This window comes from Neophocaena asiaeorientalis, unplaced genomic scaffold (genome assembly GCF_003031525.2).
Source record: "Neophocaena asiaeorientalis asiaeorientalis breed wild unplaced genomic scaffold, Neophocaena_asiaeorientalis_V1.1 scaffold182, whole genome shotgun sequence".
In the NCBI taxonomy this organism is placed as follows: Eukaryota; Metazoa; Chordata; class Mammalia; order Artiodactyla; family Phocoenidae; genus Neophocaena; species Neophocaena asiaeorientalis.
In genome coordinates this window covers 223,912-295,678 of record NW_020174648.1, presented here as the reverse complement: position 1 = coordinate 295,678, position 71,767 = coordinate 223,912, and the positions used below count along the sequence as shown (strand labels likewise).

The 71,767-nt window shown below is 44.8% G+C and overlaps 2 protein-coding genes across 2 annotated transcripts in view; one reads left to right on the top strand and one right to left on the bottom strand.

Annotated features, from left to right (window-relative positions):
* Nucleotides 1-12,046: 12,046 nt before the first annotated feature.
* Nucleotides 12,047-52,087, bottom strand: STX6 (syntaxin 6). Its single transcript, XM_024758825.1, has 8 exons — nt 51,838-52,087; nt 34,805-34,974; nt 33,565-33,659; nt 24,993-25,055; nt 21,915-22,040; nt 20,573-20,679; nt 16,533-16,627; nt 12,047-12,772 (listed from the first exon to the last, which is right to left on the bottom strand). Exons 1-8 carry the CDS (start codon nt 51,870-51,872, stop codon nt 12,696-12,698), a joined length of 768 nt encoding a protein of 255 aa, XP_024614593.1. The 5' UTR covers nt 51,873-52,087; the 3' UTR covers nt 12,047-12,695.
* Nucleotides 52,088-58,802: 6,715 nt separating this feature from the next.
* The window catches only part of LOC112408947 (major histocompatibility complex class I-related gene protein), a 14,085-nt gene continuing 1,120 nt past the window's right edge, over nt 58,803-71,767 (top strand). Inside the window, 7 exon segments of the mRNA XM_024758818.1 lie at nt 58,803-58,921; nt 67,472-67,747; nt 68,290-68,319; nt 68,322-68,392; nt 68,394-68,565; nt 69,175-69,276; nt 70,500-71,767. The exon segment at nt 70,500-71,767 is cut by the window's right edge and continues 1,120 nt beyond it. Coding sequence (XP_024614586.1) covers nt 58,867-58,921; nt 67,472-67,747; nt 68,290-68,319; nt 68,322-68,392; nt 68,394-68,565; nt 69,175-69,276; nt 70,500-70,540 — 747 coding nt within the window. The 5' untranslated portion in view covers nt 58,803-58,866 and the 3' untranslated portion in view covers nt 70,541-71,767.

Genomic DNA, 71,767 nt, shown 5'->3' with positions numbered 1-71,767 from the left:
AGCTCGCTCCCCCCATGCCAGCAAAGGCTGGATGCAGCTCGCTCCCCCCATGCCAGCAAAGGCTGGGTGGGAGGGAGGGAGGGAGGCACTCTGAGCTGTGTGTGAAGTACACCTTCCTTGCTCTAATTCCACAGAGGCAGAAGGCCCTCCTTCCTGGGGTAAGATGCTGGGCCCCGACTTGTGCGGGTGGGAGGGGGCTTTGGGTTCTCCAGCCTCCTGTGTGACCTTCCCCATCTGCTCTGCCTGGGGAACTACTGACCTAGAAAGCTATGTCCAGCCCTGCGTCATCCACGCCTCCCACAGGACCATCAGAACGCTCTTACTTACAGCCTCGTGTTAACTAGGCGCCAGGCCACATGCCAGGCAGGAGCTCAGAGAGCTGAGAAGGAGGGGCTCTACCTTACCAGGCCAGAGGCTAGGGGCAGATCAAGCATTCCCACCTGGCCTGGTGGGGCAGTGAGAGGAAGCACCTGGTTAGCCCCGGTGGAGAGCCTGAGAGGGATCAGTGGTAAGCGGAGAGGGGCGGGGCGGGTGACGTGGGGGGGCGGGGGAAGGCAGGCTTACGCAGTGGGAGGAAGTGCGTCCACGCTGGGTTTTGTAAAACGAGGAGGAACTCACAGGAAGGTAAGGGAAAGGACGCTCAGACACGGAAAATAAACAGCATGTGCGAAGGTATGGACTTCTCCCGAGTCGGCTCTCTGCCCCTCCGGTGGCAGTGTAATGGTACGCTACGTGTCCAGACCTCGCTTCGCACAGGTAGGCACCTGACACTGCAACAACACGGTACGGAAAGTGGCACCAACTTTAACCTCAGGCGTGACGTCAAATCCTTAGGATGACGGGAGCGGGGTGGGGTGGGATGGGATGGCAAGTTCCGAAGCCTCCAGCCGAAACCGCGGGCCCGGTGCTCGCCAGGCAGGCCTGGGAGGCCAGGGCGCCCCGACGCTGATTGGTTTTCTTTTGTTTGTTTGTTTTCAGGGGCGCCTCTTCTCGGCGGCGGAGGGGCAGGTGGGAGGCGAGAGCGCGTCTCCTTGGCAGGGTGCGGCCGGGTGCCCCCGGCGTGGGGACCGAGGTGTGTCGCGGGACAGCGACCAGGGGGCGACTGTGCGGGCTATACTACCCGGCGCCCACCGTGCCTTCCCCGCGAGGCTACTTTGTTCCTCGGGTGTCGCGGGCAAGTCGGGTCGGCCGGGTGGGCCTCTGCGCCGGCCGCACCCTCCCCGCCCCTCCGCTGACCCGGAAGCCCCTGCCGCGCTGGCAGGAGGCTGGGGCGGGTCTGCGCTCCAGGCCGCCAGCCTCGGTCCGCGTCTCCGCGCCTCCGGCCGCTCGTCTCGGCTGGGCCAGGGATGCGCCCGGACGCTGCCCCGTTAGGGACGTCCAGCCGGGCGCAGGCGCGCTCACAGCCGCAGGAGGGTTGGAGCCTGGAGTTTGACGGGGCCGCGTTGTTGGGGGTTTTACACGCCCCTCACCCCGCACACCCAGGACGCTTGGCTCGGCGCCCGGGGCCGGGAGGAAGACGACCCTCAGTTTAGCCTCGAGGAACGCACCGTTGGGGGCGGGGGCGGGGGCGGGGGAGAGAGGGCAGCCTGGAGTTACACGGAGCTCGCGCCCGGCTCTAAGAAGGCGGTGGTGGCGGCGCGCCGAGCGCGGCGTGGGGGACGAGCTGGAGCCGGCGGGAGGGGCAGCGAGGCGACGCAGGGGCAGGCACGCGTGGCGGGGTGCAGTAATGGGGACCTGGTGCGCGCAGTGCCCCGAGGGCTGTCGCGTGGAGGAACAGCAGGCACCGCTCGAATTTTGGAAATCAAGGTGAACCTGGGAATTCAGGGACGCGCAGGCGCTGTGCCGTCTCCCACCCTGCTCTGCCTGCCCAAGTATTCCAGAGCTCTGCTGGGGACGTAATGGTCACAATCCTGAATGCTTACGGCGACGCTGCGAGGGAGGGACTACTTATCTCCGTGTTACGAACTAGGAGTCCGAAACTCCGGGGTTAAATTACTTATCCAAGGTGTGATCCAAGATCACACAGCAAGTAATTAGCGGAGGGAGGATTTGAACCCGGCCCTCTGCAACTCCCCGCCTGCGTCCATGCACCTTCCTGGGACCCTGTGGGGCTCATCTCCGTCGGTGAGCAGATCGCGAGGCCCGGCTCCGCAGTGACCTTCACCATGACGGCGTGGGGGGTTTGGCTCGGGTTTTGCTTCAGGGAAGTGGAGCTGGCGCTCCCACCTCCCCGCGGGGGGAGAGGAGTAGGGCGGGCAAATCATTTTACAGAACAGTGTTTCCCTAACTGCAGGCACGACCACTAGTGGGTCACAAAATCTATCTTTTAAAGAAAGACCAGCATTAAAAAATAACGGCTTCCTTGCACAAGGCAAGGGTAGGTTTTGTGTGGGAAACGCTTCTTTCAGACGTGGGTCCTGAGTTGTAATCTGAAGTGTGTTCTGGCCGTGCTCTGAGGGTGGCTGAGGCCGGGAGGCTGGCCCCTCCATTCTGTCCTCAGGGCCCAGCGCTGCCCAACTTGGAAGCTGATGAAACCTGGCCTGGAGGCTGGTGTGAATGCACCTGGCCCCTGGGGGGAAGAGGCCTCCTTGCTCCTACATCCCTGTCATCTAGAGGAGGCCTGGGCCCTGGGGGTGGAATGCAGTGACTGGACTGGACTTCCTGGTCCTCCAAGCTGGCCTCTGGCAGCAGAAGTCCCACGTGAACATTTATTGGTTTGAGCTTCAGTTGTTGGTTTCTTGGTTCCACCACACCCCAACTCCACACATTCATTCATCCACCCATTCATTTAGCTTATTTGTGTGCCTTTGTTGGAGCTATCTTCCCCTTGTCCACCCATCGACCCCAGACAGCTTTCAAAAATGTCAGAGGTGCCTGCCCTGGGAAGCATTCCCTGACACTGATGCTGAAAACTTGCCCACCAGTGCCGAATGGAATCTCGGAGACAGAGTTCTGAGTGAAGTAGAAAAGAACAGCTTTATTGCTTTGCCAGGCAAAGGGGGACATGGCAGCCTCGTGCCTTGAAAACTGTGTGTCCCAATCCAGGAGGATTTGGTGAGGAGTTTTATAGCAATGGTTCAAGGGTGGGGTTGCTGATAAGATTAGGCTGTGTGCAGAGCCTGCACCCCTTTAATCTGGTCTCAGGTAATCTCCTGGTTCCTTTAATCTGGCCTCAGGGCGTCTTCTCTGGAATGAAGAATGCTAACATCTTCCATTTGTTAGGGCTTTTAGTTCTGTAAAGAACTCAAAGATATTGTTATGTGTATCCCTTGAGGCAGAACCAGGACCTGCCCCAAGGCTGCACTATTGTTTCTTGGCCACTCCTCCCTTGTCTCTGCATCCCCTCCCCTCTCTGATTAGCAGCTGTTCGAATCTGCCCTTTGGAACTCAGGGAAGGTCATGGAGGCTGGATTCTGTTCCCTACAAACAAGAAATGGGGGGCAGAAAAGCTTCTGTGCCCAGGAGCCCCACAGGGTCCTGCTCAGTTTCAACACCTGCATGCTGTGGCTCCCTCCCCTTAGCTCCCGTAGAATCTGGTACCAAGGGCTCTTCATTGTGGTTCTTCTCCCATAGAACTGCTTGTTTATCCTCCACCAAACTTACCTGGCAACAGTTGGACTTCCCTGGCTAATCTGCCCAACCTATTTCCCACCCCAAGTCTCCAGGCTGCCTCCAGAGCTATTGAAAAGGCTGGGCTGTCACCTGGTCCCCTTCCTTCCCTCCCTCCCCATCATCCTCTCTGAGTTTTCCTTTTCCTATAGAGCCAGAGCACCTGCTTAGAAATGGCAACAGCCTTCCTTGGCAGGCAGCTCTGCCCAGCTCTCTTAGGCTGCGGGTTTGGCTAGGTCGGAGTGCTGGGCCCCGAGGAAGGGGCTGCTGGGACTGGCTCTGACACTCTGCCCACGGCGCCAGGGCTTAACAGCTGTCCTGCCGGGCCTGGAGGGTATCCGGGCTCTCCTGTGGATGCTGGGCTGCCTGCTGGGCCCGCCTTTGTCTTGTCCTTCTGCAATCTGGACTCAGGCCCCAACTCACAGTGTGAAGCTGCCCTTATGGGTCTGGCCAGATGCCGGGTACCGGGGAGAGGCCTGCCCTGCCCTTGCGGTGCCCATATACCCAGGGTGGAGGCAGCTACAGCTTTGCAAAGAGACAAACCCGTGTGCCAAGGGCTACAATGGGAGCCCCAGGCAGGAGGCCCCATTGCACCTGGTGAGCAGAAAGGCTTCCCAGGAGAGCCAGCCCCAGGCTCACTAGCCTCCCTCCAGCTCGGTGTTATCTCAGGAACAAGGAATGCCGGCAGCCACGGGAGCTCACAGCAGCCTTCAGATGCCACAACTTTCTCATCCTGTGCTCCCCAGACTGTCTCCAGGCTTTTCTGAGTTTATATAATGTTTGCCTCACTTATTTTTTGCACATTTCCAGCCAAATAAACAAAAGCTCCAGAACATTTCATCAGCAAGGCTGAACCGCTTGATTGAGGTCCTTGATCAGATTTCTTGAACTCTGCAGTAGGCTTGTAGGGTTCGAGTTATGGTCTAGTCCAAGGTGGCTGGTGTCCATCATCAGCTTCGGCACTTCTAGTTCAATGCTTTCATCCGCTGCTCACTTGTACTGCAGGTTATTCGATCCCTCTTCCTCTCCTCGGCTTTACTCTGCCGTTTCTCTGGTTAGAACAATGGCTTGCTGAAAGAAACATCTGCTTGCCACCCCTGAAACCCGGATGGTGACTTTTCAGGGAGGCTGCATAATGGTCCAGTCAGACCTGGGTTCCCATTCTGACTCTACCACTTACTGATTGTAACCTTGGGCAAATTCCTGAATTGCTCCATGCCCTAGTTTTCAGGTACAAAATGGGCCTCAACAGTACTTCCCTTGGGACTTCCCTGGTGGCGCAGTGGTTGAGAGTCCGCCTGCCAATGCAGGGGACACGGGTTCGAGCCCTGGTCTGGGAAGATCCCGCAGAGCGGCGACTAAGCCCGTGTGCCACTACTACTGAGCCTGTGCTCTATAGCCCGCGAGCCACAACTGAGCCCACGTGCCACAACTACGGAAGCCCTGCGTGCCTAGAGCCCATGCTCTGCAACGAGAAGCCACTGCAATGAGAAGCCCCTGCACTGCAGTGAAGCGAAGCCCCCGCTCGCCGCAACTAGAGAAAGCCCGCGCACAGCAACGAAGACCCAAGGCAGCCAAAAATAAATAAGTAAACTTATAAAATCAAAACCCCAAAAAAGAGTGTTTCCCTCATGGGATTGTGAGAATAAACAAAAAAGTGTTTTACTTCCTCAACATGTCCCTAAGGCCTTGGTCAAAGACCTGCTGGCACATCAGATTCTCAGCAAATATTGGCCAGAAGTATTAGCTTTATTAGCTACTAATGAGAGATAAAGATTGAGAAATTTGCTCCTGGAAGAGTTGACAACCGCTTCCCAAAGGCCGGCCAGTCCAGTGAGCTTTTGTGAATGGAGACGAAGTATTTAATGGTGTCCCTAAGGGAGGACGGAGAACGGAAGGGAGGAAGCGGCAGTGCAGAGGTCAGGGAGGCTGGCAGAGGTCAGGGAGGCTGGCCTTGTGAGTACATGTCCAAGTCCAAGGAGGCTTCTGGAGCCCATCGCTCCCTCCCTGTGAGGTAGTGGCGGGGACGTCTGTGCTCAGGCTCTGCCTGCACCAAACAGGAGCCACCGCTGCGTTCTGGCTGTCGGCATCCTGGAGTGGGGGGGGCCCTGTTCCCAGACAGCTGACACCCCGATGTTCCAAGGATGGGGGCGCACTTTGAAACGTGTCCTCTTGGACAGTGAAAACATTGTGATGGCACGGATGGGTCTTCCCGTCCTGTGAGTTCCGTTTTTGCCTCGGGCCTCGGCCTCGTCTTTTAGCACTTCCAACAGGAGTTCTGTGTAAGACTTGCAGCCAGTGGGACCTTGGGAACAACAGCACTCTTGCTGAGCCATGGGGATGCGCTTCTCCCCTTGTCCACGCCACATGGTCCACGTTGGCCCCTGGGGTACAGGGAGGTGATCGGCTTTTATCAGGAGATACGTGGAACCATTTTCTCCTCCTGAAATATTCACCGTTAACTCTCAAAATAAGCACTCACTCCTCTGTCGAGGCTGGTTGGTATGTTGACTCGCCTCTGCCCCTTATGGCTATTAGGGGGACGTCAGGCTGAGGGCTCGGGAAGCACTGCTAGGCCAATTTCTATGTGAGGCAGCGGGGGCACAGTATGTGGTCCAGTGGATGGACCTTGAGAAACTACTTGTTTCCCAATTTCCCCATGTGCAGATTTGAGGTAATATTAGATGAAGAAACCTCTCTGGTTCACACAGCCATTTCCAGTGCTATATGTGTTAACAGCAAGTACTTAGAACAGTGCCTGGCACACAGAAGGTGCTCAGTCAGTCTGAGCAAGGGTGATGATGGCAAGAGGAATGAGGAAGATCCCTGCCCTTAAGGAGCTCACGTAGCCCGGTCGCCTTGTCCCGCAGAGCTACCAGCTGGGATGGGCACTATCCTTGTTGGTTAACACTTCAGCAAGAGGGAAATACGGGACCCAGTTCCTTTGTGTTCTAGTCTCTCTGCTCCCCCAGGTGCCTCATTCCAACTGAAACTGTGTCGTATGATACTGTAAAGGAATAGTATGGCTGCTTGGGGGTTTAAGAATTCATATAACGTGCTCAGCCAGAGAAAACAGTTTAGAATTCACATCTTCCACCAGGCACAAACTTTCCCCACCCCAGACATATGCACGTATCCATGTTTACTAGTGGGGATGGAAGGAGGAGAGGGAGCTCTGTTTCGGTATGAAAAGAACTAAATATAAAAACCAACCAAATCAAAAACCAGGACAAAGTTCATGGTCTCTCCATTTCTCTTTAATACTGAACAGTCGTCTTTATACAGTTGTAACATGATTTCAAGAGTAGAAGTAAGAAACATTACTGATAAACTTCAGGGTGTAAAAATATCACTTTTAAGGACGGCTAGTTGAGGCTGTTTTAAACACAAGGTTTTTTTTTTGTTTTTTTTTTTTTTTAAGTTTTCAAGTTTATAGTGTCATCAACTTTTGTTTAATGTCAGGATTACAATGAAGGCCATGAAGCTGTTTCATTTTACAGGGGTGGTTTACTGTAGCCTAAATTCCATGATGCAGAAGCAGTGGTTCGCACACTTGACTGTGCATCAAATCCCCTGGAGGGCTTGTTAAACAGCCCACTCACCCCACCCCAGTCTGTGAGTCTGGGGCGGGGCTCGCGAATCTGCATTTCTAGCAAGTTACCAGGGGATGCCGCCGCCGCTGACGGTCCCACACCACACTTGGAGACCCACTGCATACAGGAAGCAAGCTCTACCCACAGCGGGGCTGTGAACTGCTGGCACCAGGGCTCTGGCACTGTTCTCGTGTTGGGTGCGGGGAGAAAGCACCATCTGGAAATCACCATGGCGTTTTGCATTTCTAATCCTTGATCTCACTTCTTTTGTTTGTACCTTCTAGTTAATTAAAAATAAAACGCCGTAAGGTTATTTATCCTTGAAAGGAAAAAACAATCGTTTAGTCCTGCTGAGCACTGCCACGTATTACACACTGTTTTTAATTACATTAATTTTTTATTACAAATGAGCCGGTGAAAGCTTACTTCCACTTACAAAAACCAAATCCATCATCATTTACAGCTTGCTTTCTTTGGCCCTTTCCGGGTTTGCAGGCCACCCCCCAACCCTGAGCGTTCTCCCAGCCTGGGTCAGCCAGGACGTCATAGCATGGCACTTAGAGCAGTTCCAGTAACTTATTAGTGGGACACCTGCCTGGCCTCTCCTCACCTCGCACAGACAACAGGGCACAGACGCACTATCTACCTGAGGGTTAGGACGGCTGTCTCGCCCGGAACCGACTAACTGTGGCGTCACAATTCCCATTCAGTAGCAGGGTCTCAGCCAGAACCTACTTTCTGAAGAGCAGGAAAGAACCGTCCTGAACTCGGTCCCACCCCGGGGCTGACGGAAAGCCGGGCTGGAGTGGAGTGCTGGGCTGCTGCCAGGGAACAGGCTCAAGAGCTCCGGTCAGCAGACAGCAAAGCCAGGTGGTCTTATTTCTAACACCCCTGGATAATCAAGTGGCTTCCGGGTTTGATAACGCATAACCTTTTAAAAAAAAAAAAAGTAAAATATACTTTCTCACAAAGCGTCCGGCTGCAGCTGGCAAACCAGGACCATGAAATGTTCATGTGAAACCCCAGCAGTAGGGCAGGTGATTGGACACAGTCTAAGCACAGCTCCCATCTGCACGGCCTCGGGGAAGGGCATTTCTGGACAAAGGTCACATCAGAAGGAAGACAGCGCCAACACATTAGCTTACGTCAGAGGAAAACCAAGTTCTTTTTCTTTTTTCTTCACCTCCCCAAGCTTCTGTCCTAGTAAAGAGACTTATAATGTCATATAACAACTTTCTGCGCATGGAGATCGCAGCAACGTGACCAGAGCGCCAGTGGTTGTCCAAAAGCAAAAGACATCAAGTGGCTGGGCTGAGGCGGGAGCGTGACAAGCCACTACCAGACTATATCATGTCACTGAGGTCAGCTTGGTCCAGACGGGGTGCAGGCTCCCGGTGCCAAGTCTGGACTGCAACCCACCCAGTGACTCCCATGTCTGCTACGGGAGCTGAAAGTGTTTCAACGCTGAAACAAGAGCTAAGTGACCATAAGTCCTTCTGAGGCTACCGTCGGGGATGCTAATACCCCAGCAGTCGGCTAGCTTGGAGCTTCGGCCCCAGCCTGGGGGACCCGGCACCCAGCTTCGGTCTCCAGGTTCACAGCAGTGCTGTCCTAGGCTCTGAAGGGCTGTCCTCTCTACTAAGAACTCTCTTGGGGTTCTGGAACTCGACAGCAGCCTCCCTGTGAGCGTTATCAGGCAGACATGGTGGGACGGCACCCACGTTTTATAGACAACAGACGGACACGGGCCTTGCAAGACAGAAGCTCCTTGTTTTCAGCACAAGCATATTCTGTGAAGGATGGGAGTTGGGCAGGACAGAGTCTTACCTCCTCCTGCCAGGGCAGCCCAGGGGCTAAGCTGCCCCTTGAGCAGGGCCCTGGAGGAAGAGGCCGCTGCGCCTGACGGCCCCTCGGGGCCCTGTCCTCGTGTCCCGACTGTGGTCGGGGACAGCGCCACCTGACTGCGGGGCTGAGGACCCTTTGGCTTCACCTTCTCTCTGCTCCTGATGGACAAAGAACAGTCGTCTTCAAAAAGAAAAAAAAATCTTAAAAAACCTGGGAGTGGAAGAAATGCCAACGAGAGTTAGACGAAGAGGGAGCACTGACGGTAGTGCGTTCCGTGTTTTAGAACTTCAGCTTTCCAGACAGTCCGAATTTTGTTTTGTTTACAAATTTGTCCTGTGTACAAGGTAACGCCAAATGGTCCAAATTCCAGAGTGGGAAAACAACTCCTATTTATCAGTTGGTTTGAGATCTTCAAATGCTATGCATTCTCTAGAAAGGTGGTAATGGTCTCACTTGACAGGGAAATTACCAAAAGGAAGATCTTGGCTCTGCCACCTTCACTTACAGAAGGTAAAACACTTAGCGGAGACAGATTTCTGCTGGAGTTAAGACTACATTTTTCTTCGCAGCCCTTAATCTCACGAGGTGAGAAGGAGTGGAAGTTGCCAAGTTGTTGGCTACCAGACCCATCAGTCTGTTTAACTCTGGCTAAAAGCAGAGAATAATGGGCAAGTTACCAAGTTTCTCCCCCGACTCTGGCGTGAAGATCCTCATGTAACATACATGCTGCGACTTCCAATTGCCACACGGTAGCGGCACACAGAGCGCATTGTGATTCTTCACAGTTCTCACGAAGACGAGATCAAAAGTCAGGACGAAAAACTAAAGGTATTTCGGTTTTCCAGCTGGAGTCCCACTCTGGCAAATGCTCTCCATGGTTCATGACCCCATTCTACACCCCACCTCACCAAACCAGTGGATGAGAAATGCTCTTCCAATAAACAGAAGTCGCGCTCTTTCTGTTCGTTATCCGTCATATTCTGCCAGTTTTTTAGCAATGACGAGTACAGCACAAAGTACAGAGGCTGAAGGAGAGAAAAAGCCCCACGGCTACAGGAAGTGCCTCTAAGCCTTGTAGGGGCGTCGTGGGCATCCACTCCGGCCCCTCCCCCACCCCGGTCCACCACTCAGGGTCAGTGGACCACTTGCAAGGAAGCCAAAGCATCAGGATCACTGATGAGGAAACCTAAGCCCCTGGCATGCTCTCTCTGCCAGTCTGGAGTCTGACTGGGCGGTGGGCATGGTCTTCAAGTGAACACTGGTCTGTAGTGACTGCTCGGTCCTGGTACAACAGGGTGGGTCCCAGGATCAGGTCACGTAGGCCGGAGGTTACATCTCAGGCCAAGCGGCTCTGACAAACACATGAAGAGGCGGCCTATCGGAGAACGGCTCCTCCGAGGCCAGAAAGAGCAGCGGCCCTACAGGGAGAATGCCGTAGTGACGGGATTTTAAGCAATTTTTCTTTCTAAACAGATTCCTCTTTGGCTTCAGCCCAGTCTGGTCTACAATAGCCACTGTTTAGCAAACACCTTAAATCAGCGAGCCTGCCGACTCTAAATATCCCCACACATTTAGTAGTTAAGCCTCGGCGTCACAAAACTTGGTCCCTGAAGCCTGGGGAGAATCTTACTCACTAATGACCAGCGTGTTCCCAACAGGCCCTGCTGACACACATCAGTTTCGAGGGGCACAGTAAATCTGGTAACACCCAGATAATGGCATGGCGTTTAAACAGGGTAATCCTGTAATTCATCAAGAAGCAGGCTGCTTCGTGTCACATGGAAAGCGGGGATTACAGTACTGAGACAAGGTCCACATGGATATTTAAAAAGACGTGTACATTTTAATGCAAATCTAAGGACCAGCCCTGTCCTCGGTTTGTAGAAGACTATCTTAACAAAGTCTCAAAACTCTGTAAAACATAATCTAGTATCCTACACCTGAAGCCCTTTGTAATAATCACTTTTTTTCCTAATTTGAAAAGAAATAACTTATATGTCACATAGAGTTGAGTGTAAACGTGGATGTCAATCACCCTTTTAGTTTTATAAACCTGCTTTTAGCTTTCATCAACAGGCAGATTTCCTTACCTACCATGATATAATACCCTTCTTTAAAAAATTGTTACAAATATTAAAAAGTGCAATTCAAAGGTTAGCTAGGCAAGTACATCATTACAAACCACACACACACACACACACACACACACACACACAAACAAAAGCCCAACACAAACAGACAAGATACAAACAAGAAAAAAAAGCGTGCTGAGGAGTGGGCCCCAAGAGATGGGGAGATGGAAGTCAAAGCTAGAACTCTACCCAGATGTTGCTGTGCTTCCCAAGTGCAAAAAGGATAGGAGAGACCTGCAGCCTCCACTGCCAAGTGCTGGCTCTGGGTTCAGCTGCTACTTCAATATTAGGTTTTCACCAGGGAGGTTATAAAAATACCCTATATACATGTGTACACTGGAGGCATTTTAAAAGTCATCAGAAGCTTGAAGGGTACAGTGTCTCAGCAGTTTCAGCTACTAAAACCCAACTGAAGTGTCTGTCATTTAAATTTGGATTGGCTCAGTTATCTGAATGGATGATAAAATTGAATTGTCATCTCAGGGAAAAAGGAACCAAGTTCACCTACCCATCCTTGCAATCACTCACAGGGTAAGAAAAATCTGGTCCAGAACTAGTCTTTTTGACATTATAGTTTCTGAGTAAATGTAATCAACGTGCTGCCTCCGCCCCCCCCCAGCCCTCAAGGCAGAGTGCTGCAGGAATAAAGTAACTGCCCATGACACCACCTCGGGATCTCAGTCCACTCACGTGAGCTGCTCATCTAAGGGTCACTCCAGAAATGCAGCTTGCACCTCTAGGGAGGAGGCTGTAGGATAGTGGCATGAATCCAGCAAGGGCCTGACCCTGGTGACCTCACCCGCCCTGTCCAGCTGTGTCCTGCTGCCCTGTCCTCCCTTGAAGCCACAAGTTGCCAGCGCCCCCAAAGCCCAGTGCTTTTCATTCTTTTCCATTGGTTATTCCTACCACAAAAAACTGTGCTCGGGGAAGCACCCTCACCCTAGCACTTATCCCTGAAAAACCAGTCACTGCATCTTCTGTCACAAAGTACTTCCGAGCCCTCTGTCCCCACTAACCGCCAGCTTTTGGGGGCAAAGGGACGCTGCCACGACAGGATGTGAAACCCACCCAGGGGCCCGCATCCCCGATGGATGCCCCTGGATGGGCCAGCTCGTACTGTCTGGCGGGGGAAGGGTCTGAGCAGGGGGTGGGGGGCAGGAGGAGCTGCCAAGACGGATGGAATGAGCAACAGCCAACACGAGCCGAGTCTGCGAATTTTTCTGGATTCCTCGAAGGCCCTCCAGGGGGAGCGAGGTCCAGGGGGGCAAAGCGGGGCCCGTTGTCCTCGGATCCGGGCCAGGGGGCACCAGGAGTGTGCAGTCGTCGACTTCCTCTTCCTGCCGGCCCTCCCCAAGCTGGGCTGAAGGACCTGATCTCCATGGTGGGGTCACAGAGAGAAAAGTCAGCGCAGGCTGTGTTTCCAGGCGAGGGACGCGAGGGGCGGGCACACCGTGCACTGCTTCTCCCTCTCCCCTCAGGTTCCTGTGCAGGAGGAAGCGAGCTGGGGGCCCCGCTGTCACAGCACTAAGAAGAGGATGAGCACGACCAGGAGGACCACGAAGAGGACAGCGATGGCACACCACTGGCGCCGATCTGGAAGGCAGGACACGAGGGTCAGCTCTCCCGGGACTCGACGTCCCCCAAGGGACAGTGACAGGAAGCTTAAGGCAACACCTGGATGCAGACAGAATGGGCAGAGGCCCTGAACCTGCCCGGGCACCTGCACCTGCATTCACAACCCTGCCCGTCCCCTGAAAGCCAGCCTTGTAACAAGTACCTGCTTTGTGTCTCAAGTCTCTAATTAGAATCTATGGATCACAGTTCTCTGCTGGCAATCCCTGGAAAAGATGTTGCCGTTGGTATTACAGATCAAAGCTCGTCAGCTTTAATCTCCCACCAAAATCAAATCATTTAAACAGTAATCATGTTCTTTTCTTAATGAGCACAATGGAAGGATAGAAAGGAGATGAAAGCTACTGCTGGTCACTTCAGGAAACAATGAGCTGAAAAAGCAAGCTGCAGTGATCACGGGGTGATGAACTTCACACCACCCCTGGGCAAGAAAGATCACTTAACCAGTAACTGTGTTAAAGTAACTGACACAGCTTATCTATAAATAAAAGTGGAATGTCTTTTCTGAAGCTTTCTGCCCTACTCACAATTTAGAACAGGTGCAGTAAACAAAGTAGCCAGAATCCATCTAAATGGCCGAGAGCAAGGAGGCCCCGAGGGACAGAAGGGCCCACACAGGCTCCCGCCCACAATCCTGACCACGTCCCCCTAACTCTCAGGGCTGCTGGGAAAGCTACACAACACGAATGCCCTTGCACACTCTGCGGGCCCACGGTCGGGGCACAGGATGCTGTCTGCCGTCAGGACGCACCCTTCACTTGGTCAGATGTAGAAGAGCAAGCCTCTCTCCACAGAGGAGCCCTGCTGTTTTGCACAAAGGGTCAGGCTGAGATAAAGCCTGTGACAACACAGCTCAACTGCTGGAAGTAAGAGTTCCACTTAAGTAGAAATATAAAGGTACATACACTGATTCACCAAAAGTTTATTTGAAAGCCTGCAGATTTTAGCACACCAGAGCTATTGAGAATCACATTATAAAAAGGTCTGAATCTAAGAAAACACACTGCAGAACTCTCCGCAAAGCAATGCGCCAAGTCCACAAAACATGTACTTAAGTTACTTAAATGCCACGGACAGCAAAGTCTTAGAACCGGCCAACAGAACTGCTACCAAACAGTAGTAAGTAAAGCAAGTACCTCCCTAGTGGCTCATCCTGCTCTCCATCACACATGCTAGAAACTCACTTAGTAACTGGGGATTAGGGTCAAGACCTCAAGTCCATCTGTTCCTTTTCTGAAACAAGACTAGTCCACAAGGTGTGGGGAAGCAGAGCTGGCCTATAATAGTAATAGGCCTATAATAGTAATAGATAATAGGTTATAGTATTAATAGATAATAGTATTAATCTGTTTATCACTTCAGTGGTCCAGAAAACTCAAGTACCTAGCATTCTTTCATCTATTTTAAAATGTTTACGACAATTTAAAAGCCCTCTCGTTAAAATGATTAGTCTATATTCTAGGATGATACAGTCAAGGTAAATGCCTCCAAACAAGGCATCCTGCCATCACAGACCTGGAATTCCAATACTGAACCAGCTTCCCGTAACCCAACCCTCCCACCTCCACTCACTTTCTCTTCTGCAACTGCACTAAATAGGGGTTTTCATCAAGGAGGACAGCCATCACACAAGCTAGCACAACCCAGGAATGCTCTTTTAAATGCACTTTCCTCTGAAGTGTTAAGTTGCTTCTAGGAAGCATGAACTGGGCAACCCCGAGCTGTTACCCTAGCACACTTCACCCCAGAAGGGGCGGGTACTAACCACAAGGGCTTTTGTGACCTCAAGTCACAAAACCAGCTTTTTGCAAGCTCAGGACCTGCCTCAAAAAGTCAGGGGGAAAAAGGGGACTCCACAGGTTTTTCCCCCTCCCAATATAGTCTCTTCCCCTAAAGAGAAAAGATGAACAACAGAATTTGGGAAAGTGAGGGGAAGAAAACCTTGGTATCCACACAAAAGAATATACTTTTTGAGGGTAGGAGATTGACAAGATTAGTCTCTCTTGGGTCATTCAAAACAGTAAGCATGGCATCTTGGGTGATTTCTGCCCAGGAAGCGGCCAGCACGGTGCGGGGGGGGGGAGGAAGCAGAGGTCTCGCCTCTGCAGGGCTGTGGAGCGTGGGCGTTCAGTTACTGCCTAATCAAACTTCAGCGTGTCTTGACACTTTTTTTATGCACAGGCTTGGTTGAAAAGCGGTGAACTTTCCTAAAAGTTATGGAGGAAAACACAAATTGCCTCGCTGTCAAATTGAAGCCAACACCGCCAAGTAGGAGGCCCCGAGCAATTCTCTGGGGAGCAAACAGAGATTAAAATGAGCCCCACAGGCAAGCTGTCCAAACCTAAGGGCCTTTCAGGCTAAAGGCTCTGTTTCCTGGCTCTCTTTCTTAGACAAACATAACTGAAGTTCTTACTTTGCTCCCCAAACTTTTCTTCTGGGAGAAAGTAGGAGAAGGCATAAGCAGGCCTAGTGCTATTTATACACACTGAAACACTTACCACAATGCAAGTACTTTTCTAAATTATTCATACCCAGAATGCTGGGGACAAGGACACAGTGCATCTTTGTTCCGCTGCTCTTCTCCAAACAAAACTGGTGCTGAAGTAGCTACTTGACTTTGCGACTAATACATAAACTAGTGAGAGATCTGGTTGAAATTGGTTATATAATACTTCAGTAAAACGTTTTTTTTTTTTTAAAAGAGGGGTCGGGTGGAAGAGGAGAGAACAGAGGGAAGCAGGAGAGGACTTTGCAAACCTCCCTCTAGGTGTGTGGAGGACGAACTAAGCTGGTGCCTGCCGCAGGCAGTGAAGAGCCTGCTAGAAGCATGAAGATATTTGCCCCTGGAGAGAATGAAGGAAACCGGGAAGCTAGGAGCTTCCCTTTGTCTTGAATATAACAGGTCCTTTGCCCCCAGGGCCATCTTCCACCTGTCTTATCCTTTATTTTTTTTCAAACAAACATTTACTATGTACTAATACATGAGAGACACCATTAAACGCTTGTACACTAATTATTATTTCATTTAATCCTCACAATGACCTTGAAGAATGTCTCAGTTCCTCCCTTCACCCGGAGACTCCCACAAATAAAGGGGAAAAAAGATACTGGATTTTCTTTTGACTTAAAAAGGTATTATTTCTCATATAATAGGGAAGATGGGTTGTAGTAACAAAAAGTCACTGGAAAACATCTTCCTACACAGTAACTAATTTGAAAAATGTTGCTTCTTTATCCCCCCAGCCTGGTGCAAATTTGCTGGAATAGTTTACTACAAATTTAAATAAAAACAGTTTAAATGAGATCTGCAAGGCCATCTTATTCTGAAATGGTAGAGGTTTTTCTTTCGGTGAAAAGTCAGTCCAGGAGAAACAGTAACTGGCTCTTAATTACTGTTTTAAAATGAATTCCCTATTTTGGCAAGGAAATAGGAAAAAAAAAGAAAAAGAAGGATTTTGTAATTGTAAAGAAAGTTACTCCACCAGAAGGAACGTCATCCGACACCATCAGCCTTACACGGTGCGGACCACAGAGGCACTTCCCAGGTGAAGGCCACGAGCAGGAGACAAAGCCCGTGCGTGCTGGTCTTCTACTCTCTGACCCCAAAGCATGAGAAAAATGTGCCAGAGGAAAGGGATCTGAATGGGCACACCTGTGAGACCCCCTAGACTGTGTCTCTAGAATTTAGTAAGAATTCTCGAGCTTAAAAGCACATACATACCACTGGTCATGTGAGATACTTTTGCAAGTTTCTTCATCACATTGTCCAGCCGAGACTGAGTGCTCTCCAACTCGTGAGAGAAATCATCCAACATACTAGAAAGACAAGCAGACGCAGGAGGCAGCTGGTCAGCACAGTCTGCAGATACACTGGCCATGGATCTGGGCCTCAGTTTTAGCAAACATCAAACAGGCAACGTTGGGGTCAAGCCCCCAGTCTTTTATCCTTAGGACAAGATACGTTTTTGATTTCAGAATTTTGGAAATTTAAAGAAGTAGTAAGTTACACTGTGTATTAGCCAAGCCCCCAGCAGGGTCTGGGACAGTCCCCATAATCAAACACACAAGTTAATATTTCTGCAAAGAAAACTATGAGGAGTCATAGCTGCAGTCAGTTCAGGTTAGGTTTTTCTGTAACATGAGCTTGCTGAAAATTTTTTTTTAATTTTGAATTTTTTAGAGCTTTCTAGATTTCAGAATTGCAGACAAGGCCAGTGTGGACCTGACCATACAATAATACAAACTCAGCAGCAGTGCAGTGTAGCAGAAAGAACACGGTGTGAAGCCAGACAACCAGGCTTTGCCACTTGCTACCTTGGACAAGGGACCCTGTTTGCTTATCTGTAAAATGGGGCAATCCTATCAGCGCAGCTTCCCTGCCAGGATTCCTGTAATACACAAAGCACTTTACAGCAACGTGAGTTAAGAAATACACTTGGATCAAATAAGCACCTCCTTTAAGGCACCCGGTGCTTTATCATAAAGCTGGCGGCCTCAGGACTGAGTTCCTGACGGTGTGTGCGCCTCATCTACACCCACAGAGGACAAGCTCACACTGGTTGCTGTCCAAGGTGCAGGTGGGAAAGAAGACACCGAAATACTTACACCAACGGTGTTTAATTTCATAAATTACTAAGCATTCCAGACTTTTCAGCTTAAGATTAGTGTATGATTCTCCTGAGGCTAGAACGTGACATACCAGTTAGCACCGGCGGGCTTACTAACCAGGCTGTACTCCTCTGGCAGCATCAAGGGCAGCTGGAACTACTGGTCTTGGTCTGTGCCCACACGAGGCACCTGACAGCCCTGCAGGATTCCGGCAACCAACTCCTCATTAAGTCAATCATTAAATAAACTCCATGTTGACAACTAAATAAACAAGCCTTTGTCCCTTACCTGAATTTTCAAATTAAAACATTTGTAGCTCATTTTAGATCCTGGTAGCATCTGGGCCCTGCAGCTGGCAGACCTATCCGGGCAGGGCCAAATGCTGAGCTACTTTTCTTACTGAAGACAAAAACGGGTAAGTCATCCAACCTCCAGCCCAAGTACACCCACTAACCACCCACTAACCAAGTTTCTAGCCCAGCTCTAACTAACTCAGCGCTGTCCAGAAGAAATACAATGTGAGTCACATATGCCGCTTAGTATTTTTTAGTAGCCACATTAAAAAGGGGGGGGGATTAATTTTAATGACCTATTTAGCCCAATATACCTAAAAATTATCATTTTGACATGTAATTTTACATTTTATTCATACTAAGTCTTCAGAATCTGGTATGCATTTACGCTCAAGGCCCTTCTCAGTTCAGACTGGCCACATTTCATGTACTTGATGGCTGGTGGCTATTGTACTGGACAGCAGAGGTCTAAGTCCAAGACCCATGTTTTTTCCTTTTAATTTACTTACTATTTTTATTAGAGTTATACACATACACGGTTTGTAGAGCTAAACAGACCTACAAGGCCTCTTATTAAAAAAAACACAGTTGTCTCGCATCCCCGAGGGCCACTGCTTTCAGCCCCTCACACTATTCTCTTGGTGCTTTCTCCAGTTTTTGAAGCTACACGCTGGCACCTCAGTATCCCGACCCTGCTGACTCCGCACAATGAAAAGCTAGGGCTTAGCCCTCCTCCCATTTTATACTCCACATCAGCATCCTTCCCACTTCTCTTGCCCCTTCCTTCCTTCCAATATAATTGGGTCACAGTTTGATAAGGTCAACATTCAGGGTTTACACTATCATAAGTGAGGAAACGCTCCTCTCCCAGCTCGGGGGTTTGGGGCATGAATCACACCGCTCCTTGGCTCTCCCCTCTGCTAGCCGAAGATTTGGCTTTCTCAGGTCTGTTGAGTCAGTAACCATTCATCTATTTTGCAGTATCTAAAATGTAAAGGTCATTGCTTCTTATTCCAAGCTCTATGTCCCCATAGATTTTATGCCGTTAAAAAAAAATTCCTGGGCTTCCCTGGTGGCTCAGTGGTTGAGAGTCCGCCTGCCGATGCAGGGGACACAGGTCCGTACCCCGGTCTGGGAGGATCCCACACGCCACGGAGCGGCTGGGCCCGTGAGCCATGGCCACTGAGCCTGCGCGTCCGGAGCCTGTGCTCCACAACGGGAGAGGCCACAGCAGCGAGAGGCCTGCGTACCGCCAAAAAAAAAAAAAAAATCCCTCTGTTCCTGTTCTAGTGGACTTTAGAGAAAAAGCAGAGATAAGAGGTTGTGTTCAGTTCACCATCTGTAACCAGAAGTCTGCCAGGCTCTACCTCTACCCAACCAGGGAAACTGCTCAAGTAATTAGTCCTTTCCCATCCCCACAATACATTTGAGGGTAAGAATGCATTTTAGACAAATTAAACTGCATGCCTAGATTCTCATTCTGCCAGCTTCCGACCTGGTCTCCCTGCTTCCAGTCTTTTCCACCGTGGTTCATCATCTAAACCACAGAACGATGGGCTTCCCCCAAAACGTAAACCTGACCACAGCATTACTAACACAACCTTCCCTGGGGCTGTATTTCCCACTGCCCTTTGAATAAAAAGTCCGAACTCCTTAACATGGCTTCTAGGGCCTTCCCTGATCTGTTCTCTGCCTCCCTGACTTGACTTCTGCAACCTCCCTCTCAATCCCCATGCTCTAGACACACTAAACCTCTCTGTTCTGTGCACTTTTTCACCCTGAAATCGTCACAGGGCTCTTTCTTCCTTCCGATAGCCCCTCCCCTCTCCCCCACCTCTCCCACCCAGTCTCACCCCACCTGGCTACCTTCTACTCATCCTTCTGGTCCCAGTTAAACCTCTCTTCTCTTCTCAGGGACTTTAGACTGAGTCAGGTCTGCAGTTCAGGCTATTAGGGCCCTCAAGGCACCACGCATCCCCTACCGCGGTAGCCTAGCCCTCCACTTCTGTCATCACTTAACGACTTGCACCATTTATGCAACATCTGTTCCATCCAGTGACCAGTAAACTGTGATGGCAGGGACACTGTCTATTCTCTGGGCTCCTCTGTGGATACCCAGGGGCCTTCCAGTAGAACAAGATGCCCAATTTGAATTTGTAATGAATGAATCCATAACGTTGAACACAAAATCGAGGTAGGAGAGTTTCTGAAATACCCTAGTGGAACAATTATTTTTTTCAGAAAAGGTATTTGTAAAATGGTAAAGGTATTATATATATATGGTAGCATTTAAGAATGCTGTTTTTGGTGTCATACTTCAGGAGTGCACAAAGAGATTGTTCTTAAGGAAAAACAAATCCAGTTATATTTTCTTGCGTTTTCTTTTTCTTTTTGTGGGGGAAGAAGTTTTTATCAGTTGGAATTAAATTGATACTTTTTTCCCCATAAAATTAAAGATACAGAGCAGAAAGTCCAGTTGAATGTAGTGGGAGAGGCATGGGATGTTAAGTTAGCCCATGTCCTATCCTCTTTGGGACAAAAATCTCCACAGAGCTTACACAGCCATATCAGTTTCACATTTCTATTCACAACAATACTTCAAATACCTGTTTGGAGGAATTTGTTCCTGTTTTTGCAGGTGTTTAAAAACGTTAATAACTTTGCCTAAACCCTGTTGAAAATTGTATCTGACAGATTCGCTTCTTTTGGAGAGACCATTCTGTGAAACAGAATAAAGATGCAGCTATAAGCAAAATAGCTTTTGCTTTTACTAGCCATGTAACTGTCAGGCTCTTTATAGGTCCCTAAGACGGCTTTTCCCGCCATTTCTCTGCGGCAAGAGGGGCATCTTGGTACTCACACTGCCTGCTCCTCCAGCTCCCCTCCGATGCGCTGGGACATGTTCTTCAGCACCCCGATGCTGCCAGAGACCAGCTCCAACTGCTCATCCTGCTGTTCCACGATCAGCTGGTGCCAGAGAAATGGGAAATCAGCAATTAAAATCCATCTTACCTGGTTCCAAGCCCAGCACTCTAGCAGCTGCTAGCTTCCTTGCCAACTCGGGACAATTCACATTCAGAAGCAAAGCCCAGAAATCAAAGGACCAGACCGTTGCCTCGGAGAACACGCTGCTCAAAAGGCTGGGTTGTAAAGCTACTGATCTCCCCTGCTGATCCAACTTGTGAACAGTCAGCGGGGCTTGAAACCACCCAGAGAGATTTACCCTGGTTGGCTGAAGTCCAACAAGGGACAGACAATGGCCGAAAGCACCTGTGCAGTGACCACAGACGCATGGGGACGCTTGGGAAGAGGAAGCCCGCTGCCAGGGTCAAGGTCTCAATCGGCAACAGCCGGCCACAGCTTAACTACAAGAGAAAGTCTGGCAGATCTCTAGATGTGGGAAAACTACGCACACAGAGTCCTTTGCTCCCTCCCCAAGGAAAACTAGAGGAGGCTCTGTGACAGCAAGCAGACAACTTCAGAGCCATAGTTACTTTTAACTGTGTTGTAGTCGCCTTTTTATTAAAAAAAAAGAAGTGTGCTTGGTTAATAGCAATGTAAGTAGACAAATGGTTTAGCAGACATGCTAATAGAAGAACAAAAGAACACATAACCTACATTGAATATATACAAAACAGTATTTAAGAACCAGTAGTTTTGATGGATAGATAATCCTCAAATCCCCAGATGCTTCATCATTAGCTTCCTTTTATTAATACAACTACATATCAAAAGCAACAATACAAGGGTAATCAACCTCACTTTCCTTCTACCCCTTAACCTCCACCAAAGCAATCATTTTTATATATAATGGAACCAAAAATTTCAATGAAAAAACAAGGACTAAATTTTTCTCGAAGTGCCTTTGTTGAAATGAACAAAAGCCGAACACAGAAGTGGAGGCTGAGGAAGAGGCTGCTGTATTTTTAAACCAATGGCCTCCTCTGTCAGTTTCGGGTGTCTGGTCTGCTTGTCCTAAGAAATCTAATCAAGATTGGTTCTCTGGAAACTCATGCTCTGAAGGACGTTTTAAACAGCCTTTCTATATGCAATCATCACACAGGTAGACTCAGGCAGCTGCAGGGCAAGCTCTGGTCCATCCTGCCTGTCATTAGCAACAAAGCCCCCGGGGTGGCAGAGAAGCGGGGAGGGAGGTACCTGGCCTCCCACCTCCCTGTGCTCGGCTGGTGGTTCTCAGGTACCTGCTGCTGTGCCTGTTGCTCCTCGATGAAATGGGAGTTGGCCAACTGGAGCTCCCGGTCAAGGCGCCCATATTTATCCATCGTTCCAGTGCTCCAGTTCTGTCCGCCACTGTCTCCTAGCAGGGCCTGCGAGAGTGGGGCAGGGGGCAGCAGGGCAGAAGAAACAAACCATTACTATCTCTGAACAAATACCCCATCACCATGATACAAAGATTTCTCCCAGTGCTCATAAGCTGGCCTCCCTGGGGTCAGCCTTTTATGTAGTGGTGTAGGGTAGTGCCTGTGGGGTACAATTTAAGGAATGCCAGGAAGGGTACTCTCTATTTCCAAGCTCTCCCAACAGGACTCACAAATGGGCTCTGTCCCATTAAAATGCCAATAAGTGTCAACTTGAAATCAACAAACACCCATCTGTGTACTGCTTTGTGGATCTGAAGGCACTTGGTCTCTGTGGGCCAGTTCTTCCTAGCACCCTTGGAAGTTCACCAGAGACCTGTTGTAGGTTCTAGTCTAACTGATTCCAGACAGCTAGAGTCCTTTCTATTTAAGTATGACCCAGGGAAGTTTTGGTTCTTTGGAGGGGGGAGGAGAGAGTTCCCTAAAATGACAAGAAGCTAAGGCACAACCCCTCACACACAGAAGGCGCAAGAACCATCAATGTGTATTCAATGTAATCCACAGATAAATCCCAATGCCCTTCAGGTGAACTAAAAGGCTACAGGTTTCCCAGACAGAACTGGGGGTTGCTTCACCAGGCAGCATGGCCACAGCGGGTGCGTGACCCTGATGACCCAGGCAAGCATTGGCCCTGAAGTCAGTTCTCGACCTGGGCCCCCAGACGCCAGGGTCAGGTTTCTCAGTGTGAATATGAGGAAGTTTGTAGCCAGAAAAGGGTAAGTTTGGGAATGTCTTCCTTCCTTTAAGAGGCCAGCCAACAATGTGAGCTGGCCCTGCCTGGAATGCCCACAAGCCTTTCTGACTTGGCCAAAGTACTGCTCAAACCAGCCCTGCACAAAGAATTGGAAGACGCTGGCGAATAGGATTCTTCCTTGAAGAGCTGTCAGATCTCACCAGGTACTTTTTAGCTCTGGAACTGTTCAAAGCCTACCTGACTACTTGGTTCTGTCTGAAAAGCCCTCCCATAGCCCCTCAATGTTGACATTAGCCTCACCTGACTTTCAGATGTGAATTCAGTCAAATGGCCACACCTGAGGCTAAGTTCAGGGACGCTCAGGATGCATCTTAGGTTCTGAGGCAGTTATGAGAAGAAAATCAGGAGGCCTGAGAGCTTCCAGCAGCCCAGGACCTCAGTCAGGAGTCTGGATGGTAACTGTCTCCGGTATAAGGCAGACCCAAGGCTTTTTGGGGATGGCTCTGCTCCAAACTGGTTGCAGGGCTGTCAAGATTTCAAAGGTCGGGCTCATTCTGATGCGAAGGCTCTAAGGACTCTATGGAGGATACTGGGGCCTAGTGATAATTTTTTCAAGGTCAGAGAAAGGCTACAGTGCATCATTAGGCTATGGGCAGAGAACTGGAGCTCCCGGGGTCACAGTCAGGGCTATTTTTTCTAGCTTACCTATGGTCTAGTCTTGGGTGGACATACGTCATGCTGCTAAGAGTCATCTGTGCTTTATTGTGAGGCAGTTTAGATTTCCTCAGTCTGACCTCCAGGAGTCTGGTTAGTGGGACAGAAGATAGAGGGCCCAGAGCACCAAGGACCAGCCTGTGTGCAGGTGCCAGAGCAGGAGGTCCTGGCTAAGCAAGGAGCACCTGGTGCTAGATGAAGCATCGAGGTGGACTGTGCCTGTGTGAGTGCTTAGAGAACCCTGGCCCCGCTTTTCCTTGAAACGCTGTGACTCGGAGGCATTTTACTCACCGCCCAAAACAAAATTCCCAGCCATACTTGGAAAGGCTACGTATAAACACACATTTTATTTATTTATGTTAGTTCAAATATACTATCTAGAGAATAAAAATTCAAATAGAAGTAATAGAGGATAGGTGTTACTGTTCACTGTCGAAACTAGTGATACTTCAGGTAACTGTCACTCAACTTCTGTAAGCTGAAGCAGAAACGAAAAGGGGACTCCAAAATTTGGCCAGCCTGCGGCCGTTCACTAGCTTCTCTTAAGAGTTAGTGCCAGATGGGATGGCTAGCTAATGGCTTTCCTAGCTGCACTGAGAAGAGCAAGGAGGGTAAATGGGAAGAAAAAAACAATGACTTGGAAAATGAGATGCAGGGAAAGGAAACAGGATTAAGTTAGGTGATATTTAGAGAGTCCTCTCCCCTTTTCAAGCTTTTATAATACTTTTTTTCAAAATTAAGTGGGTCAAGAAACACCTACAGGTATAAAGTGAGCATTTACATCATAAACTCCTGATTCCTAGATAGTTAAAAATGCCGAGCTGATTTCTTGAGTTACCAGTCTAATAAATTCAAGGACTGGGTCTTTTGTAGCTTTTATTTTTGATGTGTCAATATCTGGGCTTTGGTTTCTGAAATTAGGTTTCATAATTTATTTGTAATAACTTATAAAAACTGGACCTCACATCAAAAAAACAAAAGATACTTAAATGGTGAAAGATTTAACACACATTAAATTAACACACATTTAAGTTTCCTCAAATACTTTACATAAAATTTCAATCATTAAATGTCTAGTGAGTTCTATGCATAGGCAATGTAATAGCAGCTAGAAATAAAAAGGAAAAAAAAAAAGAAAAAAGACCATGACACCATCCCTCCTAACTCACAAAGGAGCTTGAGGTCCAGCAGAGAAAGTAAGCAATTACAGCTCTTAACAGAGCGCCTGGTACACGGAATATGCGCAACAGGTGCAGAATAAATGGCCTGGGGCAAAGGCTCTAAGGTACGCAGAGGGTGCAACCGGAGCCCAGAGGAGGAAACCAGAGGGTGTGAGCGAGGGGAGCGGAGGCAAGGCTGCCTGCCTGCATCACTACGGGCTCAGCACACAAGGTCTTCTGCTTGAATGCATGATACACGAAGTCAGAATTTTTAAATTCCAAATATCTCTGTATTTTCTTTGATTGATACTGTATATTCTGACGTTTACCCACCTGTCTATTTTTCCTTTCAGCTAATGCCTGCGCAGATGAAGCTGACATCTGGTCCTTCATGTCCTAATGAGGTAAACGGAACACCAGAAAACAAATGAACATCCTTAAACAAAATCATGGTTAATATTTTGCACTCTAGCAAAATATGCATAACCATTAATTTTTAAACAAAAATACAGCATTCTTTGACTTCTATTTTCAGTCTCAAAAATAACGGAAATAAAGAGAAGGACATGCCCTTAAAAAGAAGTAACCGGGATACTAAATTTAAATATGAGGAAAGAGAAAGTACTTCCTGGGTACCTACCACAGGCCGGAAACACTGTTAAACATGTACACATATGATCACTGACTTTCCACAATGCCCCTGTGAAGCTGGTATTACCTTCATTTTACAACTGAGGACACTAAGACGTAGAAAGACTAAGATGCTTTCTCAAGGTCACATAGCCAGTAAATGGCAACCCTGAGGTATACAAACAAAAGCTGTGTTCAAGGGCTAGCATCTTTAAGTATAATACATGTAAAAAAACCATGCACTTTATGATAAAGTATATTTACCATTACATGCCAGAGAATATTTTCAAATAGTGATAAACAGGTAACGTATTTTATTTGAGTTGCATTCATGTGAAGTATAGACTATTTCTAACACCAGTATTTTCCAGAATGGTATCAAAAATAATTTTGTATGCAAAGAAAAATGAATTACTTAATCTAAAACAAAACACTTGGGGATTCCCTGGTGGTGCAGTGGTTAAGAATCCACCTGCCAATACAGGGGACACAGGTTCGAGCCCTGGTCCAGGAAGATCCCACATGCCACGGAGCAACTAAGCCCGAGTGCCACAACTACTGAGCCTGCGCTCTAGAACCCGTGAGCCACAACTACTGAGCCCGTGTGCCACAACTACTGAAGCCGTGTGCCGCAACTACTGAAGCCGTGTGCCTAGAGCCCATGCTCCACAAGAGAAACCACCACAATGAGAAGCCCGCGCATCACAACGAAGAGTAGTCCCCGCTCACTGCAACTAGAGAAAGCCCGCGTGCAGCAACAAAGACCCAATGCAGCCAAAAATTTTAAAAATAAAAATAAAACACTTTAGGGCTTCCCTGGTGGCGCAGTGGTTGAGAGTCCGCCTGCCGGTGCAGGGGACGCGGGTTCGCGCCCCGGTCTGGGAAGATCCCGCGTGCCGCGGAGCGGCTGGGCCCGTGAGCTGTGGCCGCTGAGCCTGCGCTTCCGGAGCCTGTGCTCCGCAACGGGAGAGGCCACAACAGTGAGAGGCCCGCGTACCGCTAAAATAAATAAATAAATTAAAAAAAAAAAAAATAAATAAAACACTTTATTAAATATGAGCCATTTGCATCATATTTAACTACAACCCAATACACTTTAAAATGATTTCTGCTGAGTACATGATTATTATAATACAATTTTTCTTGAAAAAAAAAAAGGATGCCAAAATACTTTATAATTTCCGGTTGGCAAGTAGGCTATTTTAGAGGTGCAAATGTTGAAGTATTAGGCTTTAAAAAACTTCTTCCAAGACCCACGACAAGTGAATGGTAGATGAGACAGTGCCACAGCTTTCCTGATTCCTACTATGAGAAGTCTGAATGACAACCACCTTGCTGCAACCTTCAAACTGCCTGATCCCTCGCTCAGCAAATACCGACTGATGCCCAGTGTGTGCCAGAGCACAGCAGTGACGATACACAGTGTCCTTGCCTGACGGAGCTCACATCATGGTGGACAAGAGGCAAACAGCAGTCACACACACACTTCAACAGGGTGACTAGCATTTTGGGAAGGAAGGGAGTCAACAGGGCTGAAATCCAGTGGGTGAACACCACTTTAGAAAGATGGGGGTGACACTTGATTGAGACCTGAGGGCCGAGAATGAGCCCACCACAGAAAGAGCAAGGGCAGAGAATTCCAGGCAGAGGAAACAGCAAGCACAAAAGCCTGGAGGCAGGAAAGGCTCAATGCTTTAGCTTTTGAGAAGGAAGGCCCGATTGTCTGAAGAAGCCACTGTGTGCTGGGTGTCGGAGGGAGGATGTAAGACACGTCTGGCCAAAACATGCAGGACCTTCAAGCTGCTTAGATTTTATTCCAAGGTAGTGGTTGGCAAACTTCTGTAAAGGAGTAGATAGTAAATATTCAGCCTTTGTCACATTTTTTTTTTAAACCACCCTTTAAAAAATGTAAAACCATTCTTAGATCTCATAGGCCACAGACTGCAGGCCCCTGCTCTAAGGCAATGGAAAGCCCTTAAAATATTTTGAGCAGGGCCATGGAGTATTCTGGTTCATGTTTTAAAAGATCACTTTGGTTATTCTGTGGGGAAAATGTTGGCAATTAAGCAAAGCAGAAGTAAAGAGATCATTTTACTGCCACACATTGAAGTGCCGCCCACGATGGGAAAGGGTGCCTCTAGGAACAAGTGCCCTGACATTGGAGGCCTTCAACAAGAGAGTATGTGAGCCCTTGGAAATGACACTGGGCAAGTAGGGTGTCGTTCACCCACTGGATTTCTGAGGGTGCTCTACCTGGGGTCCAGCTGACCCATAAATTCTAAATTTTATCTGTTCACAAACCTCAAAAGAAAAAATATATATATATAAAAGAATGCCACCCACAGAAACTGAGAAAAATTTACTTAGTAAAAAAAAGTATTCACCATAAAAATGGAGGTATTGGTACGTTTAAAACAAGGGAAACAGTGATATAAGCCATGTTTCTTAAATGTTTGAGATCTACCTGAGTCAGTCACCTGAGGTGCTGTTAAAAATGCAGGTCCCTGGACCCCACCCAGCCCTACTAAGTCAGACTCTAAGGAACAGTTTAACAAGTCTCCCAGGTGAGAAGCTGTTTGAGAAGCTCGGATCCCCACAAATTCTAGAAGCCTTCAAAGGAGACCATTATGCTGTTATCTCCTGGATTGCAGGATTCCTTTTCTAATTATCAATTAAATTGGAGTTTAAGATGATATTCTGATATTCAAACAATATGAATAGTACAATCCCATTTACTTGATATATATTAATAACTACACAAAGCAAATATCTGAATTGTTCACTGGTGGGATAATATATGCTTTTTTTTAATGCATTTTATACATTTTACAGTAGCCTTTTTAAAAATAATGAACATTACTTGCATAATAAAAATATCAGCCCACATGTATGGAAAAAGTGACTTTGAAGTTCCAGTTGAACTTTGAACACTGTCTGTAGAATGTGCTTTTGCTGTTAGAAGGTAGGACAGTGAGGGGGGCAGTAATGACTGTAAAAGCACACAAGGGAGCTTCTGGGGGGTGCTGGGAATGCTCTGGAATGCTTCTGGGTCTGCTTCCATGGTTGGGATCAGTTTATAAACTCTTTAAACTGTATATTTGGGGTGCATGCACTTTCCTGTACTATTATAACTTAATAAAAATGTTTAAAAGAAAACTACTGCTCTTGAACAATGGCTGGAAGGTAAACTAGACCAACCCTTTGAAAATAAATTTGGCATTTTGCATTAAGAGCTTTGATATTTGTAACAAATATCCACTGCCTTGACCCAGTAATTCTAATAGGACTTATTTTAAGGAAATGATAGAAAATATATACTGAAACAGATATGCAAAGATGTAAACTGCAGTGTTATTTACAATATGAAAGAAAAGTAGAAATAAGCATCATATCCAAACAAGAGAATAGTAACTTATAGTAAACCTATACACAATGTAATACCATGTACTAGACATTACACTTAGGAAGAGAATTCGGTGAACAGACAATTCACAGAAAAGCACAAATGATCAAACATGAAAAGATGCACTAACCCATTAATAATCAAAGAAGTGCAAGTTAAGAGATATTTTTCCCAGTTAGATTGGCAAAGATGAAAAAGATGAACACTACTTAGTGTTGATATAGGTATTAAGGAACACGGAATCTACACTCTGCTTTTAGAAATATCATTGATAAGGTCTCTTTGCAGGATACTTTGAAAATATTAACCAGTGTTTTAAATGTGCATTTTCATTGAACTTTTTAGTACTTAAATATTCAGGATATGCTCACAAAGATGGTTCCTGAAGTATGATTTGCAATTGCCAAAAATTAACAACCACCTAATATCTACCAATAGGGTCAATGATCAAACAGATCATAATAGAACCAGGTTAGAGAAGAGGTTAAGAGCATAGTCTTTCATGTCAAAGACCTGGGTTCAAGCTTAGTTACGCTTTTTAGTAACTATGCAAAGTTGCGCAAATTACTCAATTTTTCTAAGTGCCTGTTTCTTCTGTATAATATTTTATAGGGTCATTGTGGGGACTGATAAAGTATGCAACCATTAAAAAGGATCATCTAAATCTACTCTATCCAATAGCTATTAGCCAATTACGGTTACCTATTGAGATCATGAAATGAAGTCAGTGCAACTGAGGAATTAAATTTTTAATTTTATTTAATTTTAATTAATTTAGATTTAAATTCAATTACTGGAAAACTTTCACATGTCTGGAAAATACATGGTGTGCAAATCAACCTTTTCAACTGTATTATAAACTCTAAATGCAGATGAAGTATCCCCAACGAAAAGTTCACTTCTGAATTGAGATATCCTTAAGCGTAAAATATATGCCAGACTTAGAAGTTTTAGTAAAAAAAAGTTTTAAAAATTTAACAAAAAATCTCTATTACTTTTATATTGATTATATGTTTAAATAATAATCTTCTGGATATACTAAGTTAAAAAATACATTAAGTTCACCGTTTCTTTTTACTTTTAAAATATGACTACTAGAAAATTAAAGATAGCTTGCATTTTAGTATTTCTATTGGACAGCACTGGTCTAGATATATCTGTATTGATATAAGACTATGTCCACAATATTTTTTCATAGAAAAAAAATACAGACTAATGTCATTTCTTTTAAAAGTGTACTTCAATGTCTATAAAATGGCTAGAAAAAATACTTAAAATTGTGATTTTTTTTAGGGAGTGGAATTACAGAATGGAGGGGCATTTCACTTCTTAATCAAAATTATCTGCATTTTAAAAATAGTATGAATTACTTTTAATTTTAAAAGTTAAAATAAAAAATGCTTATGACTGCATAACAGTATGATCACAACTATGTAAAAAACACAACAAAGTTTTGTGTTTACGTTTCTTATTTTGAGTTTAGGTTTTTCTATTTTTTCCTCTTGTAAAATTTTTCTAATTTTCTTTGAAATGAGCACGCGTTACTTTAATGAAATACACGGTTTAAAGTTCCAGTTTAAAAATTTTCTGTTTAATAAAATATGTGTGTGTGGGTATATGTTAGCTCCGATGGTCAGTGAACTCAACAGCTGTGTGGTGTGCACCCTGTTTGGGGCCATGGCAGATGGTAAAGAGCTATGGCTTTCACTTTCAGGATGGCACTTTTTTTATGTAGTGTAAAAGTTGCCAGATACCATACCACAGATTACCTTCTTATTAGGATATGGAATTTTAAACTATGTCACTAAACAGTTTTGAGCATTTTTTAACCACCTGTCATGCCAAAAACATAATTACTCATCTTTTTTGAAAAAAAAAAACAAGTTATTTGTTGTTGTTTTGGCCACACTGTGCAGCTTGTGGGTAGTTCCCCGGCCAGGGATCGAACCCGGGCCCTTGGCAGTGACAGCGTGGAGTCCTAACCACTGGACCGCAGGGAATTTCCTCATCTTCTTTCTAATACAAGAAGTTTAGAACAAGCAGTCAAGACAGCAGTTAGTATCGATAAAAAATGGTTCACCTGCTGAAAGAACAACAACGGTCCCGGTTGTTTATGCTCCTGTTCCCATTTTATGCCATCTTCCAAGCTGAGTGAACAGCACACTGTAAATCCCAGTGCTTCCCACTCATAGGAGTCACATCCCAGTGTCATTTGTAACCACAGAGTATGACTCACCCTTTTTGATTAACCAAAGCCATTTCTATCTTGACTTATAACTGACTACCACCAATTCTTGGGTTTTAAGAGGTTGGATTTTGGGGAGGCGGTGCTATAGTTCTGACTGCCTTTGAAAGTTTAAACAAAGTTGGAGAATGTTAGTGAGGATCATTTAATTGATAAAACTGAGATCCAGAGAGGCTAAATGACTTGCCATGCTGAAAATTTATTAAGGTCTCAGCTGAGCCTAGAACTCAGGTCTCCTCACCTCTCTCACTGTTCTGACATTTACTGCAAAACCTTTCACTACTAAATTAACCCAACGTCACTTCTGCAATAGATTTCCGTAACACGAACATCTCACAAGCGAAAACTCTGATGTATACGTGACTCCACAAATGTAAAAATGATGACCTCAAAAATACCAAGGTTATATAAACAAAACAAGAATGTTTTGCTTTCTTTAGTAAAAGCTGCCAGCAAAACTTAATAAAAACTGCACGAACTTAAAAGACGTTTTGAAAAACACAAAACTTTTTAAACAAAAATGACTTATTAAAAAACAGTGGACATTGAGAAGATAAACAAAAATAACTTATTAAAAAGCAAAACAGTGGACGTTAATTGAGAACAAACACAAGAGAAAGATTTAGTTCTTCAGGTAGAACAGCAACAACAGATGTATAATGCCCTAAGAAGGAGAAAGCACAATTGGCATACACTGTGGATCAAAAGGTATTCCTTTAAGCAACTAAATGAAAACCCACTGATAATGGTAACAGGAGCTTACATAAACTTGTGATGTACAAATTCCTAATCTGGGCTAGGTCTTGTGTTTCATTTCCCCAAATTGCTAACTCTCTGATCCCACAATATCAGTGTCCTCCAAGTGGAACCCAGAGAGTTCTGGATACAAATACTGTTCAGCTGAATGCAATAATATTGAATCAACACAATGCTTTTTTTAAAAAAAATCAAGTTAGCATCAATTACCACTTCTCTTCTACAAAACCTCAATTAGAATTTATTAAAATCAGATGAGCAAAAACTCAGTTAGGTACTATTAACCCATCACCGGCAAATAGTAGCAGCTTTCAAAAAGGAGTAATAAATTAGAAGAATGATTAAAAACTCTAAAACATTCAGTTGGGTCACACAGTTGAGTACAGTTTAGATCTCAACTATAAAAGGACTGCAACATTATGAAGTATGGACTTGATTTAGAATACTTCTTTCAAAGAATGTACTTTAAAAAGCTTTTCAATTATTATAAAATGAACTTTGGATTATACTTCCAATTATACCAACTCACTTAACTTTTACTATGTTGACCTCTGAATTTCAATTTGCAAAATTTACAAGTACTTCCTTGCAGAAAAACAAATATAATGATTAAAGTCAAGAATATATGCTTCACTGCAAGGCACCATTTAAATACCAACATCTACAAAAGTCATTTTCAGAAAAATCTATCACAGAAAATTAAAAAAGCACACACTACATTTATAAAATAAGGAATTGGGAAATTATTTACCTTACCAAAAAAATACATCACCCAACAACAGGGCTTCCTTATCAGATAGCCTCTGAACTGGCTAGAGACTAGGAGTGTCTAATCCAAATGTTCATCATATAGATGGGGCACCTAGGTCTAAAAAGGTTACTGCCCCCATTACAATGTGGGTTTATTTCTAAACAATTTAGGTACATGGATACAGAAAGGCAACTAATGAGTAAAGGAACAAGAATATTTAAAGTACAGTGATAACCTACCATCTGAAATAATTTCAAAAGGAAATCACATGACATGGAGTCTTTGGCAAGCATACACCAAGGTTCCCGCCTAAGATGACTCTTAAAAAGCCATATGTTAGCACTGGTATGATCCCAAGTCTTTTTATTCAAGGAAGCTGCTTTCTAGTACATATGTTAAAGACAGGTGGTTCTCCTACATCTAGTTATGCTAATCAACTGGCTTAGCCATATAGTTTCAAAATACAAACATATCTTAATGATATAAGATTTCACTTAAATGCTATTTTCTCTTAGGTTTTTTAAATAATAGGTTATTATCTAAATAATTTTAGACTGAAGATTTGTTCCCTTGGATTGATTTTTTACATGCTGATAGATGCTTGCTTGCTCTGGATAACTCCCGAAAGGCTGTCAAGCCGTTGTATATTGAAATGTCAGTAAATGGGTTGCAAGAGTTCCAGAAGCAATTCAGATGGTGGAAGAGGCCGCCATCCAAACCCAGTAAGAGTACCCTTCACAATGCAAAGGGATTACCAATCAATCAGGAAAGCAAATGGTTTCTACAATAGCAGTTCTTCTTTTTGTCTAGAAATACAGTATACTAAGAAATATAGAGGAAAAAAGATAACTGGTTTGGAGGAATGAGAGGTATGGACAGGAAGATTACAGTAACCTTCCCAAAGCCAGCAGCCTACTCTCTCATTTTTGCTCTGAGAAAAAAGGCTTACCGATACTAAAAACAGATTTCTTTTCAATCAGAGAAATATGTAGAAAACTGGCATTTAATTCATATTAAAAAGGAGTTTCAGAGTTGACCTATTAGTTTAAATTAAAGGGAAGAGTTCAGAGAAGTCTGGCTATTTCTTGCACAAATTACACAGTAAGATCACATCCCTTACCCTGACAACTTGCCGAGTACTTGTGATGAAAGCTTTTCTTATACTCAATTCGGTTGCATCGAGGTTGAATTTCCTAGGATTTGCTTCGACTATGCGTGGGTCAAAAAGTCAAGGTAAAGCAATTTCATCATCGAAAACCTAACAACCAACATCATGTGAAGCCACAGAATCCCTCACAGCAATAAAATCTGGCCCAGCGTTTCTGAACACATAGTCAACTTGGCACTAATCACTCTCAAACTTTCTCTGCCCACAGCTAGATGAGGATCCTTGTGCCCCAAGGCAGAGATGACCTGCCTGGGTTCACTGCAAACCCATGGGTGTCTGACCACAGCTGAGCTGGGCTCTTCCAGATGCCTGCCAGCACGTTTTTTGACTCCAGATCACCTTTCAGTGGACAGCTTCTGTCCTGGGAAACAGCAAGCTGTTTTCATTTGCCATTCCAACTCATTCCACTTCTGCCAAGAAGCTAACTCTGCTTCTTAACCTAGAGATCGAGGCTTCTTTTGTGAAGCTTTCCTGCTCTCCTCACCCCCAGCTTGGTTCTGCTGATCCGTGTCACTCACATGGCTCTCTGTACTTATCTCTTATCATCTGCAAGTATACACTTGTGCCAATATTTGACTAATGTCTGTTTCTCCCACCCCCAAGTCCCTCTATACTCCCACGGTAAATTCTACAAGGGTTGGTATAGTTTTGCTTATCAATCCAATCTCAGTAACTAACAAAATGTCCAGCACATAGCACACTCAATAACTATTGCTGAATGAGGAATATCTATTAAAACTTTTGTCCTCTAATCTCACAATTTCTCTATCTCCCCCAATCTTTTTCTCATCCCTCCTACCTCGAGGGAAGACATATCTCCCTGTAACTGTGCTTTTGATCCCACTCCCTCACGTATTTTGTTCCACTAGTTTTAGAGAACACCTTTGTCTTTTAATAATTTAGAAGGTGCCCCGGGGTCACTGTGATTAATAGAAATTATGGACTCCACATCCAGTCTGACTCCAGGGTCCAAGCTCAAAATCACTGCGCTAGGCCACCTTCACGTTGCAGGATCTGACTACTCTACCTTAGATTACTGGTCAACGATTTTAAGTGTGTCAATGGTACGAATAAGGGCAACATCAATCAACGATAAAAGGCAATATCTAATCTATGTACTTGAGATATCTAGATGAAACTTGTCCATCTGTCTGCTTGCCTCACGTGGCACAGACACTGCAGAAAAGGATATTGATGGTTTCGTCCAGGTCCTCTAGATCCCACTCTATGCTCCGGAGGTTGTTTCTCAGCTCGTTGGTGGTCCAGTCGATTTCTTCCCTCGTGGCTGTGGATGGGTCCTGGAGGAGCTCTGTCCATCTCTGAAACAATCCCTGTGCAGTGTTGACTGCTTTCTGTACCTCTCTGTATTCAGGTGAAGGGAAAGGAGAGATATAAGACGGCATGTTCCACGAGCAACTTATAAGACTTGGGTGAACCTTTACGATCAGACACCATCCTCAGCAACCACCATTCCCCAAAGTGTTTTTAAGTCGTTACAGAAGGCTCTTCATGGACAAATATCAAAGTTCAAAACTTTAAAATAACAGGCTGAGTATTATGTTCTCAGCTGATTTCAAAATAAAACAGCCACTACTTAAGCAGCTATAATTACCAAGTTGGTTTGTGAAGGACAAAATTTAATTTTTCTAACAGACTGTCCTTAAAAGTAGTCTAAGAAGCTATAATATAAATTAACTAAAGAGCCGTTAACATTCACACATGTTGCCAGTTGGAGTGAAGTAATTTATATTCAGAAGAAAAGGTTCTAAAACAACTTTCCTTTTCTTGGGGAGGTTCGTGTGGAAGAGGGGTAAAAAAGGATAGAAGGAAGGGTTACTCTTTCACAGCTAGTCTTTTAGAAGGCAAGTATTTTAACCTGAGACATTTTAAAATCCAACATCTCATTAGAAGATTCCTAAACATTATTAGCTTTAAATGTATCTACTTTCCTGGATTAAGCAACTCTGTAGAGCAGATTAGTGCTTCATGCTTAGGGAGTGAGACTAGGCCATTAAGAGCGATGGTCTATTTTGCTTTTAGATACAGTCACAAGGTCTTAAAAACTCCTCCCCTGCCCCTGCCACTGGGCCAGTATCCACCATTTAAATATTATAACCTAACACTACCACATATAAAAGCCAAAAAGGACTCATTGTATAATCATGGTCTCTTGTGTACAAAGATTATAATCTTCATGCTCCTAAACGAAGAGATCTGTTTTGATCCTTCTATGATTTCTTCACCAGTTCTTCTGGGTGTTCAATCAGTGTGTTCATTATCTATCGCTTTAAAACAGAAATTGCACGCATCCTATTCCCTCTGACATTTCAAGTACCAGAGGAGACAGCACTAACAAAATGAAGAAAGGTGCCTTACAATATCTTGGACTGTGAATACTGATGAGAGCTAAAAAGCTGAATGTTAAATACAGAATACAGCCATTGGGCCCAGCTGAATAAATCACTGAGCTCAACGCGGCCAACAATGAATCTACCAAGGTTATGTTCATAACCAGTTCATGGGTTAGGCAAGTCCCCTCATTTTTCCTCTCACATCAGTCTTATGCTTTTAGCGCTAAAGAGAAACTCTATTTGAGACAAAAAGAGGAAGGACTAAGTAAGTGAGATGTCAATCTGCTATTTTTACTCTTTACTGAAGTTTCTGGCTGATTTGGTAAAGAAAGAGGTATACATTTTGCCATAATATGAAGTACTTGGTTTATTTGTAAGTGTTGAATATCCTCTATGACAACAGAAGACAAGAGTTAAAAAGGTATCTAAAATGGTATCTCATTCTAAAGAATATGAAAATTATCAGTTCTGTAAAGGAAATTTGAATTCCTTTTTGAGAACTAGAAGCCTCGGGCTAGGGCATACCACGTTCTCCACACCAGGAGACAACTAGGATGCCGGAATTACACTCTTAAGCAGTGATCCATAAACTTTTTTGGTCTCAGGGCTCTTTTGCACTTTTCAAAATTACTGAAGACTCCAAAGAATTCAGATTAATGTGGACTCTATCTATTGCCACTTACTGTATTAGAAATTCAAACATATTTAAAAGTATTGACCAATTAATCCAACATAATGATGAAATTATGATATGTTAATGTTTTCGCCAAAAATTTCTAAAACAACAATATTTAGTTAGAAGAGTAGCACTGATTCACATTTTTGCAAATCTCTTTAATATCTGGTTTAACAGTAGACAGGTGGATTCTCACATCTGCTTCTACATTCAGTCTGTTGACATACGTTTGGTTGAAGTATATGATGGAAATCCAGCCTCATACAGATAGGTAGTTGGAAGACGGAGGAGTATTTTAACAGTCTTTTCAGATAATTGTGGATATTCTTTCTTGACACAATACAAAAACTCGACAAGTGGCAGTTTCTTAAAGGTTAGCTGCAGCGTGGAAGCTGAAACTGTACCAAAGACGTTGTATATTCTCATACATTACAACCCACTGCTCCATCTTGTACCGTGAAGGGATGTTTTACCCACATATGATTTTACAGCATCACGTACTGGTCATTTGTAAAGTATTAGTTTACTGAGCATCAAAGATCTTCCAAATGCTGACTCATTTCATTATACAATATCCAAAATCATATAATAATATCACCACCAATTCCATCAGAAAAACTTAACTACTGGGAATCTGTAAGATGATAGCAGTTGATACGAGCTTTCCAAAATTCTATTTTTTTAAAAAAGGCTCTAATTTCATCATCCACAAAAATACTGTCAGTTGTTTTCCGAGAAGTGACAGGTTCACCTCATTCATTTTTGAGAAAATCCCAAGATAATTTTGAGATCTGTGAACATATGCAAATCTCAATAACCAGTTTGCGAGTCATTCTTTTAAGAAAAAATAAGATTCTCTGGAGGAAAAAACGAGCTATTTCAGCTCACAGCTGGATCACAGAAATGCTTTCCCTGGAGTCACCATCTTAGCTCACTATACAGCCAAAGTGTTTCATGCACTCTCTCATTTCGTCCCACAGAGTATTAAAATGTGTACTAAGGCTGGGAGAAAACATTTGTGCATTACATGTCTAATTAATGACTTGTATCTACAATATATTTTTAAAAAAAAAAACTCTCAAAACTTAAGAAAACTCAATTTAAAAATGGACAAAAGATCTGAACAGTCACTTCACTAGAGACGACATACAAATGACAACTAGCACATGAAAAGATGCCTAATATCATTAGTCATCAGAAAAATGCAAAGTAAATCCACAATGAGATACCACTACAAACTTAGAATGGCTTCACACAACTAATCAACCAATCGACAATGCCAAGTGCTGACCAGGTGGTGGAGTAACTGGAACTCTCATTCATTACTGGTGGAAATGCAAAACTGTACAGCTACTTTGGAAAACAGTGCGGCTGTTTCTTAAAATTAAACATACAGGGGCTTCCCTGGTGGCGCAGTGGTTAAGAATCCTCCTGCCAGTGCAGGGCACACAGGTTCAAGCCCTGGTCCGGGAAGATCCCACGTGCCATGGAGCAACTAAGCCCATGCGCCACAACTACTGAGCCTGCGCTCTAGAGCCCGTGAGCCACAACTACTGAAGCCCGCGCACCTAGAGCCCGTGCTCCACAACAAGAGAAGCCACCGCGATAAGAAGCCCACACACGGCAACAAAGAGTAGCCCCTGCTTGCAGCTACTGGAGAAGGCCCACGCGCAGCAATGAAGACCCAACGCAGCCAAAAATAAAATAAATTTATAAAAAACATACAAAACATACACTTACCATTATGACCCAACAACCCCACTTCAAGGTGATACAAAAACACACAAGTTCATACAACAACCTGCAAATTCTTATAGTAGCTTTAGTCGTAACAGCCAAAAATTGAAAACCCGAATGTCCTTCAACTAAGGAATGGAAAACTGTGGTACATCTGAACAATGGAATACTACTCAGCAATAAAAAGAAACAAACCACAAATACACGCAACAATATGGACAAATCTCAAATGCATTATGCAAAATGTGAGAAGTTAGAAGGCCACACACCGTATGATTTCATTTCTGTAACATTCTGGAGAAGGCAAAACTACAGGGACAGAAAATAGATCAGTAGTTGCCAGATGCTGGGCATGGAGGAAGGGGGACACAGAAACTTTTAGGGGCGATGGATCTGTCCTGCAACTTATTTGTGGAGGTGGTCGTTACTGACTATACACACTTGTCAAATTTCACAGAAGTATACACTAAAAAGGGTCAATTTTACTGTAGGTAAATTATAACTTTTAAAAAAACGAGGAAAGGTGTTCTTGGGACTCAAGATTTGATAATTTTTTTTTTTTACTGTTTCATGAAGAACATTCTTGAAGGAATATGATTCTCATTTTTCTTTTTCATTGTGAGGGAGGAATACAATGACTACTAGTACAGTTTGGTGCCACTGCCTTGATTTAGGCTAAGGCACCAGCAGTTTGCACCATCAGTGTTATTGTCAACATGATGGAAAAAAGCAAATAACATGAGTAGTATCATGAAAAGCAGTTGAAGCTGAGGGGCTCTTCTATGAAAGGATCTTGAGACCCCCTTGGGATCCAAGGGCCACACTTTCAGACTTGAGGGGGAGGAGGGGCAGGTGGGTAGACTCAATTCTTGCAGCACAGAGCGAAATCAAGGAGTCCTTAAGCATGCAAGAACTTGTGCATGTCCTAAAGAAGAAATGAAAGAAACGGCAGGAATTAGAAAAATGCTGCAAAGCATTCCCAGGACGACATTCAAAACCCGACAGGCCTGGCCAGTGACCTGGCTTATTCCACTCTCAATCTCTTATTTTTAAAAGAGGTTTCATTTTTAGTTTTCATGTAATAGCATAGACATGAGAAAATCAAAGTAGTCTTAGTTTACATTTCTAAGACACGTTTTAAGGGATCACAAAGGTGGGAACTTGTCAGCAATGGTTCAGATCTTGAAAAGCCAGAACACGCAGTGTGTCAAGGAATCCTATCTTAAAAGCAACTAACGGGGTCCCTCAAAGTTTAAAACATCTCCCAATTTTTCTTCTTCCAATATCAACTCAGCATAGCATTACCCTGAAAAAGAAGGCATGAATGAAGAGAAAACGTGTGTCACAGACAAAACCTATTTTTAAGCCAAATATTAATAGTAACCGGAATATACCAAAGAACTTAGAATTTCTGAATAGTTTCAAGAGATACAAGACACAATGTAATAATGTACAAGACCCTACCTAGTGAGACAACCTGCTCAATTCAGAACTATTCGTAAATATCTGGGACTAAATATTTAGAATCACCTGTCATTCCAAGTAAATGGATGAATAGGACAGAGGAGTACATAACCACGACAGCTGTTTGATATTTGTGAGGGTTTCAACAGAAGAGAGCTGGCGGAATTTTCTTCACCTACTTTCTCAGGAAAGGTAAGGGAGTTGTTTCTGCATGAATTGGCTACTTAGGCACTTCCCACACAGGCATGCCCAGCATCAGCTACTCCACAGTTAGTGCTCACCACACAGTGAGCCCACGTGAGCATGCTGCACGCTGTGGGCAGCGCTGCAGCTGCCGACTCCTTAGTCAACAATGATCCACTTTCATCTGTGCTCTCCAGAAAGGTCAAAATCACAAGATATTGCCTCTGCTTCCTGTAGAGTTAGGTGCAGCTCTTTTCAGGTTTTTCTTCCAAGTGCGTAATGGGAATAATTAAAGTCTGACACTCACAACTTTCTATGAGGGGTCATGTATACCCTGAATTTTTGGAGCTCTTCAGTTTAGCAATCTTCTTAGTAAATAATAATCTGCTCACAGACAGCTTTGGGTATCATGTCTGACACCATTTCACCAAAAACTTGCTAATTACTTTCCTAGGAATTACAGGTTTAGCTCCTGACCCAGAGAAATCTTTCACTCCATTGAAGGAGAGAGATGGCTATCTCCTACAACAGTCAAGCAGATGTTCTGCTCCTATATCTGTTGCAGATACTTCCAAAGTCAGTTTTGTCTTACACGTTTCATGAGTAACAAGAGTCACAGCATTGGAAATACTACAGATGAGCCTCTTTCCCTTACTGTCCACCAAACGGCCCATCAAAATGATGGGACCCATCATATCCTCATGGATATGAACTCCTTATGACCACCAGAATGAAGGTCCTTCACTGCAAGCCATGCCAGTGCCCATGGGACCACCTGTAACACAGAGCTTCTTTCCCAGTAAGCAACTGTCAAAAATGAAAACACAGTCCACATCTTTGAAGAATGTATCTTCCAGGCAAAAATAAAGCTTTCATCTAAGCTTTCAAAGCCAGATTCTTCCATTCCTTATAAATAAAGAGTTGACACTGGCAGGACTAACCAATCCAGTTTTGTTTTTTGCCACGCCATGTGGCATGTGGGATCTTAGTTCCCTGACCAGGAATCGAACCTGCATCCCTTGCATTGGAAACACCGAATCTTAACCACTGGACCACCACGGAAGTCCCCCAGTTTGTTTGTTTTTTTTTGCGGTACGCAGGCCTCTCACTGTTGTGGCCTCTCCCGTTGCGGAGCACAGGCTCCGGACGCGCAGGCTCAGCGGCCATGGCTCACGGGCCCAGCCGCTCCGCGGCATGTGGGATCCTCCCAGACCGGGGCATGAACCTGTGTCCCCTGCATTGGCAGGCAGACTCTCAACCACTGCACCAGGGAAGCCCCCCCAGTTTGTTTTTGAAGCCAGCCCAGCACTAACCCCTGGTCACTGCTAGTTGAGCCCCTGCCATATAACATTCCAGTCTGTTCCACCATGGTAAAAGGCTCACCATCCCAACCAACCCTTAGGGCTTCAGGCAATACATCCAGGTGCCCATAAAATAATTTCTTATCTGGATCTCACTAAATTTGCTGTTAAGATGGGAGGAAGAAGTATTTTAGCCATTAGGGAGCTTTTGTTTCCCGGAATCTGTCATTCAATTGGGCCAACGAATTGCAGGATAACCATAGCTGCAGCCTCCATCAGCCTTTTGATTTCTCCTTTCTTCTTTGACCATGCTAATGGGCTCTGAACTGGCATCCGTTCCAGTTACTGTGGTTGTATAACAGTTACCCCAAAACTTAATGGCATCAAACAACCATTTCTTATGGGGAGTCTGTGGGTCAGGAATTCATGCCGAACGCAGAAGAGATGGCTTGTCCCCACTCCACAATGTCTGGGGCCTCAGCTGAAAGACTGCCAGGCTGGGGCTGCAGAAGCAGGTGCTCCTCGGTAGTATCTCTGTGTCTGCACAGTCTCTCCACAAGCGTGCTCCAGCAGAGTGGCTTCAGTAGAGCTGGACTTGTGTCCCAAGTCAGAAAGATGCAGGTGAAAGCTGAATTGGTTGGTTGTCTTTTGTGACGAAAGCTTCAGGAGTCAAGCAGTGTCATTTCTGCCTCATTCTGTCAGTCGAGGCAGTTACAAAGGTCTGCCTGGGTTCAAAGAAAAGGAATGAGGACCCCAGCTTGATAGAAGAATGCCAGCTTCACAAGTTAAGAAAAGCAAATAGGACAGGATATATATTGGGGCGGCCACCTTTGGAAAAACACAATAAGCCACAACACCTATACCTGGGGCAGCACCCATCCTGCAAGTCTGTTTACAGTAGGGTCCCTGTTTCATCAACACCCTGAGAAGCTAGTGAAGGCAGATGGTTTCCACTCTACTAATGAAACCTGAAAAACCTAGGCTGGGCAAACCTCTGCAACCCTATCACCCTTCTACCCCATATCCCACCAACCTGTTCTACCACCAACCCCTTGGGCTAGGTGAGAAGCTCTTTTTACTACTTGACTTCCACACTCACATCGTTTGTATTTAAGGGGAAAAACACACATACCCTGCACTTGACCTTACTGCCATTTCCAAATTCAACTTCACTGTGATAATATCTTTCGCAATAATTCTGCTGGAGGGAAAAAAAAGCGTCTTCACTTAGTTTCCTATAGTTATATACAACTTTGACCTCAACTTGCTGCTGCTTCCACAATGCCCCTGGGATACCACTACTGCCACCAATGACACTGCAGGTCAAAGTCATGGGTGACTTGAACTCGTCCTCATTTCCAGTGTACTGGACACCACAGCCTATTTTCTTGAAACGCTCACTTCCTTGTTTTTGTGACATTGTGCTCTTCTAGTTTCTACTAATTTTCTCTTTCCTCTTCCTCCAGTTGGTCCCAGTATTTCTCAGCACTATTTTTATAGCTTCTAGGTGCTCACCAACACTAGCAGGTTCAAAAGATTCCTTGAAGCTGATGACTCCCCACTGCATTTCCAACCCTAACCTCTCACTCAGGACTAATTCCTATATTTTTAGCTGCCTACAGGATCATTCCATTTGCCTAAAACCAAACCAATCATATCCTCCCTACAAAACAGTAAATACTCATACAACAAAATGAAACAGAAAAAAAAAGCTTCCTTCTCTAACTTCCTCATTTTAGTCAACAGGGACACTATTTTCCAAGATCTGAAACTTGTCTAGACAAGCATCATCTTTGACTCTTCCTCTTACTCCTCACCTTGCACAACCTCTACTTAAGTTGCATCACTGGATTTTAGATCTAGAAGGAACTTTCATGATAACTAGTCTGCACTCATTAAACAAATAAGAGAACGGGGGCTCAGACTTCTTGTCTTCTGGCCTCTAGTTCTGCTGGCCCAGAGCATGAGGGGCCTTCCAGTACCTATTCAATCCCATCTTTGCAAAGGCTCCAGACAAATCTATTTTCTTTGTGGAATCCGAAGACCTGGGTTTGAGCCCTCAGAAGTTGTTTGACCATAGGCAAGTGCATAGTAACTGCTAGTTAAAACCACCTCCTGATTAAGAATTTACAATAGGAAACATTAACTTTAAACTCCTCAGCTGGGTATTCCACGCCTCCTCCACCCCAAAACTGGCCGACTTTAATCTCCAACCTGATTTCTCACTGAAACAAAATCTGTTTCACTTGGCAGGTCTTCTTCCCATCCTCCCTTTCCTCATTCCTGGCTCTACTTTCACTCACTGCTTCCCCAGCTGGAAGAGTCCTTACACCTCTGCAAATGAAAAGCAGACATTTCCTTCAAGGCCCAGATTGAGGCCCTACTTGCTTCACTAAAGTGTCACTGACCAACATTCCCCCTGGGGGTCTTTCCAAGTTTTTTCAGTCTCCACAGTATCTCAGCTCTATTCCAAACTCTTACACGCAAAGCATATTGTCTTTCATCTACACTGTTTCACATATCTGCACAGTGTTCTCCAAACCAGACTATAATTTCAGGAGCCAAATAGAGTTATTAGGCATTCAATAAATGCCTAATTCAATATAACAAATGTCTGCAAAGTGGTTTTTATAGTGAAACATCTGATTGGGGAATTCCCTGATGGTACAGTGGTCAGGACTCCGTGCTCTCACTGCTGAGGACCCGGGTTCGATTCCTGGTCAGGGAACTAAGATCCCACGAGCCACACAGCACAGCCAAAAAAAAAAAGAAAGAAACATCTGGTTGATTTTTAAAAAGTAGAAAATGAGACCTGACTTACATTCAATTTTACTGGATAAAATTACTCGCTAAATAAGGATAATTTTTTCACAGTGACTATACCAATAAACAGTTTTTTCAACAGTGTGACTAAAATGCTCAATGCTTGCCTTCAAGGAGCTCATAATCTAGTGTTTAAAAGTACACACAGACCAGAGACGGTTAGAGAATAATACAATGTAACATACACTATCTTGCTCACCTGCTTACTTACGCCTTTATTTCAACACAAATCCACAGCTAAGAATCTGGAAATAAAACTGTCCTTGTTCGGGCACACAACGCCTCCAAATCAGCAAAATATTAAAGAACCACAACATTCATGCCTTTTACCTATAGGAGAGGCTCACTTGGTACCAAAATACTCTCATATTCCACTGCTCAATTTCTTAGTGGCTTATTCTGATTAGAAGTTGCAAACAAGAGAGGGAAAAAAACTACAGAACCCAAAACTCAAAATGGGCTCACTCATCAAACAAATACTATGTAACACCTTACTGAACATAATGATGAAAACAACATGATTCAAATATGGTATGTTTCACCTAGCAAATTAATTAAGATTTCTTAAAAGGAGACTCAGTACAGGCAAGGGGTCAAGGGAAATGGGCCCATCAAACTTTAGGGGGTGGGGTAGTGAGCCGAGTGGAGTTAGGGGTATATCCTAGAGGGCAATTTGGCAACATGCATCAGAAGCTTTGAAAAATGTGCACTCCCTCTGAATTAGCAAATCTGCTACAGGACTACAGGCTATGGAAATAATCAGGAGCAGCAATGAAGACCTGTGACAAGCAGACTTGCCACTATATTAACTGTAACAGTGAAAAATTTAGGTACATCATAAACCTTGTCCTGGGTGATAAGTTATATCACATTTATATAACAAAATACAATACAGTGATTAAAAAACCTCCCAACCAAAAGCATTTTAAGGATATAAAAAAATACAGATGAAAAGATTATAAGACAGTATGATCACAATTTCTTAATGATTAATAACAACAATAATACCCATTTATATAAATCCTGGCCTTTCCAATTACAGGCTTATGAATTGGAAGTTTGTTTTTTTTTTTACTCTCTAAGTTTCATTTTCTTCATTTGTAAGATGATAATAATAGTACTAGTACCTATTTGATAAGGATTAAAAAGACAATCCCTGTCATGTTCTCAGGACAGTGACTGATATATTTATATCAAAAAAAAAACAGAGATCAAAAACTGATGGATAGTATTACATAAAACTGTTAATAGAAACAGATTTAAAAAACACCAAAATTGTAACTAATTTCTGGATGGTGGTATTTCAATGAATTTTTAATCCTTTTTTATATTTTTACTTCTTAAGTTTTCTAAAATGAGCATATATCACTTTAAATGTTACTCCAAAAAAAAAACCAGTAAGACATGGTCTTTCCTCTCAGAAAGGGCAGCCTGTTTGGATGGAGACATATATAGACAGTTAAAAGAGAATGTTTACTGAGCACTTGATACATACTCCAAACTGTGCTGAGGCAACTTACATGCATTAACTCATTTAATCCTCATAACCGACAAAGCAGGCATTGTTAAGCCAATTTTGTACATAAAGAAACAGGTTCAGAGAGGATAACTAATGTGCCAAAACTTACACCAAGTAATTGACAGAAGTGAGATCCCAACCTTGGGTCAGCTTGATTAACAAAGCTCAGTTCTTTCACCAAACCTCACTGCCTCCAGAAGTCAAATAAAAAGAAAAATTACACCCAGAAGATGCATTTCCTTTCCCTTTACGCCCAGCTTTGTTCTTCTTACAGAATTTATCACCACCTGACATACCGTATATTCGTTCATTTGTTTACTGTCTGTCTCTAGAATATAAGCTTCATAAGGACAGGGATGTCATTTGTTCACTGCTGTCCCCTTAGCCCCTGGCACACAGAAAACAGACACTCGGTAAGTATTTCAGAATGAAGGATTCCGAATAGAGCTGTGACCTGAACGTGTCTCCGAGGTCACGTCTGGCAGCAGTGCAAATGAAGCTTGCTGAAGAAGCTGCTTAGAAGAGTTCAGGTGGGGGAGAACAAGGACATGAACTAGGGTGGAGGAACCAAAACCAGAGAGGAAGAGAGGATTCCAGAGAGATCCAGGGGATGCACTGATAGGCCCCAGTGACCAAGTGGACATGGGACTGAAGGGCTGTGAGGAGTCAGGAGTAAAAAGGGCTAAGAAGAGGCAGGCATTTTTAAGGAGGGGGAAGGAAAAGAAAAAAAGGAGAAGATATCCACCCCATAGCATGGGGGAATGTCGAATAATTAGTAGGAAACACAGAAAAACACACAGGAGAGAGTTGGGTCAGAGTGACTGGGGTGCAGGATGTGCACAGATACACGGGGACCACTTGACACAATGGGAATAATCAAGCTCACCCAGTGAGAACACACAGGAGAGGGTCAACTAGACAAACTACAACTTAGGGGCAGGCCTGAGTTGATTCAGTAGAGCTAGGGGTTCTGGTAGTGAAAATACCACTGTGAATGTCTGTGCCAGGTATGGCCACATCTGCCCAACTGTGGTAGTTTTCTCCCGTGTTCTGGGATTCTGCTCTGAGCAAGAAGACATCGAGAGTGTCAAAACCTCACAAGACGAGCTTCAAACACTCAGGCACTAATCACTGCATATTTAAATTAAAACAGCTTTCGGGGGCTTCCCTGGTGGCGCAGTGGTTGAGAGTCCGCCTGCCGATTCAGGGGACACGGGTTCGTGCCCTGGTCCGGGAGGATCCCACATGCCGCGGAGCGGCTGGGCCCGTGAGCCATGGCCGCTGAGCCTGCGCGTCCGGAGCCTGTGCTCCGCGACGGGAGAGGCCACAACAGTGGGAGGCCCACATACCACAAAAAAAAAAACAAGAACAGCTTTCGAACTGGTCTCCTTTTTATTTTTTAATTTTTATTTATTTATTTTTGGCCGCGTTGGGTCTTCATTGCAGTGAGCGGGCTTCTCATTGCAGTGGCTTCTCTTGCTGCGGAGCCCAGGATCTAAGCCCACGGGCTTCAGTAGTTGTGGCTCACACGCTCCAGAACGCAGGCTCAGCAGTTGTGGCACACGGGCTTAGCTGCTCCAAGGCATGTGGGATCTTCCCGGACCAAGGCTCGAACCTGTGTCCCCTACATTGGCAGGTGGATTCTTAACCACTGCGCCACCAGGAAAGCCCTGGTCTCCTTTTTAATCTTTCTACACACTGATACATCCAACACTATTACCAAATCAATATTCCCGAAACCCTAATTTCATGTCATTTCCTTGCTTTAAAAATCTCCAATGGCCTCTTAGAGACTCTTCTTGACCCTATTCTACCTGTACCTGTGGATGTACCTGTAGAAGTGTTAACAGTATGAGTAGAACTGGGCAGCTAAATTTTGAATCCTGGGTCCACTACCTATTAGCTGTGTGAGCCTGGGGAAGTAACTCAACCCCTCTGTGCTCCCTCAGCTCCTCATGTGTAAAATGGGGCTAATACCCACACCACAAAACTGTTCTTATAAAGTGAAAATTCTTATAAAGTGCTTACTTAGCACGTGACGCCTGACATAGGAATTGCATCCTTTAAATGTTAGCTATTATTATTATTACTTCTCCAAATAAACTTCCTACTGCACCATGGGATGCTCTCCTTGATGATTTCTAAACACACAATGCCTGCCTTTGCTGGTAGTGTTCCCACCCATGAACCACCACTCCTTAACCACAACCACCAAAGAGAATTTATTCAACATTTATGCTATATATTCAAGGTGCTGGGCTGGAAATACAGGAAAAACAAACAGTTCCAACCTTCAGAGCTCACAGTCAAATAATGAAAGACAGCCAGAGGAAAAGGTGCAATAATGTGTTACAGGTGCCAGGGGAAGCACTTCCTGGAGGCAGTGGAGATGCTGACACTGAATCCTGAAAGCTGAGTGGGTGCATCAGGCAGAGTGGATGCATGTAGAGTAAGAGCAACCAGTCCTGCGGTCACCGTCACTGTACTGAGTCTGGTGAAGCCGGAGCTCTGTGCTAAGGGCAGGCAGAGTGAGCAGAGGGTAGAGGAAGGCTATGTCAAGGAGGTCAGGAAGTGCTGATATTTTATTCTGTAGGCAACAGGCAGCCACTCAGTGATGTTAAGCAGGGAACTCCTGCTTGGGTTCTAGAAAAGCTACACCTGTGCTGCCCAATATGGATGCCACATGTGACTGCTGAACCGTGCTAGTGTGACTGTGGAACTAAATTTTAATTAATTTAAATTTAAAAACTGATACGCAATTCAGCTACCCAAAATTTTTAAAGTATATTTGGAACAATTTGGGTATGTGAATCTATCGAATACTTTTTCAACTGTAAGTTTAATGAACTCTAAATACAGATCAAGTGTTCCTGATGGGGCTTCCCTGGTGGAGCAGTGGTTGAGAGTCCGCCTGCCGATGCAGGGGACACGGGTTCGTGCCCCGGTCCGGGAAGATCCTACATGCCGCGGAGCAGCTGGGCCCATAAGCCATGGCCACTGAGCCTGCGCATCCGGAGCCTGTGCTCCACAACGGGAGAGGCCACAACAGTGAGAAGCCCACGTACCGCAGGAAAAAAAAAAAAAAGTGTTCCTGATGAAAATTTAGCATCCAAATTGAGATGTGCTGTAAGTGAAAAATACACACCAGATTTTGAAGACAGTACAAAAAGGGTAAAATCTTCTTTAATAATCTTTAGATTAATCACAGGTTGAAATATTTTCACTATACTAGGTTAACGATGACATTAAAATTAACTTCACCTGTTTTTTACTTTTTACTGTGTCTAACTAGGAAATGTAAAATGGAATGTGTGGCTCACCCTGCATTCTGGAGAGCACTCATCCAACAGAACCAAGGCAGATGCAAGAGGAAAGAGACTGGAAGCAGGAAGACCAATAAGAGACTCTTCTTGATGAGTCCAGAAGAGACACAGGCCTGAATTATCTAAATGCTCCCCCATCTTCGAAACTTAATTCAAGACCTACTACTACCTCCAAAGCTGTTCCAGTCATAACTGTTCCTAATGAGATGCCTTCCTCTGAACTACTGGGGGAGTTAATTATCTGTAGGATTCACTTCGGCACTTAAATCATTTCCACCTGTCATTTCTACTTAATTCTGGGTGAGCTGTTTCTCAGATTAGACTATCAGCTCCTAGGCTAAGTGCCACAATTTAGGCATCTTTAATTTTTCCACACTGTGCAGTGCACTTTCAAAACTTTTTTTTTACTTCTTTATTGGAGTATAATTGCTTTACAATGGTGTGTTAGTTTCTGCTTCATAACAAAGTGAATCGGTTATACATATACATATGTTCCCATATCTCTTCCCTCTTGGGTCTCCCTCCCCCCCACCCCCCCTATCCCACCCCTCCAGGCGGGCACCGAGCTGATCTTCCTGTGCTACGCAGCTGCTTCCCACTAGCTATCTACCTTACGTTTGGTAGCATATATATGTCCATACCTCTCTCTCGCTTTGTCACAGCTTACCCTTCCTACTCCCCATATCCTCAAGTCCATTCTCTAGTAGGTCTGTGTCTTTATTCCCATCTTACCCCTAGGCTCTTCATGACATTTTTTTTTCTTAAATTCCATATATATGTGTTAGCATATGGTATTTGTCTTTCTCTTTCTGACTTACTTCACTCTGTATGACAGACTCTAGGTCTATCCACCTCATTACAAATAGCTCAATTTTGTTTCTTCAAAACTTTTAATAAACAGAACTACATGAATGGCTCCCCATATATTCCGTCGCATAATCTGGAGATACTCGTATAGCTAATTTTACTTTTCCTCAGCAGAAGGTTTTGACATCTTAACGACATGAGCTAAAACCATATAAAAGTCAACCAACACTCCAGGCCAATGTTCCAATAAAGCAGTGATATCTAATCAGTGAGCAAGCCTTGGCAAACTGTATTGGATACTAGCAGGAAAAAAAAAGTCAAGATGGCAGAGCAATTTAGCATTTTCACAAATTCCATTAAAAATCAAACCAAAAATTCTGATTATCTATGGCCTCCACTGCCAGAGATAACCTTTGCAACCTAAGCATTAAGAACATTCATTCAAGGGAAAAAACACACAGCTTTCACACTTAAAAATCAACCCCTAGGGCTTCCCGGGTGGCGCAGTGGTTGAGAGTCCGCCTGCCGATGCAGGGGACACGGGTTCGTGCCCCGGTCCGGGAAAATCCCACATGCCGCGGAGCGGCTGGTCCCGTGAGCCATGGCCGCTGGGCCTGCGCGTCCGGAGCCTGTGCTCCGCAACGGGAGAGGCCACAACAGTAAGAGGCCCGCGTACCGCAAAAAAAAAAAAACAAACACTAAAAATCAATCCTTCTAATAAGCAACACATTTTCCAGATAGAGAGCCACATATTACTAATAATCTAAACTCAGCACTTTCCTATCTAAATTAAAGTCAAGTGAAGGAAAATCTTTTTAGGGAAATGTTAAAAAATATATATCTTACTCTATCATTGATAATAAAGTATTTCACCTAAAGTACCACTTAAATTTTCTGAGAGGAACCCTTAAAACACACACACACACATCACACTCAAGCAACTGGTCAGCTTTTACCCCTACAAAAATAGGAAGCTAGCAGCAATTAGTTTAAAGCAAAGGGACACTTACATGGTTATCAGCACTGATCTTTCCGGAACTTTGCAGTTCTCAGAATTTTAACGTTTGTTTGACATTTAAAACAAAAGCTGACAAGTTATAACAACAACAGAATCGATCTTTCCTGAATTTGTTTAATGGCTATAAAGCCTACGTAACAGTGCAAATAAAGTTTCTATCTCCAAACGACTGAGCAATCAAAGATGGAGTCACAACAGCTCATAGAGAAAAATAAGTTAAGGCTGTTCTAGTCTGAAAGGCAGAAGAAACGGGGGAAACCTGTCAAATAGCCTGGATGAAATCAGGGAGTTAAAAAGAAAGCACTCATTTCCTTTAGCACTGTGGGAAAATCCCGGTGCTAACAGTAAGCTAAGGAAAGTTTGGTTTGGCTGATTTCATTTTGTTTTCCTTCCAACATCATCACTTAGTTTGAACGGCTGCTTTCCTCCCCTCCCATTACTCGGTAAAAACTCCCCCACTGAATTGAGTTGTCTTCCGGAGCCTCGCGCCCCCACCTCCCAGCCTGCAAACGTGCTCAGACGCCTCTGGGTATGTTGTGGTCTCACCAGTCCGCGGGCCAGCGCTCCGAACTCAATGGACAATGGGAGCTCACCCCCGTGCACGCCAACTACAAAGCTCAGGAGGGCCATTTCCCTTTTCCTGCCCAGATGCTGTTTTTCCCCCTTCGAAGCAGGGCCCCGTTCTCCACTACAGCTGTAGTTTGGTCTGGGACGCCTGTCTCCCTTCCCACCTGCAGAGCTGCTGAACCCCTCCACCCCTCCAAATAAGTTGTAGGGCAGCTTACAGGCCAAAGGGGACCCCCTCCCCAGGGGCTTAATTGGGGTCACGGGTTTCAAAGTCCAGATAGGACGGTGAGGGCATGTCTCTGGACGCTTGGTCATGGCCCTCAAGGCTAAGTCGTCCCCACTGTCCACTCGCCAGCCTCTACCTGTCTCCCATCCCCCTACAGCGAGGAGAGCGGGGAGGTGCCGGCAGGCAGCACGGCCACCTCCTCCTCCAGTGGAGCCCTCGGCGACACTCACCCTTTCACCACAAAGAAGGGGTCCTCCATGGACATGGCGTCCCGGCCCCCGGCCGCCTCACGCTTGCTCCGCGCACAGCGCGCACAGCGAACGCTGCCCACCCCACCCGCCTCGCGCGGCCGCCGGCGCCTCGGCCTGGGGGACCCGGAGCCTCTGAGCGCGCAAGCCGGGGTGCACTGGCCCGCCACGGGTCCGGCACTTGGTCGGCACCGCAGACCGAATCCCTGACTCTGTTGCCCGGCCCCGCGGCCGCCCCCTCCCCCGGCTCCTCCCAGCGCGTCCGGCCGCCTGGCTCCGCCCCCGGGTTGCTCAGCCTCCGCCAGTCACGAACGCCGTCCGCCGCACCACTTCCGCACCCATGCTCACGTGACCAGACCCGGCCCCGCCCCTTGTCGGCGGGGCATGGGCACCTTGTCACAAGACCCTGGAGACGGGGCTCTAGGGGTGGTGGGGGAGGGCGGGTCTTCTCTCGCCTCGCCCCTCAGGATTCAGGGGGAGGAGCTGCTTGTTCCCTTGCGGGAAAGGCTGTCGGGTTTCCTAGATACGCCGTAGTACCTGCTTTGCACAATCCGTTCACCTTTCCTCTACTTTTGATACTTGATTTTTGATAACATGTTGATTTAGAAATCCATCTCGTCCTCGACTTACAATAAAACGTGCTCGTATACATTATCTGACTATGATAATATTGAACAACTCCTTGATGAAGGTCTTGCTATATCCAGCAATGCGCTGAAGGCTGTTACGTGCATTATCTCAATATTCTTGGCGGGGGGGGCGGTATTACTATTCCCATTTAGTAGATGGGAGAATTCCAGAGAGGTTTCAAGATTTCCTGTGCTCGCACAACCTGGACAGGGCAGAGCCAGAGAATCTGTGCACTGTCTACCAGACTGGGGTGTGTTTTCTTTTGCTGTGCGTTCTTTTCATACAGTATACGGTGCTTCCCAAGAGAGAGAACTTTTGAGGAACAAAGAAAGGGCCAGGTATCGCAACTTCTTCCAGGCTAAATGGTTCAAAAGCGATTCCAGAAAGCATTTTGGTCAGAACAGTTATCAAGCTTATATGCTAGATATGCTGTGGGGTTTGTGAACTTTAACTGCTGATTATCATTGAGCACTTGCTAAGTTATCTCCGTTGCACTCACAATGAGGTAATTACTGCTGTTATCCCCATTTTATGAGTGAGAAGTCCGAGGCTCTTGGAATGTTAAGTGACTTGCTTAAAGTCACCAGTCATTTTGGAGATGGGAGAGTGCTCAAAGCCAGACAAACCCTGTTTGAACCTGAGTTCTGTTATTCAGTTCCTCATATATAAAACATGGATCATAATATTTAGCTCATGGATTGTTGTGAAGGTTAAATTGAAATGCATGGAAACCCCAAAGCCCCAGCGGAGTGAGGCAGTGAAGTCAGGGAAACCAGTCCAGAAGCTACTGTGGTCATCTAGTCTGAAGGGGTGAAAACCAGACTAGGATGACAGCAATTGTGGGGAGAATCTGATAGATGTTTCCAAGGAAAAACAAAACGCCTAGACATGACAAAAGATTGAATAGGGTTAAGGAGGAGAGAGGTGAAAGCCAAAGACTCCAGTCTTCTCTGAGACCCTGGAGGAGCAGTGGAGGTCAGGTATGGGGGAACAAAGAAGCTGCTGGAAGAGAACTGTTTTGCTTCTGAACATATTGAGTTGGGGAACTGAAAAGGGATCATCTTTCATTCATTCAATAAACACACAGAAATCGAGAAGATGAGAGTTGTGATTAAGAGCCATAGTTGCAGACAGATTACCTGAGTTCAAATCCTAATTCTGCTACTTCCTGACTGTTGTGTCTTGGGCAAGCTTAGTCTCTCATTGTCCTCAACTATGAAATGGATACTATAATAACACCTTCCTCATAAAGAGTGTCATCAGGATTAAATGAATCAGTGTCCGAGAAGTGCTTAGAACAGTGCTGGCACGTGTTGTATTCTTACTGTGTGCTAGGCACTGAGGACACAGAGATATACAGGCTTGGTCCTTGACTTCAAGGAGCTCTCAGACTGGTGGGAGAGCCAAGCCAGTTACACAATGTTGTCCACAGCAGGGGGCATTGCCAGAATGGAAAGAATGGGACTGTGGCCACAGGAACTAAGGCTGGAAAAGGGCAGGGCCAGTTTATTGGGGGGCCCTTGATTGTGCTGTTAAGAACTGTGGACACTGTACTATAGATCACGGCAGCTGAGGGAATTGACAGGATAATACTGGCATTTGACACAGGTGCAGCAATGGCTGAAAGGTCAGCTAGGAGGTCATCATCCAGAGGAGGGATGAGGGTGTCCTGAAATAAGCTCACTGGAGGACGGAAAGGAGGGATACATTTGAGAAATACTTTAGAGGCAAAATCTGGGGACATGGTGAATTATTATCCCAATCTTTTAAAAGCCCTGAGATACATGTTCTTTCCTGGAACAGTCCAGAAGACACTTGCTCTTGTTGGCATCCATTGACTTGGCCATGGCTGTCTACATTTCCCAGCACCAGCCACAGGAAATATCCACATACTGGTCATGTTTTCTTTCTTTGCCTTAGTTGTTACCATCACCTCCACCCTTATCTACACACTGGATTAAAATAAACCAATTTTAGTCAATCTATATATCCAACACAAGGAAGTGACTAAAAATTTATGGGACATTCATCTGATGGTCACTAAAAATGTTTAAAGGTGTGTAATGACATGTATTGAAAGTAGCAAAACAATATTGTATATATATGATTTCAATTCTGTTCATTTCTATATATAGAAACAGTTTTATGCATAGACATTTTTTATATGTAGGAAAAAGAAAATGTACTTAAAGTCTGGCAATTTTCTACAATGGACTATTTACTTGGATAATCAGAAATATAAAAAGTAAAAAAGAAAAGAAAAATTGAAGAAAGATAAGTGAGAAAGCCAAGTGACTACATATGCAAAAGTACATCAAAGGTTAGCAATTTTAAATCCTTTTTAGAATAACTCAACTTAGAAGTGTATGAATGAATGGATATTAGTGAGTACTAAAAGTTAAAATACACTATTGGAATTCAGTGAACTTCTTGACATAACAGTGAATTTGAACCATCGTAGAAGGGCAGGTATGACTTTACCCTCCTCTATGAATTTGTTAGTGCACAGGGGAGGAAAAATCACAATTTCTCTTGGTAAACTAGTGAATAACGATAATAGTAATAGCAATTGCTAGCATTTACTTACTATGTAAGTTTGTGCTAAGCAATATACACTGTGCTAAGTAATATACATGCATACTCTTCAGAAATGGCTCCAAAATTTCTACATGGGGCAGGTTTTAGAATGTAACTTGTTTGGACAACAGGGCTAGGAGGCTTGAACTGAGGTTGCATGGCAGACCCACTGTATTTTCTTAAATTTGGGGTTTATTTGGGACCATGATTGTATGTGCATGATAGTGGTGCTCTAAAGTCCCAAGTGAAAAGTCACCTCTTGGTTCCACCACTGCTGATTTCATTGAATCCTCACGAGAGCTCTGCTTATTATCCCCAATTTCCACAAAAGAAATCTGAGGCTTAGAGAGGTTAATAATTTGCCCAAGGTCTCATAGGTAGGAAGTGAGAGCCCCATTTGAAAATAAGTTTGTCTGACTCCTAAACCCATGTTCTTTGTTACAGTACTCTCCTGCCGATTTGTATAAGGGCTAGCCTTGCTCCAAAATTGGTGAATGGATTTTTTTTTTTTTTGCGGTACGTGGGCCTCTCACTGTTGTGGCCTCTCCCATCGTGGAGCACAGGCTCCGGGAAGCCCCGGTGAATGGATTTTACCTAAGCGCAGAAAATGTCTCAAACCAGATTTCACAGACATGCATGTGCGCGCACACACACACACACACACACACACACACACAAACACACACACACCTATTGAATTTTTTAAAAGAGCCCAGAGGAAACTACTTATTGAACATGATAAAAAAAATTACAGTATATTGAAAACAATATATTTAATAAATAAGACCCTTTTGCTAACTTAATAATTTGTCTTTTGGTTTTTGAGGATGACTTGCCCCATTTGCAAGTGGGTCAGATTCTTCAGAAGGGCCTTAAGATATATATAATAAAGCAGGTATTAAAAAGTCAAAGACATAATTAGAGGGATCCGTAGTAAACAAGATAAACACAAGCCACTCTGAAAAATACAACTTGAGATTCAAGGATAGACAGCTGCTCAGAGGTAGAGCTGGTTCCCAAGGAGAGTGCACAGGACGCTCCCCATTTCAATGCTTCCCAGCTTAGTCGAGCAGTCTTCACTTGTCCTTTAAGATCTTGACTGTTATCAAATCTATTTATTTAAAAACTTAAGGACTATTAAAGCTATACCATAAAAAATGCATGTTGGGGCTTCCCTGGTGGCGCAGTGGTTGAGAGTCCGCCTGCCGATGCAGGGGACACGGGTTCGTGCCCCAGTCTGGGAGGATCCCACAAGCCACAGAGCGGCTGTGCCCGTGAGCTATGGCCGCTGAGCCTGCGCGTCCGGAGCCTGTGCTCCGCAACGGGAGAGGCCACAACAGTGAGAGGCCCGCGTACCGCAAAAAAAAAAAAAAATGCACGTTGGTATTGGGAAATTGTTAAGTGAAAAATAAATTACCAAATAATGTTAGGATGTGAAACCCTGTTTTGGTAAAATGAACCCCGCAAAGTGTGTTTGTATACATACATATATAGGCATAGCAAAAGCACTGAAAAGACATATACTAAAATGTTAACAGTGGCTTTCTCTGAGGAGTGATTTTTATCTTAGTACTCTGATTTTTTGGTGTATTTTGAAGTTTTCTGGATTTTGTTTGTTTGTTTATTTATTATTATTATTATTTTATTTATTTATTTTTGGCCACTCAGCCCAGCTTGTGAGATCATACTTCCCCAACCAGGGATTGAACCGGGGCCCTCAGGATTGAAAGGGCTGAGTCCTAACCACTGGACTGCCAGGGAATTCCCGTCTGGATGGTTTTTGCTCATTTGCACTTAAGATAATGTGACTTTAAAAAGTGTGGTCATCATGCCCACTTTTTAATGTAAATGCTGCAGACTGCAGTACAGTATGCGGTTTTGGAACAAGATATGAACAGAAATTCAAAGGAACAAATAAATACACTGCCATGGAACTCCAGTGCTAGTGAGAGATCTCTGGGACTATTGGGGTCTCTGGGAGTGGCACATGGGTGCCCTACATTTGTTAAGAGTTAAGGGAAGAACAAAGAAGTGAAGGAGGAAAGAAAGGAAGAAAGAAATACAAAGATCTGAGAAGAGAAGGTGCTAGGAGATGCTGAGAAGGTGTCAAATATTAATTTCATTATTGTCTTCTTTTTTTCTTTTGGGAAATGGAAGATGTATAGTTTCCTGTTGCTGCTATAACAAAATTACTACAAACTAAGTGCCCTAAAACTACATAAATTTATTCTCTTATAATTCTGGGGGTCAGAAGTCCAAAAGTGGGTCTCATGGGCTAAAATTAATGTGATGGCAGGATAGCACAGGGAGATCAGCTCAGTGCTTTGTGACCACCTAGAGAGGTGGGATAGGCAGGGTGGGAGGGAGACGTAAGAGGGAGGGGATATGGGGATATATGTATACGTATAGCTGATTCAATTTGTTATAAAGCAGAAACTAACACACCACTGTAAAGCAATTATACTTCAATAAAGATGTTAAAATAAATAAATAAAGTGATGGCAGGGTTGCATTTCTTCTGGAGGCTCTAGTGGAGAATCTGTTCCTTCTGTTTCCAGTTCTAGACACTGTTTGCCTCCCTCTTATAAGATCCTTGCGATTGGACCCACCAGATAAGCCTGGATAATCTCCGCATCTCATGATTTTTAATTTAATCTTATCTGCTAAGTCCCTTTTGCCACGTAAGGTAAGATATTCACACGTTCTGGAGATTAGGATGTGGATATCTTTGGGGTGAGGATGGGGGCATTACTCAGCCTGCTGCAGAAGGAAACCAGTATATTCTCCTACCTATCTGGTACATTGTAAACAGAGCCTCATCTAATTCTTCAACAAGCCTTGTGAAATATATGCCAGGATTTGTTTTTAAAGTTGAGGAAACTGAGCCTCAGCTCAATTTGGGATTCTGCGCAAGGTCCAGTAGCCGGGATGCGAGCCCCAGTCCCTGAGCCGGAGCTCAAGCCAGCCTGCCTAGTGGCCTTACCTCCACTCATCTCTCCCACTTACCCCTACTTCCTCTTTCTTGTCTGGGCCTGTCCTCCAACTCCCTGAACAAGCTGAAGCTTCTGTTTCCCAACTCCTCTGTGCTCTCGTGATGACAATGCAGCCGTGGCTTGGTGCTGAGGTTTGCTAATCAAGCAAGCCAAGCCAGCTGCCCCTCAGAATCTTCTTTTAGGCTTTTTTCTACCTCTCCTTTATTCAACGAGCACTTTTTTTTGAGCTATTGGGCTGGGTGCTAGAGCAGCAGGGAAGATAGGCCTAAGCTAAAAATGTCAGGACAGTCTACATGATACATATTATATCAGACATAAGGACTGAAGCATTATAGGAAGCCAGAGCAAGTCCTGGGAACTTTGTGTGAATCTTTCTCATGGACCTTGGGAGAAATCTAAGCTCCAGGGAATAAGCAAAGGCTTCTTTTTCTTTTGAGCCTCCTAGGGGACCATACATGATTAATCTTTGTGTTCCTTGTGTCTTTCCCATAATTGTGTTCCATAAATATTTGAAAGTTGGGAACAGGGTCAAGACAGGAACAGCAAAAAGCAAGCAGTGTCTGAGACCAGCAAAGGGTTAAAGGCCACTGCAGAAGGCAGGCAGTGCTTTTGTCTTCCCTCTCTCTCTATTCTACCTAGCAACTGATGACACTAACTATTTCCCCTGTTTTTAACTGGGCGAGAACCCTGAGTGTCACTCAGTTGCTGAATCCCTTAAGAGCCGGTAGAGTATAGGTTCTTGAAAGATCAGCAGGGACCTGTCAGTGTTTTGGTTAAAAGAATCGGAAAGAGAAGGATTTTAGAGGGGCTGATGGTGCTCCTGTTACCTCTCATCGTTGCATTAGCAGTGATGCACAGTGATGCTCGTGAGTACCCCAAGTTCTCTTTGCTCTGAACTCTTCAGCTGAGGCAGCCTCAGGGAAAGAGCTTGTCTTCCTAAAACTTCTGGTGAAATGATTAAGAAGCCAGGGGCAGAAATTGTGTTTATTAAACCCAGGACTTGTCAGAGGGTTGGACTAGCTGTACAGTTTTCCAATTCACGTGTGTAGGATTTTGATGTCACCTGCCTTCTGAGGGGTTGGAAGCCATTCTGGAAAGACCCTCTGGGTAACTTCCTCACTTCCTACTTCCCTTCTGAGCATTGCTCCCTTTCTTTTCTGTTCATGTCTTTTCTTTTACTTTTGTTTTTCCTCTCTACTAGCTTGGTAAGTCTCATGAGGATGTGGTCAGAGTTTCAGGGCCATTAAACAGTAGAGCAGATCCATTGTTCAGGTTTACTTGTTTTTCCTCTTCACCACAATCCCAACCTGTAACACAAGATCCCAGAAAGATAAAACCATGGTTCTGGACTTGTTTACTAGGTGTAAGAGATATCAACTGAGTAGAAGGAGTTTTTCATTGTTTAGGGAGCCTATGTTACTAGGGAAGCAGTTGCTTTCTGTTGCCTGCAATACACCAAAAGACCTGTGGGCTGGAAGCACCAGGCTTCTCTGCCCTAAGCAACTGCTTTCCCAGCTAGGGGCCAGCACTCCCAGATGGCTGCCGGGCAATGTCTCCATCTCAGTCTGGGCGACCACCATAGGCAGTGATTCATGAGCATGACAGGAAGGAGCTCTTTCAAATCGTCTGTGTGTTAATTATACAAATGTTGGTTGATGACCTACTGTGTGACAGCACTTTTGGGGACATGACCATGAACAAGACAGACAAAGGTCCTGCTTCTATAGAAACTTAATCCAGAAAAAGTCCTACCGTTCAAGTCAGAAATGGGAAAGATTGAGGGTGAGGGTAAGAGACAGAGGATAAAAAGAGGAAAGGAGTGATATTTCTAGAATGTAAAAAGCCTATATAGGGGCTTCCCTGGTGGTGCAGTGGTTGAGAATCTGCCTGCCAATGCAGGGGACACGGGTTCGAGCCCTGGTCTGGGAAGATCCCACATGCCGCGGAGCAGCTGGCCCCGTGAGCCACAATTACTGAGCCTGTGCGTCTGGAGCCTGTGCTCCACAACGAGAGACGCCTTGATAGTGAGAGGCCCGCGCACCGCGATGAGGAGTGGCCCCCACTTGCCGCAACTAGAGAAAGCCCTCACACAGAAAAGACCAAACACATAAATTAATTAATTAATTAATTAATTAATTAAAAAAAAAAAAAAAAAAAGACTATATATTACCTGTATTTAATCCTCAAAGAACTCTCCAATAATATGACCACAGTATCCCCTAAACATAATCTTTCATGTAATGGTCTAACTGACCCTTGTGGCAAGCTAAGAAAATATCCTCATTTCCAGATGAGGAGACCCAGGCCTAGAGAGGTGGACTCAGCTCACATAACGAGCTGAGTCTGAAGTACATGCAGGTCTTTTAGCCTACAGTCTGGGGCTTTTCCTCAATATCACAGCACCTCTGGATGTGGACGCTTGGCGCTTCGATAATAGGTGGAATGAGAAATAGAACCAGTCATATATAAAGGGCAGGGAAGGTCGCTTTGTGCCGGCTATTCTCCTTTTGACTCCTTCCACTCTATCCTTCTCTGGCCTGTCTTGTGCCCTGGGAGGCTGACTGCTACAGAAGGTATCACCCAGTCTCTCTTGCAGGCTGATTTCTGTTCGGGTTCACCCAACGGGAGATGTTGAAAGGACAGCAGTCACAGAGGAAAGAGAGGTTGGGGTATTTCCTTCTTCCTCTTTCCCCACTTTGTTTAATGTTTCTGGCAGTAGCTGTGTCCCTCTGCAATACAGTTTTCTCTGAACAGCCCTTTCTTCATGGTTCTAGCTCCCATTAGGCCTCAGGAGCACTATTTGCTCCTCCAATCTCTACAGCCCTAAGGGTGGTAATGGCTTCCTATAGTTGTTAGCTTATGGGTGCCCTATCATCCCTCATCTGTTCCTGTAACTTTGCTCATACCTCTGCGTGAAGTCCCTTCATTAAAGTTTCTTCATGTGACTCATCTGGGATGAAGGTTGTTACCTGCCAGGATCCTGACTGAGTGTTCTGAGCATTGAGGGAAGGGAAACAGGGTTATGAAAAAGGTCTTGGTCTACTTGATATTTGGGCCTAATGCTAGCCCTGAGTAGGAGCTTCTAGACATGGAAACACAGGGAGGAGATACCAGAGTGTATGGGGGTCACAGTTCAATGACAAGATCAGTCCAACATCACTTCCAGTGTGTTGATTTCATTGACTCCATGGCCTGTAGTAGACTGTGCTTTCCTTTGTACTTCCATAGCTCCTGCTCACAGCTTTATAACTTTTTATTTACCAAAATCTTTCCTTCAAGCCTCTCCTTAAAGGCAGGGAGAGAGATCGTCTCACTTTGCTCTTCTTTATTTTCCTCGTACTTCCTAGTGACCAATAGGCACTTAATAAATGCCTCCTGGAATTTATGTTCCAAGGTGACGTCCCTAAGAAATTGAAGTGATCTGACCGTGTGCCATAGAGAACTTGGTCAGCAATAATGACTAAATTCACAACTGTGGTTTATTCTAGTTGCAGAATTTGTATGAAAAAGAAAGATGTTTCATGCTTTACAGCTCCTCCTGTTCTTCATTTCAGCCTGTGGGAGACGGTGAGCTGGTGACGTGGGTGGGTGTCATCAGGGCGGGGGCATGCATGGGATCTCTCTTGCAGAGGCATATGTGGTTTGTGTGTTTCATCCTGAAAAAGCCAAGGTCAGTCTCTTGATATTACTCATAACTCTATGGATATTTCAATCTGCTATATCAATCTGCTTCATGAATGATGAAGTCCTTCACAGACAAGGAGAAATGATGGATAAGTCCCCTGAACTGTCAACTGGGCTAGCGTTAAAAGACAGATTTGCAAATTATCTGCTTAGAAATGACCTTGAGTTCCAAGAGTTAACATGAGAAAATATGGGCATTTGCTATAGACATTATTAGACTTCAATCTGTTTCCATGGAGCTGTTGCCAAGGCACATGCAGTAGAAATTTCTCCAAGATACTGTTTTACTCCCTTAAGGCCTTCTTGGTTGACATTGAATCTATCTAAATCTGAGAAATTCAACTAATTTGTAGATTTTCTTCTGACTAGTTGCAATATTTGTCTATTCTCACTAAAACGCATTGACCTCAGTCATCCTGTTACCCCAGAAGGATTGCCAAGGACTCGAAGGAAGGGGCCTAGGTTAAAGATCAAACAAGTGGCTCTTTAAACACTTGCTTTATGAAACCCAAATTGAGACAGATGACATTCTTTCTGACAGCCAAATTTATATTTATTATGGAAAACCCTTCAAGAGTATAAGTACCAAATCACATTTTGTTACAACTTCAATGAATCATTTAAAAAGAATAAAATTCATAAAAATGTAATTCTTCTGGGAAATAGGAGAACATATTGTCGTCATTGTATACAGAGAGTACTGGGGAAAAAAAACCCACCAGGACACATTCATTCATTCTCCAGAGTTCTACATGGCCCACAGTGATCTCCTTGCTATTCCTCAAATACATGGAACAGGCAACTTCCTTGAGGACTCCGGCTTGTTGTTCCATCTGAAAGGTTCTTCTCCTATGACTCACTTCCTCACTTCATTCACATCTCTGCTCAGATGCCACCTGCTCAGAAGGCCTTTCCTGGTCCCTCTACCTAAAAGGTCAGCCCTCTTCACACTCTACCTCCTTTCCTTGCTTTTTTCCCTTTTTCTTTTTTAAATTTGTTTTTCTCTTTTTGAACTTTTTTCTTTTCATTTTCTTTTTTTCCCTTTTTCTTTATTATTATTTGTGTGTGTGTGTGTGTTTATTTCCTTTCCCTGCTTTATTTCTCTTCACAACTCTTGTCAGTAGCTGATCCTGTATTATATCTTCACCCACTGCAGGTCTTCCTTCTAGAAAGGAGCTCAGAGGGCTGGGATTTGATGTGTTCATTGCCGTATCCCTAGCAGCTAGGACTGTGCCTACTGGAAGTTCAGAAAAGGATAAAACTTAAAAGAGACATTGGTAACCTCCAAAGGGTAGCCTCAAAAGAGTAGCTAAAGAGTCAAACTGTCACATTCAGCACTTTCGGGCCCTCGATGACTTCCTGTAGTGAGAGGAGTTGTTAGGAGAGGGACTGGCAGTACTTGATGCGTATAGAACTACCTATATCACTGCATAGTTTGAGAAGTGTCCAAAGGCCCTCTTAACTAAAAATATCACCCTCCACTTCTCCCCCTCATTCCCACGATGCCTGAAATTCCAGAGAGTAGTTCCCAGGAATCATAATCATTTTGACTGTATTAAGGCATCGGGCTACTTGGGAGGGTCAACAGATAATTGGGACTTTGTTGAACTGGATATCCAATTGGGACCCACAGCCAATTGTAGGAAGGTCTGGAGCCGGGGTCCCCAGGGACTGGGAAATCCAGGACAGTGAGTCATCCTTGACACAAGGGGGCGGGAGAGAGCAACGGTGATCTGGGCGAGAACCCTGAAACAGAGCCTGGGATGGGGAAGTGCCTCTGCTTGGGATCAGCTGGGCAGTCTAAGGCAAAGGGGCTTCTAGCCTGAGAGGTCAGAGTGTAATTCCTGGTCCTCCACTTATGGATTCTAAGGATGATCTTGGGCAATTTTCTTCAACTCTCTGCACCCATTGTCTACCTGTAAAATGGGAATTTTAAGACCTTTAAGACTCAAAAGGTTGCAGTGAGGAATAAATGTAACTCATGCCTATCAGAGGCTTAGCATGGTAACTAACACGTGGCGGCATGTGCTCAAGAAGTAAGTGCGGTTCTGAGGGTTATGATTCAGATTTTGCTGCCCTCCATGGCTCGCAGAAGGCTTAACTTCACAGCAGGTTTTCTGCCTCCTCCTTGAGGATCCCTCTGTGTGAGAGCAGGATCTCTCTCCTAGGTGCTGGAACACCCCATTGGTACCTCTTTTGTGGAACTTACTGCTTGCTGCCCTGTGTTTGCCCCCATGGAGGAATACCTGAAAACACTTTATCAATTATTTTATAATCTAGTGTTTCACAGCCTTTTGTCAAAACGGTCCAACTAGTTAATCTACAGGTTAAAGGGAACATAATATAGGATGTAAAGTCACCACTGCATTTGGTCTAATTGCTGTTCGGTTGTGTTGTTCAGGATTTTCAGCAATCTATCACAGGCTATTGGGACAGAGCAGCAAACGCTCTTTGAGAAGCCACTTGACTGGTCTGGACAGAAGACCAAATTCAAAATTGTAGATTTCAGTTCAATGAGTGGATTGATGTTCATGGAAAGGGAGAGAGAAACCTAATTTCATAATTATTGCAGCAAGAAGAATCAGAAGGTTAGATTGAATCATACGAAACTGCCATGTTGGTAGATCAAAAATGGTCAAGTACAGGTCTTTTCAAATGATTCAACCTTCACAGTTCTTGTAGAAATCTAATCATCCAGGCAACATATCCATAGGCTATAACTTATGACAAGGTCTAATGCGACATGAGAGAAAGGGTACCATGGACTTTCCCCTATTTTTTCTGTGACTCAACATCTGTCAACCAACTTCCCATCACAGCTGAGGTAGCATTTTGGAAGCCCAACTGAGGAGCAAGCGTGACTCATACCTGTGGACGCACCAGATGGGTAATTGTATCCATGGCAAACGAAGGGGAGAGGGCTGTGATGTTCTGGAGCAGAGCCACAGCTGCACGAGGCTGGATGGGCAGATGACCGGCAGATGGAGGCCAGCCTTTTGGGGCAGAGCAGCCTTTGAAGTCAGGGCTGGCTAGTGGAGAAAAACTGCTCCAAAACCAGGAATAAGACTGAGATTGAGGTTGGAGAAAAGGGCATTAGTATTGGCAACAGACCATGTGCCTCTCTATTTACCTCTTATAAACTCTGGATAATGCAAATCTTTATGAAGTCACATTTTTATAAGAAAGTGAAATTACATGTATTGTAAATATTATGTATGGAGATAATGTCAGTGATACTCATTTAGAATAAATCCTCCCATTCATTGAGCAGTAATGCCCCAAGTTGGTAATACTTTTTTTTTTTTTTTGCTTGTTGGCATCTACTAGGCATGTAGACCCCAGATGTCATAAAATGAAATACAGATTCCAAGGGAAGTTCTATACGTCAATAACACAGTCTCTTCTTAAATCCCTTCTTCCTTGCTCTCTCCCATTCTTTGCCTGGAATTTGATTTCTATGAGGTTTTTGCTATCAGTAACTGTGGAAGCCATTCCTATCTATTTTTTTGCCCCTCATCCCTTCAGCTCCAGCCGCAGGCCTTATTGTTGCTGGAGTGTGCCAGCTTGACCTCTCTTCAGGGCCTTTGTACAGGCCCCCCTGCCTGTACTGCGGTCCCCACATGTCTGCCTGGCTCCCTCACTCCCTGCAGGTACTTGTTCAGAAGTCTCCTTCTCGGAGCGGTCTTCTTTGCAAATTTTTCTCCATTGCATTTTTGAATTTTATTTTTTTTATACAGCAGGTTCTTATTAGTTATCCATTTTATACACATTAGTGTATATATGTCAATCCCAATCTCCCAATTCATCACACCACCACCACCACCCCCCCGTCGCTTTCCCCCCTTGGTGTCCATACGTTTGTTCTCTACATCTGTGTCTCTATTTCTGCCCTGCAAACCGGATCATCTGTGCTATTTTTCTAGGTTCCACGTATACGCGTTAATATACGATATTTGTCTTTCTCTTTCTGACTTACTTCACTCTGTATGACAGTCTCTAGATCCATTGCACTTTTTAAACAACATGTTATATGTATTTATTTTATATTGTCTGCCTTCCTCCTCTCCTCCCGTTAGGATGTAGGCTCCAGAAGGGCAGACATTTTTATCTGTTTTGTCTGTGGTGTACTCAGGGCCTGGAACAGCGCCTGGCACAGAGGCGGTACTCACATGTTTGTTGACTACTCAGATGGAGACTAAAAAAGTGTGAGAACTAATGTTCCTGACTTGCTCTTCCTTTAGCCTCCACCTTAAAACAGTTGTACATCTGCAAAACCTTTCTAGAGGTGGAGAAATAGAACCGTTTGCAAAATCGGTTGCAGATTCAACCATATTACACCTTTTGCAGACTCCAGGCTGGATGTAAATTAGATTTCAGCTCTGCTCCCTTTATGAAAAGTGTTTTTTAAAGTATAAGCTCCTGGGAATTCCCTGGTGGTCCAGTGGTTAGGACTTGGTTCTTTCACTGCTGGGGCCCCAGGTTGGATCCTTGGTCAGGGAACTAAGATCCCACAGGCCGTGTGGTGAGGCCAAAATAATTTTTTTAAATTAAGTTCAAGTTAAATAGATTCATACTCATTCCAGCGTACTTAATTGTTTTGAAGCAGAGAAATAAGTGTCTTGCCAACAATTTAATTCACAAATATTTATGAAGCACCTACCATAGGCTAGGCTCCCTATGCTAGGCCTTGTAGGAAATACAGAGGGAAGAAAGTAAGTCCCAGTTCTTTTTTTTTTTTAAGCTTTTTTTTTGGTATTTATTTATTAATTTATTATTTATTTATTTTTGGCTGCATCGGGTCTTAGTTGTGGCATGTGGGGCGGGATCTTTTTGTTGCGGTGCACAGGCTTCTCTCTAGTTGTGGTGCGTGGGCTCAGTAGTTGCGGTGTGCAGGCTTAGTTGCCCTGCAGTATGTGGGATCTTAGTTCCCCAGCCAGGGATGGAACCTGTGTCCCCTGCATTGGAAGGCAGATTCTTAACCACTGAACCACCAGGGAAGTCCTGTCCCAGTTCTTAAGTACCTTAGGATTGAGAAGAGGGTAGGAGGTGAATGAAGACAAAGAGAATAGAAGGCAGAATATGGCAGCTGTTGTTCTGGGGATAGAATTTGTGCTTCTGCTTTACCCTGGCTCTTGTCTTCATAAGAACCAAGACTTCTATGATTATCTTATGTCTAACCTCAGAGGTTTCCACTGTGCTGCCTCCCTACCCACACAGGAAGGGAAAGGGGTGGGAAATAAAAGGTCAAAGCAGTGCAGAGGGACACTGGGACCCTTACGCTCTGCCCAGGCCTGGGGGAGACCAGCCTCCATCTTGCCCAGCACCGCAGCTGACATGCAGGATACAACCTCCAGGGAGGGCCCACGGGGCAGGGGTGCCTGCTCTGAACCCTGGGGTAATATCCCAGGGATATTTCTGGCTCCCACATATCTCTCCCTTCTCCACTGCACTAAAAACTTCATCAGTTAGCTGTTCCCAATATAGGATAACTCCCAAGGAGGGAATTACCGTACTCCTTTTGTATGTAGTAGGTACTCCACAGATATCTGTAGATAAATGGGCTTACATCACAGGAACCTCCTGGCGACTCAGTGATGCCATGGCAGGCCTGTGCAGTGATGTATTCTGGAGTAGAAGATGTTTCCAGTCAGGCCCCCTGTCACGTCACCTGGGCACCCACCTCCGCATCCCCATGTCAACCCCTCCCTTCCCGCCTGCATGTGTATTCCAGGGTTTCCACACTTACCAGAGAATGATTGGCTGTGAGTTACTGGAGGATGGAAACACCACGGGGTTTCTCCAACATGCATATGACGGACAGGATTTCATTATCTTCAGTAAAGATACCCTCCCCTGGATGGCTATGGATAATGTGGCTCACATCACCAAGCAGGCATGGGAGGCCAGTCAGCATGAGCTACAATATCAAAAGAATTGGCTGGAAGAGGAATGTATTGCCTGGTTAAAGAGATTTCTGGAGCATGGGAAAGGTACCCTACAAAGGACAGGTAAAGAGGAGGGAGAACACCTTGTGCCCATATCCTCAGAACCCATGGTTTTATACGTAACTTCCTCTCATCTAAGTTATAGCGACCCTATTCTGAAATCCATTTTGTTACTATCATGGTCTGTAACTCTCCATGAAAACCTTCCCTAGTTATTTGACAACGTTCAGCAGTTCTCGTGGGCTCTAGAGCGCAGGCTCAGTAGTTATGGCACGTGGGCTTAGTTGCTCTACTGCATGTGGGATCTTCCTGGATCAGGGCTCGAACCTGTGTCCCCTGCATTGGCAGGCGGATTCTTAACCACTGCACCACCAGATAAGCCCCAACCATCTTAATTTTAATGGTTGCAGGTAACAGAAAACTACTCAAACTGGCTTTAGCACAAAGAATTTGTTGTTGTTGGCAAACCAGGGTTCTGGGTCATTCTTGGTTTTAGATGTTTCCTGCAAAGAAGAAAATTAATTGGGAAATGTAGTTGCTGAGTTCTAATACTGTGTACTCAGTACATAAGATACTTCTCTTTAACTTGAACTTCTTCTTCCTAGAGCCCCCACTGGTCAGAGTAAATCACAAAGAAATTTTCCAGAGATTGCAACTCTTTACTGCAGAGCTCACGGCTTTTACCCCCCAGAAATTTCCACGATCTGGATTAAAAAATGGGGAAGAAATTGTCCAAGAAATGGATTATGGAGACCTTCCTCCAGGTGGGGATGGGACCTATCAGACATGGGTGTCAGTTGAGCTGGATCCTCAGAGCAGCAACCTTTACTCCTGTCACGTGGAGCACAGCGGTGTCCACGTGGTTCTTCAGGGTTCCCAGGGTAGAGAGGGGGTTGTGGCTGTCTAGGGAGTGAGACTGAGGAAGGGGGGTGAGCAGGAAGCATGGATCACTGCGTGCTTTAGAATGGGTCTGTTCAATCAGAGGTTCTCTCACTTTTCAGTCTCAAGCCTCCTTTATACTCTTAAAAAAATTATTGAGTAACCCAGAGAGCTTTTGTTTATGTAGGTTATATCTGTTTCTATTTACTGTACTACAAACTAAAAATTAAAAAAAAATTAAACACTAGAAAACACAAGCACATATTCCATTTGCTATCAGAGTGATGATGTCATTTCATATCATGTGGCCTCTAGAAAACTCCACCGTGCCCATGTGAGAGACGGAGGTTTAAAAAAAGCCGGGGGGGAGATCATGAATTAGATCTCATGGATACCTTGATTGGGTCTTGAGGACCCTTGGCGCATTCGGACCATACTTTGGGAGCTGCTGTTCCTCTGTTTTAGACTATTCTCCACAGAGCTGTGAAGTAAGAAGTGACAGTACGAAAAATAGTGTCCGGCTTCCTGATGATTGCAGGTACAAAAGTTCCCAAACGTTAACATAGAAGGAGGAGCACTCGTGTATTTTCCCTCATTTGCTTTGCTTTTAGAATCAGAAACTACGCTTCTGGCAATGAAAGCTGTTGGGTTCATTGTCCCCGCCACTGTCCTGTCTGGAGTTGGTGTCGTAGCCTGGCAAAGGAAGCCCTGAGGTGAGAGGCCTGTGGAAGGATCCTAGGAGTTGGCAGACTGTCTCTCCACAGCTCCAATGAGTTTTATTTTCTGCACCTGCCACTCTAAGCTCCATTTAGAAATGGGTTGGGCCTCACTTTGCAATCACAGGACCTAGAACACCCCTCTCACCGTATAGGGAACACAAACCATGGATGATGCTTGTAAGGAGAGTGGTCTGTTCCATAGGTGGCGCCTGACATCGACAAAGTGGTACAGTTCCTGTCCAGGTGGACAGTCCTCCTAGAAGGTGTGGGTCAGAGAAGATACAGTGACATTGGTTTGTCTTTTTCCAAGTGATATTGTTATGATTAATTACTATCAACTTTTGAGGAAATTTTGTCCTTGGTTTCAAAACTTCTGTAAGTTTTCCCATTTTGACAAACATTCTGCTTCCATCATATGGAAGTCACTTTTCTTCTAAATTCATCTTTCAACCCATGAAACGTGGAAGAGATACCTTTGGAAAATGGAATTCAGGGTAAGAAAAAGGGGAAGGAGAAATGGGAGAGATATAGGCTCTTAGTACCTTGGGGAAAAAACTTCATTCATTCAGTAAACATGTCTTAAGTGCCTACCATGTTCTAAGCCCTGTATTAAATGCTGGGATGTAGCAATGCAGAAGACAGACATGATCCCTCTTAGAGAGCTTACAGTCTAGTTTTGTAAGGTCATTCCCCACCTCTGGCCTCACTAGGTGCTCAAGTTGATCACAGCATAATATTGATGAGTCCTGGATAATGGGTTTGAAGCCAGTGTGGGCCAGGAATTTGGCTTTGTGTCATAGCCACAGACTGAAACCTCGATTCAGGTGATACCATGCAAAGCATGTTATTAGTTCAAAGTAAAACCAACCCTCTACTAGAAAATTAACTCAGAGTTAATGGGCCATTATGTTTTCTTTAGAAAGTATAGCACTAATCCCAATCCAGCGAGTGATAGCTGCTGAAGCAAAAAAAAAAAAATTTTTTTCTTTTTATACGGGGACACACCTCTCTCAAGAACGATACGCACCGTGTGTTCCTGATTTTTATCTTGCGGAGTTTGTGAATTTGAGTTAAAGTTTGTCAAGTACTAAGAGAATCTTGACCAAGTAGACTAAAAATGTCAATGCCAGCTTCTCAGTCTTTGCTGAACATTGCATACTTTATTTTTGAGCTGTAAGGAAAAATGCACATATCTGACTAAAAACTTCTCCTTTCAGAGCAAAATGGAGTTGTCTACCTTCCTACACCAGATCACTGACGGGAGATGGCTATTTTCCAGCTGTCTTTCCTCTAGGAACCATGGTCTCCTCTGTCCCATATGGATTCCAAGTCCAGCGCTCAAAGCTCTTGACCACACCCACAACAGACATGGACATTATAGGATTAATTATTTGTGGCAGACAGATAGGAGCTACAAAATGTTATTTGTTCTTTGGCTCCAAAAAGACTATCAGCTATCAGGCTCTTTGGATGGATTCCTTCATTACATTTCCCCTAAATGTGGCTGCTCTCATGGCACAACACTTCTTTACGTCCCATTTGTCAACAATGGTTTGCGGGTAGGTTAGCGAATCTCAGGGCTGGGAGAAAACTTCAATCCAGGGCCGGCAATGTCTTCTCCAATGCCTTTGCCTTGAGCATCTAGCCTCCGCTTGAATTCCACCAATGAACGTCACCTCACTACGTCACAAAAGGTCTTTCTCTTCTTTCATGAGTGTTGACTAGGCAAAAGCAGTGGGTGCCATGACTGTGACCCTACAGACAGGTTGGACCACCCCGTGAGAGCAGTCAGCCAGTCTCTACAACGGCCTGTACACTGGTGGGATCATTTTACACCTTCCCTGGCCTGAGAGAAAGCAAAAGTGCCCTGTTCTTTTGCCAGGAAGCTCTGCCTGGTAGCTTGGCATCTTGGAAATATACCTGGTCAGATTTGTGGAGGTGATTTCATTCTGTCTTTTGTAAGAAAGTAAGAAAAATAAGTATCGGACATTATCACCTTTAGTAGAAATACAGAGACTTGAACCCAATTGCTATCTTTTAATGTAAAAATGATGGTGTGTCTCAGAAGAGCATCCAGTTCTAATTTCTGTCCTTCCTCTACTGGCTTATTGTAGATGGGCCCGACTCATCTTTATACATGTGCTTTTTCTCCGTACATCTGCCCTGGGAATAAATAAAAGCCCCACTGTGAGAATTAACATCCCCTTGATCCTCCTTACTCTTCCCAACCGCCTAAAATCCTCACCATCATTTACCTCTTGTCCTGCCCTCTGTAGCCACCGGTCCTTGGGTTGACCATCAGTTATACATTCATCTGTCCCACTTCACTGACTCTGTCTGACCGCACACGTCGGCTCTGATACTCGCTTCAGTGGCCCCAACTTTGACAACTGACTTTGAACATGTATGTCAGACTTGACCTTTGCTTTCCCTTGACCAATGCATTTGCCCTCTGGCTTTAATCATCACAGCCACAGGTACAGAC

Excerpts from the sequence above, each read along its gene's own strand:
- STX6 (XM_024758825.1), bottom strand. The coding sequence starts at position 51,872 with ATGTCCATGGAGGACCCCTTCTTTGTGGTGAAAGG. Across the intron at positions 33,660-34,804 it reads GGACCTGGACGAAACCATCA|GCATAGTCGAAGCAAATCCT; the intron begins ATATCCTTTTCT and ends TTTTTGACCCAC. Across the intron at positions 20,680-21,914 it reads AGCAACAGGCACAGCAGCAG|CTGATCGTGGAACAGCAGGA; the intron begins GTACCTGAGAAC and ends CTCTGGCACCAG.